Source organism: Vidua chalybeata, chromosome 3 (genome assembly GCF_026979565.1).
Source record: "Vidua chalybeata isolate OUT-0048 chromosome 3, bVidCha1 merged haplotype, whole genome shotgun sequence".
Lineage (NCBI taxonomy): Eukaryota > Metazoa > Chordata > Aves > Passeriformes > Viduidae > Vidua > Vidua chalybeata.
The window spans coordinates 49,746,600-49,818,688 of NC_071532.1; the positions used below are offsets into that span (position 1 = coordinate 49,746,600).

General features: G+C 40.7%; 2 protein-coding genes across 2 annotated transcripts; both read right to left on the reverse strand.

The window, feature by feature from the left end:
• Positions 1 to 8,347: 8,347 nt before the first annotated feature.
• On the reverse strand, positions 8,348 to 15,986 carry IL22RA2 (interleukin 22 receptor subunit alpha 2). Its single transcript, XM_053937926.1, has 7 exons — positions 15,885 to 15,986; positions 13,984 to 14,102; positions 12,760 to 12,910; positions 11,771 to 11,949; positions 10,332 to 10,501; positions 9,725 to 9,903; positions 8,348 to 8,635 (listed from the first exon to the last, which is right to left on the reverse strand). Exons 1-6 carry the CDS (start codon positions 15,890 to 15,892, stop codon positions 9,748 to 9,750), a joined length of 783 nt encoding a protein of 260 aa, XP_053793901.1. The 5' UTR covers positions 15,893 to 15,986; the 3' UTR covers positions 8,348 to 8,635; positions 9,725 to 9,747.
• A 4,548-nt stretch (positions 15,987 to 20,534) lies between these two features.
• On the reverse strand, positions 20,535 to 41,929 carry IFNGR1 (interferon gamma receptor 1). Its single transcript, XM_053937925.1, has 7 exons — positions 41,797 to 41,929; positions 35,078 to 35,192; positions 34,521 to 34,693; positions 32,978 to 33,126; positions 32,112 to 32,283; positions 30,968 to 31,083; positions 20,535 to 25,022 (listed from the first exon to the last, which is right to left on the reverse strand). The coding sequence occupies exons 1-7, from the start codon at positions 41,882 to 41,884 to the stop codon at positions 24,531 to 24,533; spliced, it is 1,305 nt and encodes a 434-aa protein (XP_053793900.1). The 5' UTR covers positions 41,885 to 41,929; the 3' UTR covers positions 20,535 to 24,530.
• Between the last annotated feature and the right edge of the window lie 30,160 nt (positions 41,930 to 72,089).

Genomic DNA, 72,089 nt, shown 5'->3' on the forward strand with positions numbered 1-72,089 from the left:
AGATGACCTGTATCATTGTGTGAAGTTAGTCTTTGAACTGTGAAAGGTGGCTCTGATTTTGGCACAGCCTGTAGCAAGCAGGGAGTTTGTCCCTACTTCTGCTTCACAGCCTCTTGAAATAACTGTGATACCACCCCAGACTTATGGTCATCCACACCCATTATGTCCAGTACCACTCACCAGTACCTGCTCAGTTCTTCCCTAAAATCATTAGTAATTTGCTTTGTGATTAAATACACAGCCTCCTGAGTCGTGACAGTAAATGCAAAATGACCAAGAGGGAAGAGTAAACCTCTCATTCTTTTCTCCTACTTTGCCACGAAGAAACTGAAAATAGTTTGGGGGAATTCTGTCTTCTCCAAATCCCAAGGATGCCCTAGGACTTGAACCCACTGGAACAGCTGTCTTTCTCTTGTTGAGTTTGTTAATGCTGTTCTCCAGCTAACTGCTTTAAATTGCTTTAAGGCTGGAAGGACATAATCTGCAAAGGTCTAGGTAAGTGCCTCAAAACTTGCTTCTACTTAAGGAATATTACATTAATACAGTATGATTAATAATATAAGCATCTAGTTTCTCTGTTCTGTTGTGCCTGCTTGCAGGTTGCTATCTGCATAATGTGGGTGTAATGTCTTCTGGTGTCCTCTTTTGGCCTGTTGTTCGTGTCACTTCAGCTTGCTCAAGTCTTGAAATTCATTAGTAATACTAGCACTGGTGTTTGGATTTAAACATTAAACAGATGTTTTTAATCTGGACTGTTCGTGGGAACAGACTGTTTATGCAGAACTGTGTTCTGCACTGTTCACCAGCTGAAATGAAGTGCAGAGTGGGAGTTAATACTCAGCTTGCTGCACGTAAACCTCAGTGAGCTCTTTGGACCCTCATGATTACACAGCAGAAGTTTCTTGAGTGTTGTTTTTTTCTTTTCTAACCAGTGCAGCAAGGAAACGAGGTGTAGTGAAGTGTAACTTGTGAAACTTGGACATTGTGAGCAGGAGCAGAGCCCCTGGGGCAGGGGAGAGGCCTGATCCAAGGCAAGGGAGACTCTTTGCTCTCTTGTCAGTGTAATGCTGGTCTGTCAGTCTCTGTTGGTGAAATCACAGGGCCTTTTGTCATTAACAGGAAGCTGAGGGTGACTGGAACAACCTCAGCTCCTGAAGTAAGGCTGACGAGTGTGCAGAGCAATGTCTTCTTTTTGCCTCCTGCCTCAGATTACCTGGGTATGCTGAATTCCAGGCAGGATTGTTGAATATTATATACTGAACTATACTGCCTCCAGAGAAATAGCACCTCACTAAAAGCATTCCCAAAGGTCACTGATTGCAGTATGTGCTCTGACTGGATGTGTTAGATAAAGATTGATCAGAGCTGTCAAGGACAATTTTCATTCCTGTCCTACTCCAGGAAATTTAGACATGTCATTGGAAATCTCACAGCCTGGAAAATCAAGGACACAAGGGGCTTTTTCCCACAGAGAAGAGAATCTTATTTTATTTTTTCACTCAAAAACCAAAATGCTATGAATGATATTTTTATAAGTGGTATTTTTTCCTCTCAGCAAAATTCCAGTTTTTCATTAGAAGCATTTTTCTGGAAGTGTTTTGGTTGATACTCTCCACATGCAGGGCAGAGGCTTATAGAAAATCATCTGAAGCTTCTATGCTATTCAGTTTGCCCTCCCCTGTTTGGCTTATTTCCCCACCTTACACCATAACGTAACTGGCTATCCTTGGACCTTGAGAGGTCATGTGTCTTGGCACAGGTCAACAGGTGTTGGTTGCATGTGCATAGCTCTTCATGTGGTGCATGGCTCTTCTGTTTGGTCAGATTGATGGCTTCATTCTGAAATGTTACTTTTCCTACTTTATCTAGAAGCAGCAAAATATTTTTTTTGTTGTAATGGTCGGTCATGGTAAAAACATGAACAACATGATGTTCCTTTGGATAACTGATGGTAATTTGGGTTGATTTTTCAGCTGTCTTTAATATACAGCAGGTATAAAAATTAGGGAAAATACCTTTTCCCAGTCCTAATGGGCTTTCCTCCAATGCTTGACAAATACTGTGTTTGCACACACTGAAAGGATCACACAGCTGCAGTAGCTCTTGCTTGTTTGTGCCTTGTTTGGTTCTTTTTTGAGGTCCATAGCACAGCTTGCAGAGCAAGGAGGTGTATGACTGGAACATTCAGAATAACTGATCTCACTACGTCTCCCAGATGAAATTCCTAGCTCTGGGCATGTCCTGCTCAGCTCTTCCCATTGCTTGTGCTTGACTCCAGCCTTTTGTGTTTTAACATCTTAGGCACTTGAAGTGCATTGCACTTTATATCACTGTGTTTCCTGTTATTTTAGGGAATCTGTCTTTTTGTGGCAAACACCAGCGAGGAGCAAATTGGCAAGAAATAATGTCCTTGTGTGCTCAGGGACAGCATAATGATACATCTTGTGCAGCTGAGAGGATTTTAGTATTTATTTAATAAGTTTCTGCACTTTCAGCATAGATTTTCATGGTACTTATGAATGGAGAAACATTTCATTGAGGGAAAGAATCAGCTTCAAGAAAGTATTCAGAATGAATGTGATATCAAGTACTAAACTGAAATATCAGTCAATTTCTGAAGTCTCTTCATGTTCATTTTCCAGAGTTTCACTCATCCTACTCCATTTCCCGTAAGATTGTTCAAATTTAAAAGTGATCATTCAAAGGCAAAGAGAAGGTCCTTGGCACTAGACAGGCTACTGTGCCCAAAATACCCTGCAACTCCAGTATACATATCAGCATTATCTCATTATCATTTCATCCCCATAACCAGGTTTTCTCCTCAGATTTGTTAATGTAACTCCACAAATCAAATACACATGACTTCAGGGTCCAACTTATACCTGGTAAACTTCCCATTAGTACATTACAGAAGTATTTCAGTGACTGGAGTAGAGCTTCAGTCACCCAAGCACAGATGTTGTGTGCATGACTTCAGCTGTCATCCTCAGGACATGAAGACCTCAAGCAGATCCCCCACTGTATCTGCCAGCCATGCATGAATTTCTCTCTTTGGCTTTAGAAATCTTCTCTGTAATGGCTCTTCTCCCTCTAAGGTTGCTGCTGAAATAGCTGAAATGGTCTCTCTGATCAGAACATATCTGTGTCCTAATAGGTATATCTTCTCCTTGACTGTGGACACATGAAAGTGTTTTGCTCCATAGAAGTATGGGTGTCCTTTTCAAAGGCAGAAACTGCTTAATGTTTGTGTTGTTCATCAATTTACTTTGTTCCTATTTTGTATGCTTATTGAAATACACATTTCTGCTCTAATGCTGCTCTTTCCAGCCCCTGTCTATGTGCACTTTGTCTTCTTTCCTTTTCTTACTTTTCCAGCAGTTTCTTCTCCAGGTGTGTGTCTCTGAGTCTCATTCCATTCAGGACATGATTTCACAAACCCTCTGGAAGTGTTTAAGTTTGATTTAACACAGACAATGCTATTTTTTACCTTTTTGCTGATAGCTTTTAGGAGCTTTATTCTTCCAAATATTAAGAAGTTAGCCTAGAAATAAGACCTTAGCCCTATAACAATCATGATCTTGTCACCTATTCAACAAACCAAGTGTCACCTAACAAGCAATGTTAAAAAAATAGTCCTCTGTTGCAAAAAATGAAAAACAAGAGCTTTCTTGGAAATTTGTAAGATTTGTGATTTCTTACACCCAAAAAAGGGGGGAAAAAAAGTATTAGAAAGGCATTGCTTGAAATAAATAAATTAAATTAATAACAATTTTCCTGATGCTCTTTTGTGGATATAACAATTAGCACAATGGCTCTTCATTGTCATCCTGTTCCTATGTTTAAAAGTAAAAACATTTCTGAAGAATCTGGTCCTCAGTGTGATACTCCTGGGCTGCATTTTTTCATTATTAAGGATATTTAGGCAACTCAGCATCAGGGCCCCAGTGCCTTAGAAAAGAGCAAAATGTTTAAAAAGTTAAAATTGTCTTCAGTATTTACCTCAGATCATGCAACTTTTTCAGGTATTTCTTTCTTTCTAAGCATCAGGGCTCAAGGTTCCTATTTTTCCCCATCCCAAGCCAAAATTCTGGTAGCAATGACTCCTTTAGCGGGGTTTACAGTGGAATAAACACATAACACAATAAAACAACCAGTGACTGCAGAATTTGGGGAATTACATTTAAAAGGTTTTTTTTTTCCCCTTTGGAAACCTTTTACAAAAGATTCTGAAAACAAGTTGCAAAGGCAACTGTAATTTTCCTGATCATGAGCATCAGTGTCATTTCTTTCCCTTCCCTTCTCTGCAGAAAGTACCCTTGTTTTGTGTCCTGTGTCCTTTGCCACAAACTACTACTCAAGAGCTTGTGATTTCTCCTTTTTTTCTTTTTTTTTTTTTTTTAAGACAGGTTTTACAGATTAGTATCTTTGATCCTTGTAGCAAACATTGGAATCCAGAGAAAACCCCACTATTTATGATTAATTCCCTGCAGTGTGGAACACTTGCTAATGTCTAACAGCTCTGTTGCAAAAGCCAAATGTCATTTCACAACAGAGCCCCACCCTGGGCCACAAAGTGGTTCTTAGCTGAGATCAAGCTGTGCAAGTGTGTAAACCCCAGGTTCACATCTGATTAAAGCAGATACATGGGAGGTGTGAACAGGACTGGCCAGATGCTGCATCATATGATAAACACCAAGGACTGTGGCATCCTATAAAACTGGGCATTTATGTGGTACAGCTGGCTATGCATAATCTTCTCCTAATTTATAAGACTGGAGCATATGGTTCATTGCTGTTGCTCTATCAGCTTTTCTGGAGGCCTGTTCTTGAATTTCTGGTAGCTAAATATTGCTCTTCTGAGTGCCAGTGGAATGAGAAGTTAAATCCATTTATAGTAGGAGATAAGCTCTTATTCTTTCTGGCAGATCAGATATATTCAAGCAAAGTCATGAAAGACAGAAGGGTAAGCCCTTGTGGGATAGGTTCCACTTCACAACAAAATCCACAACTGCAAACACTAAAAGAATAATATCTATTTCTCACTGGCAGGACCCTCAGCCATGACAGAGGCTCGGCCAGATGAGGCCACTGTGACAGGCTGTGGCCATCACTGCCGACATCCCTCAGCAATGTGGCAGCTGAGAGTCCACAGAATTGATCTCAAGTCCTGCTTTTGTTACTTGATCTTTCCCTCTCAGTGCCATGGCCCTAGAAGTCAGCATTTCTCTCTTTCCTGAAACAGAAGCTGGCACTTGGCACTTGGTTAGAAAATACCTGCTGTGTAAGTGACTAAAAAAACAAGAGACGAGTGATCTCAGCTGGGTCTTGAAAACTTTTTGCAAGAAGGAGCCAAGCCAACAATGTGAAAGCATCCTGAACTGAATGGTATGCACATGCCCTGTGCAGCTCTGTGCCAGCCTGGGCAGTTCTAGAGGTGTGGACCCACAGCAGATGGATTGTTTGTGCCCATGAGGAGAAAGAGAAAGGAGGGCTAGAACTCACTCCTCCATGTATTTCCAAACTGACTTGTCAGCAGGAAAGTCCCAGGTACACTTAAGAGAATTCTTTCTCCATTCCACCCTTGTGGAGTTGTAAATAGCAGTGCAGCATGCAGTCTAAGGCACAATAAGTTAAGTTTAAGTTACAGCATTACCAACTCTATCTAGAAGCTGTGAGTGCAGATCACTCAGCATTTTGGGAGAAAAAAATACAGCAGCAATCATTCTACCAAACTCTTCCCCAGTAAAATTACATGTCAGAACAGCCCTGACAGAAAATTTGCATTTCAAATGGAAAGGGAAAATTTGCTTTTGCAGAACATCATGGGGTTGGCAGTAATAAATCATGGTACTGTCAGAATGGAAGTGGGTTCCTGCAACTCTTGCACTGCTTTCTGTAAGCCTGTGTTGTTGCTGAGGAAGTGAAATCTGGTTAGCCCACAACTTAGCACACAACTGTGCAAGACTTCTTCAGATCTTTTATTGCTTTTCCCAGCATACATGCTGCACATTTTTCATAATTTTATCAAATTGAAAAAAATTTCAGATTTCAAATGTCTTCATAGACCCATAGCATGGCAGCTGCTATATTTCTAGCTAGGTCTGAATGCTTCAGGTACTCCTATGGCTCTGGCTCTGCCTCTTTGCCGCTTCTTTTCTCTCTCTCTCTTTTTTTTTTTTTTTTTTTAATGTTCTCTATAAAACAGTTTTATCCTCTGCATCTGACATAGGTACAGAATCTGGGATTGTCAGAATCTGTTCTCTGATAGAGCTTTATCTTTGTGTAATGATGGCAACATGAGCTGTCCTAAGGAAATTACTACAGATACTGTTTTCAGGCTGTTATAACCCACTGCTGAAATACAAGATAGACTATTTCTTAATTGTTTACCTGGACAGTTTTTCTGGCCAGTGCAAGACAGGCAGCAGGATCTCATACTTGTCTTAGCACTAGGTATTGCACAGAGATTTAAAGGCTTGCTTCTCAAAAAAATCTTACCTAAATAAAGAAACTGAAGAAACTGTGGGGTGTGAGTGGGCAAAGAAACGGGAAGAATTGAGAAAGGAGCAAAAAGGGAAATGTGGTGAAAGAAACCTGGTCTTATGGACTAGATGTTTGGATATGGCTGGATGTCTGCAAACCTAGTTGTTCAAATATATCATGTATTATAATCAGGTGGTGGAAATATTTATTATGTAATGACCTCTTTCGTTCTGTTAAAGGCAAGACTGACCAGCATTACCTCCCTTAAGCACAGCCTCTTCCCAAATGCCTACTGCCAGCATCCTGAAGCAGCTCTCAGCTCTGAGGCCTCCAGGGGAGTTGCTAGTGACAGACCATGAAAAATGCTTTGGATTTGGCTTCAGAGAACTCAATGTCTATTACTTAAACTAAATTGATCCACTTTTGTGTACATGAATTAATGGAAAAGTGGTAGCTGGGACCTCCATTTTTCCCAGGTCTTTCTTTGTCCTTTTGTTTCTGGGCCTCACCTTCTCTCATTTAATCTGCAATTACAGAACATAGTCAAGTACTAAGATTCTCATTACTTACAGACCTTGCAGATCTGCAAAAGCTATTTCACCCTTCCCTCCTGGAATGGCTTAGTGAGTCGCTACCCAGACCTTGCCCAAGCAATTTTTTCCCTTGTATGATTAAAGGCTAAAATCATTAGAAATCACAAGTAATGGTCAGCATTCAGTCACCATTTACTGTGAAATGGCTAAAATAGAGGTCACAGAATCACAGAATTCTTAGGCATGAAAGGGACCTCGGGGAATCATTCAGTGTATCCCCCCTGCCCAGGCAGGGCTACCTAGAAGTGACACAAGAATGTGCCCAGGTGGGTTAGAATGTCTCCACAGAGGAAAACCCCATGACCTCCCTGGGCAGCCTCTTTCAGAGCTCTGCCACCCTCAGTGAAAGGAAGTTTTCTCTTGTGTTGAGGTGAAAGTTCCTGTGTTTTAGCCTATGGCCATTGCTCCTCATCCTATCACTGGGCCCCACTGAAAACAGCCTCTTGGCACCCACCTTTGAGATATTTACATGCATTAATCATATTCCTTCTGTTTTCTCTCCTGCAGACTAACAGACTCAACTCCCTCAGATGCTTCCTGCAAAAGAGATGCTCCAGAGCCCTCATCATCTTTTTGGTTCCCCACTGGCCCTCTCCTGTCACATTTTGTCTTTCTTGTACTGAGGAGCCCAGAAGTGGACACAGCACTCCAGATGTGGCCTCACCAGGACTGAGTAGAGGGTCAGGACCATCTCCCTTGACCTGCTGGCCACACTCTTCCCAATGCACCCCAGGATACACTGGCCTTCCTGGCCACAGGGCAGTGCCAGCTCATGGTCATCCACCAAGACTCCCAGGTTCTTCTCTGCCAATCTGCTCCCCAGGAGGTCAGTCCCCAGCCTGTGCTTGTTGAACCTCATTAAGTTTCTCTCCACCCAATTTCCCAGCCTATCAAGGTCCCCCTGAATGACAGCACAGCCTTCTGGTTTATCAGCTACTCCCCACAGCTCTGTTTCATCAGCAAACTTGCTGAGGGTCTCTTTCCTTTAACTGTCTTTCACTGAATGGAAGAGAGGATCTTTCCTGTTTTAGTTTACATTCATTCCTGGCTAATCACATACTGGTTTCACTGTGAGAAATATTATGCTGGAGGTCCTATGAAGACACTGTGAGCACGGAATTACTCCTGTATTGCACATTTCTTATTTTAAAGGAAGGACACTTTTTCCATTTTCTGTTGAAATCATTGTAGAAAACATAAAATATCTGAAACTTCTATTTTATAGAATTTTATGGTATTTTAATTTCAAGACCTGAAGTACAAAACCCCTAAAAGCAATCTTAAGGATATTTCCACAAAGACTTTTTTCATGGTTTTATTTTTATATTACAAGTCTGTTACCTTTGAAAATGCAAATATATACCATCATAAATTGTAATACAGGGCATACAAAGGCTTCATGACCTTCATGTAGCATAAAAAGATTGTGATCAAATAATCAAATAATTTAATGCAGCAAAGGTTAGTTTAAAAAGTATCCAAGTATGTATTCCAGACATAGACAGCAGATGTTGATTTACAGCTGGACCTGTGATGGAAGGCATCTTCTGCCTTTATCCCTGTAATGGGGAAGAAAAAAAAGAATTGCTGCTAGCATATACATTTAAGCTGGGTGGTATTAAAATGAACTGACATTCAACACATGCCATTCACCTGCATTTGTCCTGTCCCTCTGCAAGTTGTTTGTAAGTTCAGCTCTAACCTGAGTTTCCAGCTCTTTACAGTACAGGGCAAGCAAGGAAAAAATGCAGGAAAGTCCCCTAGAAAGTGACTCCTCCTTAGCCTAAATCCACCAACAAAAACTCAAGAGACACCAATGATATGTATCATATTATGAAGCAGAAGAAAGGAAAACTTCTATGGTTTTAGGGTACAGAACTAAGAACAGAAGCCCAGTTTAAAACTGATGTTTTTCCAGTTTTCGTCTTTTACCCTAAATCTGAGCTTGCTAAGGCCAATTCCAATGAAGTCAAGTCTTTGTACTCTCTGTGCTTTTGCACCTGCAAGGCAGGGTTGCTAGCAAATCTTTTGGCTAGGCATATGATATGTGACAATAGATTAGTGATTGATGTAAGTAAAACCCCAGATTTTTCAGATCAGCTATTGGAGATAATTCTTGCATTTTGTCTCATGGGAACTCATGACATTTGATAACTGATTTATTTTTTAAAACACTACACTGAAGAGTGTCCATGAAAAGGGTACAGACTTATCTTAATTAATCCATCAGATCAATTTCTGAGCAGAAAAGGCTGGCAGAGCTTGCAGGAGAATTACATGTTAATAAAGTTGGAGGTCACTCATTTTTCTAGTTAATTATTACTTGATAGAAAAGCATTTATGAAAGCCATACTATGTATAACTATTTAACTATACTATGTACAACTGTTTAAAGAAAGGGAAGAAGCAGATATTTCTGAGGACAGTGCCAACATGCAAATAATCTATCCCATTCCTCTAATCATCTTGGCCTTATCATTCTTACCTGGCGTGCATCTGAGATTATGTAAGTATTCCGGCTAATATTATCATGTGGGATGGCAGTTTCTATGACACACTTTTTTCCCTACTTTTGGAGAGTATCTGCCTTTGGTGAGGGGATAGATCTTGACTTCCAGAGTCATCTCCAGTTTCAGACAGTGACTTACCTGTCTCAGTGGTGCCAGCCCTGTCACTGCAGCACGGTACATTGCCTGCTGCTGTAGGCACTGCTGTGGTCCAGCATTGGCACGTACATTTTAGCCACGATGCAGTAGCTGACTCCAGGCCTCAAATCTTCTATTTTAATAACCTTGTCTTTCCCTTCATACACCAGGACCCTGTGTTGCTTCATACAGCATGGAGAAAGAAGAGCCAGTCAAGCACATTTCCCTAGCAAGTGTGTCTGTGAGTAAAGTTTGATGAGAGCAGAGGATGCAGAACAGCATATGGACTTACACAATCTCAACAGCATTAATAACTTACTTATGCTTTTTAAAGAAAATTCCCTTCCCCCCCAAATTCTTCTCCTGTCCCAATTTTTTAAACTAGGTCATAGATTATGAAGTTGATGGAAAATAATACAGGGAGGAATTACAACTCAATTCAATCAAATTCAATTCCTGAAAAATAAGCCTACTTTGTTTTCAAACACTTGTACAGTCATTGCTGCTCTCACAATCCCAGGAGACTGTTTCAACAGCAAAACAGGTATGGTGTGCCTGCACTTTCCTGGCTATTCAATGGTAAAGGGTTCATATCTGAATATACTCTTACCTCATCTAGCAAGTTGTTAATTATGAAGACTTGAAACAGCAGATCATAATAATTTGTCATTGGTATTTTGCTGCCTCTCTTCCTTCTATAAGGAGAATGTGGAGCCTGGAGCTTTACTGTTATGGATTTGTTGCTATGAACCACAGTTACCATTGGAGGTCCTATCATAGCTATGGAAAAAAAACCAAAGCTATAAACACAGTTATCGTTTTATTTCCTAAAACGATTTCCTAGAATGCAATTTGAATCTATTCAAAAATTTCATATTACCAACAATATATTATGCTGTATTTATTCCTTAAGTGACACTTTGTAAATTCCTACTTCTTGGTGTTTATTGGGTTTGGTTATTGTTATTTTGGAGGTGGCATTTCCTGTGTTTGTAAATCTATCTTTGAGCCAAAAGTTTTGAAATCCCTTAGAGCTGATGTTGCTAAGTGCTGACTGATCAAGCAAAATTCCAAAATTGCCCTGATTTTCTTTTTCCCTTGTATTTGTCTTTATGCTTTCTGCACAGAACATCCATTTAAACTATTTCAGCTGTGCCAAGGATGCAGTTTACATCATCACTTTGAAATATTTTGCAATCAGCTTGGTTAAACACAGCTAAGGCTTGAAGCCAGTGCCTGCATACATGTGTGTGCAGCACCAGGAATGTGGGGACATGGGCAGCAGCTGCCACACGAATCTCTCCGGGAGGAGGAGGTGGCACAAGGCAAGGTGTTCTGGTTCTGGTTTTGCTGCAAGGTACTTTATGTCAAAGCTTGTGGTTTCATCTGTGCAGGAGGCTCAAGGTGGTTTGCACTTCGGGGCTGTGAAGTGACCCACACTGACAATTTGATTTTGCATTGGCCAGTGAGGGGAAAACTAGTTAATTCATGGTGAACTTACTGGTAGGTAGACTGCTACTGTTCAGCGTTTGGGCAGTCCTCCATTTCTAACATACTGTGGCACTATAATGACAGTGCTAACCAAAAGCTTTGCACATGTCCTTTCTGTGTCCTTTCCTGCAGTCAGGATAACACATAAATGTGAGAAGGATGGTGGCCACACACCACACAGCTCTGTTCTCTCTTCTCCCCACAAAGAAAAAATGCTTCGTTTTTTATTGTCTTGAGTCCTATCCTCCAGCAGCTCCAAAAATGCCTGAAAATGATTTGTGTATTTCCATGCCCAGAGGAAGAGGTTGAATTAAACGGATCTTTTGATCTCCTGATTACTGGTAAATGGCTATTTAGCCATTATCGCTTGGCTTTCAAGTGTGTGGAGAATTACTGTGGCATAACACTTCACCTGAGAGCTATTGACTCACTTCTTTACAAACAGCTTTGTGGCTAGAAAAGGATTACCCATGGTTTGCAAGTTGTGAGCAGAAATGATGCTTTCCATGCCATGGAAGATCAAATTCCTTCCGGAGGGACATGTATGTTTGCACTTACTTTCTCTCCAAGGAGTGAATCTGCAGCTGAGGCTCCAGTTGGAGTAGACACCAGCCAGGGCTGCTCTCACTCTGCTGTAGTAAGGCTCCTGGATATCAGAGGTCTCATGTGTTAGGTCACAGACATGGCTTGAAATCCCCCAGCATTCGTCTTTGTTTTGCCACGTGCTCTGCCCATACCTATGGAGAAAGAGGAGGAAGGATGTAAACTTCAAGGATCACTGCCTGTGTCCATGCAGATTCTCAGCCATCTGTTTTACTCTCTTGGCACTGACAAGCATCTTGCCATGGAAATTAATTGCCTTCAATTTGATAACAGGGAAGGTTGATTTCATGGGTGTTTGGGAGCTACAGGTTTCTGTCTTTTCTGAAAGAAATCTAAAGCAGAGACATGGGTCAACAGCCCTGTCGGAAGCCACCTCTTAGCTGCCCCATGGGACAGGTGGGCAAGCTTCGGCTTAGCCAGTGTGTTCACTGCTGGGCAGAATGCTGGATTTCACCAAACCGTTTCCCAAGGGCAGTAATGATTTCAGGCACTCACCAGTGTGCCAGGGATAGGAGCAGACCCTGGAGACCAGCCCCTAATGTTACCTCAATCTTTCCATGCAAGGCACCCTGAGGCAGTGCTGTGGGCAAGGTAGGACACTGAAATACCTCTAATGTTCTATTATAGAATAACTTGACCTACCTAGACCTGCTTGAAGCAGGTGGCTGGACCAAGTGACTTTCAGAGGTCCCCTGCAAACTACATTTTGCTTCAAACCCTTGGTCAATGAGGGTGCAGAGCATAGTACTGGAGGTGGTTACTCCTTGCCTGCCTCATGCTGCTTGACTGCACCTCATGGGATTGGTAAGTGCAGAAACAGCTGCGAGGTGGCAGTCAAGGAGGATGTGGCTGTTCCCCAGGAATGAGAACATCTTGTCACCTGAGAAATCATTTTAGCCCCAGAAGGGCTAAGCCCCAGCACAGTGGGAGGCCCCAGTACTTACACTTTGTACTGCACAAAGTAGAGCGCATCTCTCGCCTCTCTGGCCCACCCAGGCTGCCAATGCAAAGTGGTGTTGAAATTTAACGAATGGAACTCTACCTTCTGTGGCTTAATCGAATCTTGCAGGTCTTGGTTTTCCAAAACTAAAAGCGCTGCAGATAAGAAGGAATGATAACATAACGTGTTTATCACAGGCACACTCCTCCATACTGGAATCAGAGGGTATTGCTACAGACCATTTCGTTTCATGACTAGCAGACCACAGGGAAGTTAAGTCTCCTGGATCTCACATTCAAAACTTTCCAAGTCATGAAGTCAAGCAGTTACAGAAGAACTACTTTTACATAGTTACATTTAGAACTATGAAAGGAATACTTTTATGTGGTCTGAGTGTTTGAGGTGGGTTTTTTTTTGCTGTTTGTTTTAGGTTTGTTTGTTCCTTGTTATTTTGGGTTTGGTTTTTTTTTTTTTTTTTTTTGTTTTTGTTTTTTTTTTTTTTTTGGTTTTTTTTGTTTTTTTTTTTTTTTTTTTTTTTTGTTGGTTTATTGGTATATTTTTTCTTAGTGACTTTGCTGCTGTGAAAGATGCCTCATGCACATCCCTGGAAACAAACCCTTCACATCTGTTCACAGAGTCTGCAGTGGGCATCCCCATCAATACTTAAAAGTCAAGTGCTCTTTCCCTCTTTACTCCACAACTCAGCTTTAACCTGAAGAAATTATAGCTTTTATAACTGTTGCCACAGTCATGTTTACCAGCTCCTGCCTAATAAACAACCACCTGAAATTCACTTCTTTTCCTGTCTGTACCACTGGAAAAGCTGTCCAACAGTTTTCAAGACCATCTCTTTTCAAACTGAATCTTTTCAAAGATTCAGTTAACAACCTCTGAGCCATTCAAACCCTAATATTTTTGTGGGTTTTGCAACCCGGATGACAGCAGCTTTTATCCTGGCATAGAACAGAATCAGATAAGACTTGTACTGGCTGCTGAAACTGGTAATACAGCCATGAAGAAATCTAATGGGCAACACATTCATTTTATCTGCATTTCAGAACCTGGAAAGATAAAATAACAAACTAATTTGAAAGTGACTTGCTTTTGAAACCCACCAAAGGATACAGAGATTTCTTGACTCATCCAAAAATTCAATAACAAGCCCTGTCCTCCTACCCCCCCCACCTTCCCTTCCCATACAGGAAAAAAGCAAAAAGCCCTTACTTACAAGCTGTCTCATGCTGAAGCAGATGCATCAGTAAGCAGAGGAAGGAAAGCATGATCCTCCTCATGCTTAGGAGAGCAGCTCCATGACTGAAAAGCACCTCTCTTCCTCTTGGGCATGTCCTATGAGGAAGTAATTGTTAAGCACTCCAGAGTTCCCCTTATTTTCAGTGGTTTCCAAATTCCCCGGTTTGGCTTTGGTTTAATTTAACTGCAAAACATATGAGTAGCTCTAAATTAAACATGAGCAATCATTCTTTCTTGGCAGCTGTGGTCATGCAGAGTTTGGAAGTAATTATGAACCAAGCCATTATGAAAAATGTCCTTTTTAAAAAACACTAATTCCCAGATGATGTCTGCCAATATTGCTTTACCCCATAAATTTGTCACAGAAGCTTTCTTGCTTCCTTGCATTTCTTAAAAATGCTAGGATTTTAAATATTTGTTTGTTTGTTTGTTTTTAGCTCACTAGTTGCTCAGAGCTGAAGAACACAAGAAATTTTGCTCCAAAGATATAGAAGACCTGCCCATGGGATGTGCTTTGGGTTTGATGGACTGCCTCTGGGCCAAAAGCAAGAGATGAAGTTTGCAGGTGTGCTGGTGGCAGGACATCATCTAAGGAGCTGTCACTGGAGGAATGAGGGCTGTGAAATCACCTCTGGCTGTTGGGCAGCACATTCATCCCATGCTGTCTGCAGGAGAGATGCTGGGATGCTGGGGAAGTTGCAGGACTGACAGCCTCCAGACTGGAATTAGGAAGGTAAGCCCAGCCCATAGGGCAAAGTGCCACTCTGGGTTGGACTTTCAGACTGCTCGGAACCGTATGCATCAACTGGTGCAGGTGTGCTGCAACACTGCCTGCACAAATATTGGCATTTGTCAGTGTTATCCTCTGGATCCTGCCTGCCTAATATGTCCATCCCTGCAAGCTTGACCCCAGGGTTGGGGATGCTGGGGCTCTCTGGTGAAAAAAATATTACTCTGTGCTTGCAAATGCTTGAATGCCACATGCACGTCTGCCTGGCGGGAGATGAGCTTTGTACTCCTGTGATGTGTGGAAACCTTAGACAATTTGGTTGCTGGTGGTGAACGTGATGCTACTGCCTAGCCTTAAACACTTACTCTTCCCTCCCCAAAAGCTCCCCGATGCTGACACCCACTGGTACTTCACTGCTCATGCACTAGTGCAACTAAGCAAAAGTCTGGATATTTTCTATTTTGCAAACTCATGATGATAAGCAAAAGGAGAAGAATGCAAATTTTATAAGACTTTGCGCAGCCCTGTGTAACAACTTCCACAAAAGGAGTAACGGATGTGAAGTCTACCTGTCTACAAAAAATAATTGTCATGAAATCATCTTTACTTTGGGAAAATGTGGAAACAGAAGACTTGTCAGGTCAAAAAAAAGTGCAAGTTCTGGTTCAAATGAACTTATTTAAAGGCCACCAGTTATATTGAACAAACTGAACAACATTTAGTCAAGAAGCTGATTTTGGTCAGATAGATGGGCACAGGGTCTCAGTTCAGCTGATCATCTATACCTCATTATACTAGCACCAAACCTGCCCCATATATAGTAAAATGCTAACTGTGTAGCTTTGAATAATGAATTAGTCAAACCAGTTAAGGGAATTAAAGAACTGAGAAAAAATGAAGGAAAGAAACCCCACCAAAATGAAGGCAGAAGTCAGAAAGTCTATCTCCGGCTGCAGATTTTTTTCTTTAAAAACTTTAAATAATTTATTTACTTTAAATAGTTTCCCACGCCAAATTCAATTAGTATTTCATCATGTTATATGAGCTCAAGTACAGGAATAGGGAATTTTTACAAACCAATCACTAGACTGAAAAGTCATCAGTGTTTAGTCACAGGTCATGTATTTGTTTACTTGAATTGTACACACCTTCTCATATCCCGAGAAGCAGCCCATTGCCAGGAGCTGAAGTGTGGACCTTTGTCAAAGTTCCCTTTGATGGTGGTTCCTCCTAGGAAAGCGGAGCTGGGGGCCAGCCTGCCGGTGCCAGTGGGTTTTGCTCAGAAAAGGCTGCTGTGCCATGTGGTGAGACAGGGCAAGAAATGCCTGTCACATGGGTGTTGGAAAACACCCAGGGTTTCCTGTGCACTGCACTCCGATAGTGTTTTATCTGCAGCTGGGCTCAGCATTCTGCAGTAATCTCTCCACGTAATTTCTGTTGTCATTGAAACAGCCGCTGTTGCAATAGCAGACTATTAGCACCTGTGCTACTCATTGGCCTCAGTCATGCTGCTTCAGTGCTTTGTGTGATAAAAATCACCACAGTCAGAAGGACCAGCTGCACACACACACACACGCACGCACGTACGTTCGTACACATGTACATACATACATACATACATACATACATACATACATACATACATATGTCTGGAGTCTCACAGAATCTGTGTATAGTGCATATACAGCATATATATAGTGTATATAGCACATTTCAAAATGTAAACTATTGAGGAACACAGGATGATGCACACTGCAATGCTATTTAAAATACGAGAACTTTTGTAAACAATATTAAGGGGACTCTGAACAGTACTTTATGAAGAAATGGAAAGTTAAAATGCATTACTTAGCCCAGCAGAATCCACATAAGTAGTTATGCTACTAGCTCATCCTAGCTTACACTGCAGCATGTCTCTGATCTAGACCATTGTGAAACAGCAGAACTGCTACTTTTGTGAACCAACGTAGAAGACCATGTGTATGAGAATTTTTTCCATTGCTGGAATAGAAACCTATTTGAATGCTGGGTAAACAGCTTTCTTTCTCTTGAGGACAGATTATTGCTACCCAGAGGTAAAAGTCAAGTACATTTTTGCTGAAAGCTGCTTGACTCATTTCATTTGAAAGGACCACCTCCTTGTTACTCTTTTCTTTTCTTTTGCCCTTGAAAGGGTTGTTTCCCATACATAAGAGGAGAAAATGTAAGCCTGAAACTGCTACTGTAACATGACCTTTAGCTTTTCAGATGCGAGTGTGATATTTGCAGTGGGTGTGAGGGTGGGTTTTGTTTACATGCCTGGATGAGGATGAAGGAGGATGAAGAAAGCATATCCAAAAGCATACAGGGAACACTTACAGTAACTGCCAGAGGCAAGGCAATTCTTTCTCATGTGTGGCATTTCACACAAAAATAAAAAAAAGTGAGTGTTACTCTAGACCTAAAGGTTTGTGTTACTCTAGACGTAAAGGCTATTCACAGTTGGAGCCATAGTTTTCAGTCTTTTCTAAACAGCCAGTGTGGACTCAGAGGAAAACCTGTTTTGGGAGGGGACTCTGGAGGTCATCCTGTCCAGCCTCAGCACAGGGATAGTGACAATTTTATCCCACAGTTAACCACCTTTAATGTGAATTTCCTCCTGCATATCCTAGTGGGATTCCTCTGCTGTACTTTATGACAGATTTTTTTGTGGATTTACTGGGTGCTTCAGACAAAAGTCTGCCATTTCTGCAAATGCTACCCTTGGCTATAGTTGGCAATTATTTCTCTCCTGAGTGCCACCTCTCCTGGCTGAAGGGATCCAGCTCCCTCAGCTTCTTCTGGTGTATTGTGCAGGAGGACAGCCCTTCACCAGCTCAGTGGGGACTGGGAAAGTGAATCACTACACTACACAAAAATTAAAACGAAAGCAAAGAAAACCCCTACAGTCAGGCAGGAGGGACTTTTTTTGATTTTTCTTCCCTGTCCTGTAGGGAAGAGACATTGCATCACACGAGTTCTTACAGAAGTTTCTGAGGAAGCAACGCAGACTTTCACTGCACAGTGTGTGCCTTCCCTGCTTCCTGCACACAAACTTCATCTCTCACTGTTAAAGAGCTTGGGTCAACATTTTAAAGATTGCAGCTAGAAATTCCAATGCTGTAGCTGCATCTACATAGGGAGACTTTTGACCATATTAAAGATGAAAATCTGCTGAAGGCTCAAAAGTAGCAAGTCATCATTTACACATGCAGTACTTATTAACACTGTGCAACACACTGAATTGATTGGGAAGTTAGTAACCAACACTAACATTCATTAGGAACTGAAACCCAACCCCAAAATAGCTCCAAGTCTTTCATTTCAATGACAAGCTCCCTTAAAATTGTCCATTTTTCTCACTTGAAAAACCATAGAATTTTATTTTTTCCTACCACTAAGGAGTGCTGTAGCTTGTTTAATCCCATCAAGACACACTTTTTAGGTTGTGGATGCCTCACCAAATCATCTGCAGATAAAAAACTACCAACTTGGAGACATGTGAAATTAATATTCCAGAATTTGTTGGTTTTTCTTAGGTAATCTTCATAGTGTAGTAAAGATGCCAAGTGCTCACTCAGCCAACAGAACTCACAGATAAAACTGCAGAGGTACATCACAAACATTGCTCATGCTTTCTTGGCCCACCTATTAAAGAAAGGCTCAATTCTGTAGTGCCAATGCTCTCTGACACACTGCCACTAGAGGCAGCTGAGGCAACTCCTGATATATTGGTAGGATATGACCCACACACTGATTTTTTCTTTTTTTTTTTTTTTTTTTTTTTTTTTTTTGGTAGGGAGTGGTTTGAAGCCTCTGCATCTTATCACCAGGTCCAGACCACACTGGGCTGACTCAGCAGATGGTACAAGAAGGGCAGGGAGTTGGCAGGCCTTCACTTGGGAAAAGACACACAGAACTGGGACGCTTGCCTTCATATTTGTCATCAAAAATTGGGCAGCAGAAGGAACAAACACTTCTGGTAGCTACTTTGGACAATAAAACCTGGAAAGATACAAGTTCCAGGGGTTTCCCTGGCCAAGGGGAAAAAAGAAATAGAAGGAAGAAAAAAGAGAATCTGCCTTTCACTCATCTCTTCTGCAAGGAGAAATTTGCAAGCATCACACTTTCTAGCCTGTGGCTCAGTTCTGTGATTGTCTTTTGAATTCTCAGTATCATTCTCCATTATCCAAGAAATGCAAACTCTAGACCAAGAAGTCCGTTCTTACAATGATATTTACCACCACTGTCTTCAAATACCTACTGTATTTGTATATACACCATTTTACACGCCTTTTTTGTTTTCCTTAATAAATACAATGCTGAAGATCTTGTGTGGATAGTCTATGAGCATTCAGGAATTGGTGTTCTGAGCTTTTCAGGACAGGACACTTCACACTTAACTGGTTTTCACACTTCTCAGACGTGTTAGTTTCGAGTCTACTGCAACATGACTGTTAAACCAATAACATCACTCTGTGATTCTTAAAGACAAAAAAGCTTTGTTCTGTATTTGTCTTAAATGAAGTTTAGTGTATCTCAAATAAAATTGCTAGTTTTGCTGCACATGCTGAAGCAATTGACAAATTAATTCTTTGTAATTTACCGTTCAAATTCACAGTACTTTATTGTAATTTCTAGTCAGATTTGGGGTGTGAGTACGAATTAGTACTGTATTAAAACCTAATATAAGGCCAGATTGATACTTGAGATGAAGCCACATGGAAGAAAGGACTGAGAAGTGGCAGAGATGCTCTCTACCTCCTTGCTACCACTGCCCTCTAGCCATTCAGGCAAGCTTTTGCAACCCTTCCTTCCTTGTTATAATTATCTCACGCTTGATCGCATTTGCAGCAAGTTAGCACAGGCCTCAACTCTTACAAACCTGGTAGCAGAAAGCACACAATACATACAGTTCTTATCTTCTGGAATGGAACTACACACACCCTCCACTCTTCCTGCTATTAACTGAGCTGCTATAAACTTGCAAAATGTGCCACAAAACAGTCATGCCCAGAAAGAAAACAAAGTGAATTTATTTGTTTTTTTCGCTCTGTATTTTCAGTCTGAAAGGATTGTATTTACTCTCTTTGAAAGAGCATTTTTGAAGGGATGTTAAATTTTTGAGTTTGTTATTCAAGCAATGTTGGCACAGAAAAAAAAAAGCTGTACTGCTGTACTGTGCACATTGCAAGGATTTGACAACTGCAGGATTAATTTTGCAGGACACAGAGAAAGCTGGCAGACAGAACCTCTTGGTTGGCCTGCTCATTGTTTGCTCTGCTTGTAATACTTTTCCTCTTTCAAGCTGTGGCTGGAGAGCAGAAATCAAAACATTGCAAAAATAAGACTTCTGTGATCTTTAAACTTCTAGTTAACAGTAGTAAGTTCCAAGGAAGGCCAGCAGCTTTCCTCACTCTGTAGCAATGAATCCATTCAAATAGTTTGACCATTTAATCCTTGTCCATAATTTTAAAACAGAACATAAGGGAACAGCCCCAGGCTGAAGCAATAGGACTGGACTTAAGTCTGCAGGCTGCATCAACGGGTCAAAGGGCAGAAGAGAAACTGCAACACCAAGGATGAAGATGGTCAGTAGGATCCAGGAACTGGCTGCACACATCCACACACACAGATGGGCCACACACATCTCCCCCAGTGTTTTGATTCTCAATAAAGCTGAAATACACACCATGTAAGTAACATGAACTGAGAGAGCTTCAAAAGCACATTTAGATTTCAGAACAAAAGAACAGTCATAAAGAGGCAAGGACACACAATTTCCTTCTTAGATTTTTTTTTTTAATTTACATATAAGAACATTTAAATAGTACAGTATTTACAGGAATTTCATTACAGATTTCAGCCCAACAATGGCATTCAATTAGAGAAAGAGTATTAATAAACAAGAACTTCATAAAGGACTGAACTATAAAAAAAAACACACTAAAGGAATCTACACAGGTCACCTTTCCCTGAGATAAAAGGTGCTTTGTGTTTGGTTTGTCATTTTGGTTGTGCATTTTTGCTTTTTGAGTTTTTGTTTTTTTAAAGACATGCTGAAACTATTAATTTGAGCCAAGTACAACATCTCTTATTAATACTCAACTGTTTACATGGAATGACTTCAGAGCAAATTACTTCAGCAACCCTGAGAAAAACAGGTTTTCTCATGCAAGTTTCTTTTTCTGCAATCTTCTATGAAGGATAAAAAAAAAGATTAAAAAAAAAAGTAGTAAAAAAGTGAGTCTGTTCCATGCAACTGTCTTGTTTCCACAGATATCAGTAGATTTGACAATTTTTTTTAAACTATTATTGACTTATTTGGAAAACCATACAAAAGCAGCTTCTATGTTTTTGTGCCAGCACACAGTACTGCCACAAAACTTCATTGTTAACTGCAGATCTAATAATAAAAATTACAATGTTACAATGTCCACTCGAGAAGAAGAACCAAAGAAGTTCTTAGAAATGTTGGCAGGTATGAGGCCAAAGTAAAGTTCTCTTTCACAGTATATAACGTTTTGGAGTCTTATCACCCAAATCATCTTGAAGCAAGAGGAAGGGAGGACTGCTAAGCAGCCAGGACAAGAATAAAAATCAGCTGAAAAGGTCTGAAGTGGCAAAACCTTTTAAGTGTGTCATACTGGATAGCTGATAGGCCTATAAAGGCATGAGTATTAACTTATTTTCAATGTATAAATGTTAGGCACTTTCATATTCTGGATCAAGGTGCAATGTATGAATATTCAGAAGCTCAAGCAAACTACTTCATCACAAGAATATGAATCAATTAAATTAACTCAATTAAGTGAAAATGTACAGATAAATACTACCTGACAGGTTGCCAACCACATTGCTCAGATATTTGGTATTACAGAACTGCAAAAGCAAGGCTAACTAGCTGTAGCAGGAAAGGCATTTCCATTCCCATCCCAAGAAATCCTCACACTACAAGCTGCTGGACCATATCCAAACAGAAATTACCACCATGACTTGCCCTACTCTTAGGCTTTCAATACCACTGCTGGCAACTGCTAAACACAGGCCTGGTGGTAACAGAGCTTAGTGACCCAGAAACACATCCTGTCTCCCTGTGGCCTCACATTTTCAGCTAGTCACAGCTAGTAAAAGGATTCTGTGCTTTGTGCACCCTTAAACTTCCTTATTTCACAACTACAAATGCTGTAAACTGGCCTGAGCAATTTAGACATCTGAACTATCCCTGTGCCGCTAGGTAAGTATGCAGCACACAGAAGACAGTCTGCAGGGATGGTGCTAGTTCACTGGCTTCTGTATTTACAGTTCAGAAATTTTGATTTAAATGTACATTAAACCTGGTTTTATTTCAAGAGCAGTTCTGTTGTATATATACATGATATAGTACAGAGCACTCATACCACTGTTTTTGATTTTCAGCTTCTAAAATAACACCACCTTTCCAATAGAAGTGACTAGCTGCCATGACAAATTTTTCCCGTATGTTATATTTTTGTGTCATTTCTTATTGATCTTAACATCACTGTTCTTAAAGATATCCTAGCTCCTGGCTGGGTCCTTTTACTCACATTTGACTCTATGGGATTTGAAAGCTTCAGAAGAATGTACAATGTAGTTGTATTGCAGGGGTAAGAGAAAAGAACCTGAGATAGTCAACTTGGTTTTATAATGTGTCTATCTGCATTCCTCTTCCACTGTGTCAGCAAAGTAAAAACTTCCAGAACTTAGCTCACACAAATTAAGATGCTAAGTCTTGGTTCTAACAGCACCAGGGCCTGCTAAGAATGTAAATCTAATTTAAAAAAAAAAAAAAAAAAAAGCATGCTTCTGACAGAATCTTGGTTTTGTGGCAGATACATCAAACCCAACAACTACCAGAGCTAATTCCTGACATTCCCGGACAACATCAACATTTTATTTCTTTTTTGACAAAACTGACAGAAGGAAAACAAGCAACCAAGTGCAAGGTTAAATACTCTGAGCAGTTGCAAACAAAATACTCAGCAAATTGTCTGGTCAGAAACTTCTTCCCAAAAAACAAGACTAACTTTACAGTTTTTAATGTTCTCTTTATCCTTTCAGAAGTAAGCTTAACTTAAACACTTCTCTGACATTTATAAATTCCTGACGTATTTATTGCAATTCATATTCATCAACAAACCTCCAAACTCAGAAAGAAATTACATCAACTCCAATTTTTGCACAAGACACAGCTGCTCATGTACTTTGTAGACAGCCTGCTAGGAGCTTCAGTGATGAACCACATCACTACCTGGAAAGTCAGGTTAGTTGAAGTTTCAAGTGCAATTAATGCTGATTTTCAAAAAGCCTTCTTGTAACACCAAGAGTGTTATTTTCTGCACCTCTGTCATGGGAAGACCTACACAGTAGTGCATCCTCAGCAGTTAGTCACTAAGCACTGCCTTCTAGGAACTCAGCCCAGAACATGTCATTGAAAAAGTTGCTAGGGGGTCTTACTATGTTTGAATATAATGCAGAAACAAATCACAGCCAGCTAATAATTACTAACTGGGCTTTCCATGACATTGTAACTACAAAATTCACCTGCTTGATTTGGCTTTTCCTAAAATTATCAAAACCCTGGTAACCAATCTGTTACCTTCCTGTAAGGAGTGCTGGGAAAAATAGCTATTGTCTTTAAATCTTTTGTACCACTGTGGTCAATATCTGATATATACAAGAATAGAAGCACTCCCGAAACTGCTATATAAACTAACTTCACCTTAACTTCACTGAGAAATGCAAGGACAGAAGTACTATGACACTGGTTTTCCTTTAAACCCACCTGCTGTAACAGGCTAACAATTCTGATAATCCTATAGAAATATCTTTTAAAACAAACCCACAATTTTGTGTGAATGGACCAACTTGTACCCGTAAAGTGTTCTTTTTTTCTGAATTAAACTTCATTAATAATTGCTATAAACATTTCCTACAAATAGAAAATACCTATCAAATCTTGATTAAGGGGAAATAAATGGATTACATGGATTTCAATATGAAAAAAAATATAAAAATAAAAAATTCTTAATATTCAGTTTTCAAAACTACAACTCTACGATACAAAATTCAGAAGGCTGTCAGATGACAACAAAACTTATGAAGTACAACTTAATCACACTATTTTCTATTGTCTTGAGTCATATTTTTAGAGGGTGATTTTACATAGTTCCTGAATTATGTTATTAAAACAGGTGAAATGGCAGTGATTTTCATCCTGCTAGAAAACATGCTTGGAAGAAAATCTATTAATTTCTATTTAGAGAACATATTGTTCTAAAAATTAGGATAAAAGTGTCCCAGAAGAATTTTGAATTCCTCAAAAGAAGAAGATAAGCAAGAGGATACCTCCAATAATGGTAAAAACTCTTAAACATTTCTTGCACATGTCTAATCTAGTGAAGGATTTCTTAAGCATTTTATTCATTGAACTAATTTTGAACCAGATTTGAAGCAGAAGTGAATAATGGTACAGCTGCTCTTTTATAGTCAGTGGTATGCTTTCTATAGAGTATTGTTAAAAAACACAGCACTATTTCAAATAGGAAATAATGAGTTATATATAAAAGCATTTTAAAAAGTGGTTATTATGAATTTTCCCCACATTTTTTATGCAATTTTCAGGTACTATTTTCAATTTTTTACTGATCAGAACAAGCACAACTTGTAGATGTTCACAATTTAATCTAGACTTTCCATAACCTTCAGTAATGCTGTTCTTTCTCAGTTGTGGTTAAGCACTTCAGTTATCTTGGCTACTCAGTTGGCCTGTAAGCATTCACAGGCTGCTCTTCACCAACATCTATCATCAACATATCTAATGGAACGTGAGGCTTGTCATAGCCAGAAAACTTGAAGCAGCTGCTTGGAGTGACTGTTGGCTGTGTTTCTGCAGTAGAAATCTCTGACTCTGAAGACTTACTGCATATATCCATTTGGCTACTGTTAGAAATGAAGTAACTCTCTTTTACGTCACAATTTTGTTCATCAGCATCAACAGAGAGCTCCTCTGTGCCTTCCTGAATAGGCACCTCCTCTACTTTGGCTGGTGCCTCTGGGGAAGGGACAGAAGATTCTCCGTCGCAGGAATCCACAGGACTAGCAGTTTGTTCTTTTGACTCTATCTCCAGCAAGGTTACTTCACCATTCACTGGCAAATCCGAGAGGCCTGATGTTACAGATATATACTTCCCCTCTGATCTTGGTCCCATTAAGGCGCCCGTGTTCAGGTTTCTCATCACACTGACCTTAAATGGGAAAAAAAACAAACAACTTCGAGTTTAAAAGTTGGAAAAATATGTAAGTTGATAATAACAAATTTAACATCATTTTAATAAATTCCAAAACAAAACTGCAAAATTAAAATCGGGCACAGATGCTGGCCCACTGGCCTATGTCCGTAAGTTTAACTGTTCCAGTAACGCTTATATGCAAGATCTCAAAAATGCTTTCTTTGGGCAAGCATATTTGCAAGGATCAAATCCATTTCATGTCACCCACTATACTGTGAAGTTTCCAATGTAGAGGAAAACAGCAAAAGAAGACAACGTAATACTCTTCAGCTGGGGAAACCTTTCACACTCTATAGCTAATGAGTGTAACTTACAGTGCCTGTGATAATTTCTGGTATCTGTCTCAACCAGGAGGGAAGTGAACAACACACCCAGTAACTATGCTGAAGTCTCTCAACTTACTTCACAGAGCCACTAAGCAGTTCCTCAAGGCTGCAAACTTTCACATTTCACTTTGAAATCCCTCCACAGGCTGATAATATGAATTCTTTCAATGGCCAGGCCCCAGCTCGTTTTAAACAATTACAATATGCCTTCAGGCTGCTTAGATTCTTTATACTTTTTTTTTAAATGTCTTTTCAAGAGTACATACAAATGAAAAACAAAGTAGGGTAAATTTTCAGCTATTTGATGGTGTTCCCTAGAACATAGAACACCTATGGAGAAAGAGTTAATAGTGTTCTTTCACAAATTTTGTAATTCACTATGTTTGTGTATCACACAATATCAAGTATTATAGATCCACAAATTTCTTAATAAAATACAACAATCACAGTTTTTTCAGATACTTTGTAAAAAAATAAACTGCCTGAAAATTCAGATAGAGGCAAGTTTGGAAGAAAGAGATGTATACAGGAGAAGGAAAGACGAAGTAAAATAACATTAAGAAAAATTACAAAGACACAAATAACCTCCCAGTCTGTACTAGTGTGAAAACTGAGAGGGCCATCAAAACCAGATGATCCAATCTGACTTTGCTTTTCGAGTCTTCTCTGATTAAAAGGTTTTGAGACTGTAGCTGCACATTCATACCTTCAGAGAGTGCTGACTTCATTAGAAAGTGCTTTCATCTCTCACTTTATCTTACCCCTCTGCAGCCCTAATACCTGTTGATGCTACTCTGTGGCTAAGGCTGGATCCATAAAAGCATTACAATTTAGGAAAACCAACCAGCCAAGCAACACCACCACAAGTCAAGCAAACACTCCCTGAAGAGCAGTTACTGGTCATCTGAATTAGTTTTACAAACAGCTGTGTGAACATCACTAAGGTGAGGCAATCCCCAAGGGAATCAAGGGTTGACACTGAAGAGGGCATTCAGGTGGCTCATAACACACTACACCTAGCTGCCACTCAACCATCAGTGTCTCTGGATCTTCATTTTCTGTTCTGGAAACAGAATACTACATAAAGAATATTCAGAGTCATTTCCATGAGAATTCATGGAAATGCTTAAGAGTTAGTTGCAAGTAACAGATTACAATCAATATGTTAAGAACACCTTAAAGGATTAATGTACTTTTTGAGAATCTCTTTATACAGGTATATTGGATATATATCCAAAATATTGGGTATTTATGCTATACAACACTGATCTTGAAGGGACCAGCATCTATAGTTTTTTGGGATGGAGGGTTAGCAAACATCTGACTCCAATAATTGCACAGCAAGTGACAAGAGAAGGTAATTCTCTGTGTAAGGTGGAATACTTGAGGAATGCGAATTACAACAAAGTATTACAGAAACCATGGTCAAAAGCTGCATTTTCAGCTTTCCATCTCTCCCCATACTAGCACACGCTAAACTAAAATTAAAAACAAAACCCAGTGAATTCTTATTTCTGTCCTTTTAGGACACAGCACTAAAAAATCACTAAAAAGTCCTAAAATCTGTTAAGGGATCACCTTGCATTCTACACAGGTCAAGCATTTCACGGTGAGCACTGGCAATACTTCCGAGACTTTGGGGATAAAATGCATATTCTCTGTACAACTACATCCAAGACTTCTCAAAAAAGGAAACCCATTTTTCTCTTGACAAGTTTCTGACCAGGGCATGATGGTGTAAAGACACTCCTGTTCCCACTCATGAAAGAAGGAAGTGATCAGAAGAAAAAACTCCTGCGTGTTTCCTGGTATCAAAGGTTTTTTAGAAGTCACTGAGTCATGACTACAAGACAATTCAGCAACTCATGCAGTTGTTTCTAGCTTCAAAGATAAGAATCAGTTGATTACAGTAACTGAATGCTTATTACAGTAACATTCAAAAGATCTTAAGTAACAAGGGTAATTAAGATACGGTTGCTATTTGAAGTATTTACTATAGGTAAGTTAATATTTTTCTTTTATTCACATTACCTAGCAAACTGACAGCCAGTGATGGTTATCAGCAGTATTTCCTGGCATGTGCAGGTACTCACATAACTTCCTATCTCCAATAACAGCACCTGAGCTTTCAGGCCTTTCACTGTCTCAACAGACTAGTAAGACACCCTGCTGAAAGTCAGGCTCAAGGGCACAGATAAATAACATATCCCAAGGAATCCGTAACAGTTAAGGTAATTACCAATTCTTTCTTAACTTCCTTTTCTAATGATGTGTCCACCTATGAATTCCAAGTAATTTTCAGGTGTACATTTCATGAAGGAGAGTTTGAGACTCCATTTGAAACTCCATTTCAAATCTTATTAGGATGATGGCAAAAATGTGGTCTCTGCATGGTTCCACAAAACATTAATGCTACATAAATTTATAAAGAGAAGACTATGTGACTGCCCCCTAGAGATGCTCACAGGGGAAAAAAAAAGTTTTCACAAAAGCAATGAAGCAGCTTCTCTCTTGTAAGATGACAATTATTTGTGACAAGTGTCAATCAATATTTACGGGAACAATTAATTTCTCCACATCAAAAATATATGTTGTATAACCAAGAAAAAACAGAGCTGCAAAGAAAATTCCCAAGTGTTTTCTGAATATCCTTAAGTGTTCTACAAAGAGCACAGCCTGACAGTCCTGACATTCCTGTCAGAACCAGAAAAAGCACCAGCAGAAAACAGAAAAGTAGGCTTAAGTAAAACTCAACTTTCACTTTTCTCTTGAGAGTAAATGTTTTCTACTCCCAAAATATTTGCTACCATTCAGAGATAAAAGACACTGAAGAAAAAGAGAGGGAAGTTAAAGCAGAGAGAGAGATGCCCACAGCACATCAGAAAATTGGGTTCCTTTAAAAGTGGGTAAGCCCTTATCACAGATCTTAGAACAAAAATCTAGTACAGGAATAGCCACAGGATAAATTGCAATGACTGAAGACAATGGGTAGAAAGAGACAGCCTCCTGCAATATTTTTTGTGATATAAATGAAAAGGAATTTTAACTATAGCTGAACTGCTGGAAGTGATTCCTTTGATCCAGGCAGAAGACTAACATGATGTCTTGTAAAGGAATCTGTCTCATTTCACATATGCATGTTCCTGGTAGGATTCTATAATGATGTTTAGACATTTAAACAAACAGGTTTTCTGATGAAGACAATCATTCATTGCCTGTATCAAATGACAGCTGCACTGTGGAAATAGGAGCAAGACATGACTGATATGTAATTCTTGGCAGTTACAAACAGCATAGAAAAGACAGTATAAAAGCTCTGGAGCTCTAATTGACAATGGATATTTTTTCCGTTCTCTGAGTATATAAGACTCACAAAGGTAGCTGCTTAATGGGTACTCTTTCTTATTTTCCTTTCTGTTGGAAAATTCCAAGTGCTGGAAGTCACTCAAATGATGCTTTAGCATCTACTCAGAGGTGCCAGGAAGGAGATCACAGAAAATTAGCAGTCCTAAGGTAGGAAGTCTTGCCCAGCCTTTTAATAGATGGAAAAACTCCCTAGATGTTTTATTTTCAGACAAGCTCAGCTAAGGCACAATGATCATAACCTGTACAGAAAGAAATGCCTAGTATTCAAAGGTCAGTGACAGGCTCCAAGTGGCATTAAGTCTATAGAGATAATGTCATATAATCAAATGTATCATTCATATTAATTGAACTGCTTGTTCATTACTTTAAATGATTAACCATAAAATAATTATTGTCTCAGTGCCTGACCACCTAGCTAACAATATTTATAAATAGTTGTAAGCTTTATTCAGCTCCTTAGCAATAAAATAGGATGTAGGACATGAACCATACTGTGGTACTGGAACCTAGGAACCACAAAGTAACATCTAGCCCAGTAAAATGAGAATATGGGCACACACTTGAGTTTCTATAAAGTGAGCTCAAGTTGGAGCATGCATCAGGAAGCTCACAGGTGTTAAGAAGCACACATTCTATTTGTGATATTCTGCTTCCTGATCCTTTAGATGAGATATCACAGTGCTATTGGAAAGCCAAAATAAATATGGATCCACTGAGCACAGCACTGTAATCCTGCATGAGCCATCTCTTGCTACAATGAATGGTCTTCACAGAAATTACTGTTGTGTGTACATAAGACACAAAGTTACATATTCAGACAAGTACACACTGGTGTGAACATGACAAAAAGTCTCCAGTGTCCGCTTTGATATTGGGGCCTAGCTGCAGATATCAGAGAGGTTTCTTTCAACTGATTTTTTTAAAGCCTACAGTCTGAATGGCTACCTCTAAACTAGTCCCCTGGCTCCATCACAGTCCATGGAAAGAAACGGGAATTTTAGAAAGCATTTTGTCTGACCAGATGTGCATGGGCTAGATCACTGCTTTACTACAAAGGGACCACCTCTGGCTTGGATATCTTCATTTAGTTGGAGCAATTTCAGCTCCTAATATTCTATTCTAAAGAACACAGATCCTAATATTCTATTCTAAAGAACACAATGCCCAGAGGAATCTTGGGCATTGACTATGGAGAGGCCATTTTAAAGGGTTTTGAAACTGAAGACCATGGAATCAAAGATTGTTGTCTACTCTCTCTATAAATGAGACTTACTCCATCCACTGAGAAGATATCCTTACTATGATTTCTTTTTACTACTGCCTCAGGTGGCAGCTCTTTGAAGTTGTGGTAGTTCATTTGTTGTGACTATAATGACACCAGGAGAATATTACAACAGTAGTTCTTAGATACTCCACTCTGGCCTGACATGAAACCAAGGAGTGATGCTGCTCTTTAAGGAACATCCACTCTGTTTCCTAAGGATGGCTACAGGAAGTTTTAAAGATAGAGCAGCTGTTGACTTTCCTGTGACTGCTCAGTGTGAGAACAGACTTCCGCATGTCCTCCTTCCCTCTTCCTACAGAACTATTACTCCCTCCCCTTACTCTGCACATTACTAAGAATATTGTAGCAATTAGCAGAATTGCTACTACTACCATTTAATGAAGCAATCTCACAGCTCCTATGACAGGAGAAAAGGAATTGGGCACAAACTGAAACACATGGAATTTTTTCTGAAGTTAAGAAAAACTGTGAGGGTGGTGTAACATTGGCATAGATTGTCCACAGTAGCTGTGGAGTCTCCTTCCTTGCAGGTATTCAAAAGCCATCTGGATATGCTCATGGCTAACTTGCTCTTGTGCTTGAGCAAAAGGCTTTGGGTAGATGACCTCTAAAAGTATCTTCTCACATCAGTGATTCTGTGGTTTTGTGTCTCTGCTACTAGAGCGAACACAAACCTGCCTAGGTATGCACACACTGATTTTAAGAACCAAGTTCTCAAACTAGGCCAACTACTGCTACTTCAGTTAAAGAGAGACTGAAGTCTAGCCCTAAAAAACTAAGAGGCATCTGGTTGCAAATGCTATCAGAATATTAGACTGGCATAAATCCTAAATATCTATGAGACCATGGTTAAAAATTAAAAAAAACCCCAACCAAACAAACCCAAGAGATTGGCATAAACACACAGTAGTTACAGAACTTACCAAAGACTTAGGCAGCTGTATGTTATTTTTCCTTAGTTTCTTGCAGCCACAATATACTGTCAGTATTACCGTCAAGATCCCAAAAACAACACACAGAATGATGATACCATGTGTACCTAAGAAGTTAAAGCAAAGTCTACTAGGAATTTTGGAAAAACAAGCCACTGCTGTATCATTTAGAATATCTTCAGAAATTCTAATAGCTCAGAATGCTTAGCTGTAATGTGTGAATTTGTCAATCTACTACCTTTTTTCACTCAGGAAAACTTAATGCATAAGACTTTTATGGAGCAAATAAAAACTAGAATGGCAGAAGCTTTTCAGTTTATATAAACCTATTCACATTTTTATAGAAATAAAGGAATTTTGCAACTACTTTTTTGTTCCTTAGAGATGACAGATGGGGATAATGAGATTTGTATACCTTCTATGTGCTAGCATCTTAACTGACGTAACTATACAGAGTTTATGTACAATAAAATTAAAATATGGTATCTTCCAAAACACAGAATTGTTAACAATTACAGTAGGACTCCACTAGTCTGACTCTCCTTAATGCCCTCCTTAATCCAGCTGCTCCTGTGCATTCAAGAAGACTGCTTATATTTTATCTCTTTGCTGAAATATACAAGCTATGATGAAGTACAACCTCAGTGTTTGTAAGAGATTCAGAGTTAAAAATTTGGGTCACTATTTGCCTTTTGTTCTCTTTAATTAAGAAAAAGACAGTAATAATTTAATGACCATAAGTTTATAGTTGCTTCCAGTTAAAAGTCTATACATATCACCCTCAGTGATGAGGCTGAGCAAAAAGCCATTTGCTAGAACAGACAATGCCTGTGAAAACCACATAGCTCAGTGAATGATCCATTTGTGATTTTTTTAATTACACCGTGTTCATGTGCAATAGAAATACGTTTTGTAATACCAAAACAGGAAAAACACCCCAAAAATATTCAGGGTCACTTGAAAATTATACATGATTTGTAAAGGTCAGAACTGTCAAAGTGCATTTGGAAAAGACTGACTAAGCTTTCCCTACTTTTTCTATTCTCCCAAAGGCACCCCAAGCATCAAATACTTGCTAGATCAGATCTGTCTTCAGATTCAGTATTTTTTTAATATAGCATTTGAATCCTCTTACTTGATGTCTGCCTGAGAGGAGCAGGAATGCAACTTTCCTCTGATGGAGTGCCAACCATCAGAGAATCAAAAATTCCTTTTGCTGAAACACAGTAAGTGGAACTTTCAGTAAGAACTGGGATTTTGAGGGTACACTTTTGCATTGTACAGTTGTCCTCATAGAGCTCTTCAGTCTGAAAAAAATGGAAGACATGTTATATCCTTTGAGTCACTAGAACAATATTACAGTACCTTCCACTACTTCAAAAAATGTTACAACATATGAGTGATGTGCTTCCTACATCACTCATATGCCTTGCAAAGGCTGTGTGACCATTGGCTTACTGGCTACCTTAAGATGCTATATTTGATCAGAGCATGGTATTTTCCACCTAAAATTTTTTGCTGTTCATAGTAGAGATTCACATTTATAAAACTTGCACCTGGATGCATATGAAAAGCTAACTTTAAGTAAACACACCTGTTGTAATTTTCCCCACCTTCACCCTCCGTGATTGCTAAATAACCTTGTATAAATACCTTGAAAGGCAATTTTCTTAAATGAAATGTCTCTTTAGACAAGTGAGAGGGGCACAAGTTAAATTATCAGTGTTTTAGCATGTATGCAGAAACAGCAGCATGTGATCGAGTAACCCTTATCTCATGTACAGTTAATGCAATAATCTAATTTTTGTTGCAAGCACTCATTTGGACAACTAAAATACAGACCTTTCATTCACATATCTCATTGTAAAGTGCTCAACATATCAGGTGTTCAACTGTTTTCTTGATACCTGTTACCTCCATGCGTCATAGGCATAAATCCCTTGTATAGGCATTTAAGGTAAAAAAGTGTTTTCAATTTTAAATTTTATTTTTGGAACCTACCTTATTTTCACTATCCCAAACAGTCACCAAGTATGCCAGATTTGAATAAATGTCTTCAATACAAGAATGAGGGAATACAGGATGGTAAATATCAACCAGGATTTTATCACCATGTCTTGAGATATTCAGTTTTGGTGGTCCTATTTTTCCTGCAACATATTGCACCATTGCTATTAGGCCAAAGCTTTTAACATAAAATGTGGCATTTATTGTTAACTTTCCAAAATTCATCAGAGATTTGAGAAGAGTTACATCTTTATTTCCATGCCGTGAATATTGCATAGGTGTGGTAAGACCTCTCTGATGCTTAGAAGTAATGAAGGCATTTGGATACATTAACTAATCAGCTTCTAAAATGGAAACTGATTGTCCATGATGAATTTCACTACTAAGGAATTTAACTTTCCTACATGAGTAAGGCCATAAAAATTCAGCTGACAACAGAAAAAGCTAACAGCAATTAAACATATACATGAACAAGAACCAAACACAAGATCCCGCTGACTAGATCCCACCATAAATCACCTCAGTTAAAAACAATACTGCATTGAAACAAAGGCTATATGAAAAGCTAAACAAATCTCACCATGAGCACCATTTGGAAGCATTGGATTTCCCATGGCAATGGCCTATGTGATTTTTTTGTGTCTAATGGTCTGACTGAATATATGTTTCTTGTTCAATGGGAAAAGGATTTTGTCTCTTTTCTCCATATATGGCCACCAATTTTCTGGAAACTGTCACATTGAGCATTAGCACCATGACTTGTTCCTTTTGTCAAACTATAGAAACCAGCCACTATTTCAAGTAATAGGACTGCTGAGTGGGGACGTAATCATAGCAGAAAGCAAAGAGGGACTCCACTCCTTCGGCTCTAGCAATTCAGGAATAGATAGAATTCAGATAGAATCTCATGGGCCAGCTTCTCCCTGAAAGCTGTATGTTTGGAATGGAGCAAGCATGGTAAGACGTCTCTCAGTCTTTCCTGACTCTGTTGCATTTCCTTTGCACTGCCCATGCAATGCCAGGGCCTGCCACACTGGACTGTAGACACAAAATTTACTTTTACAGTACTGATGTTAAAGTCTGATTTTTTCCAAACCAGCCCAAAGTATTTACATGAAGTACTAGTAACTTAGTTATCCAGTATTTATCCAGCTTTTAGCTTCAGGTATCTAGGGAATACTATCAGTACATGGCATTCTAGTGTCAAGCAATACATTGCTACTTCAGTGATGCTTAAAGGTCCATGTTATCTGGTGACAGTTTCCTACCCTAAACTGGTGTCTGGAACATGGGAAGAATTCAGAGTGCACCATCAGCATCACCTTCTTGCCTTTAGACATTTTGAAACAAATACTCAGACACCACAGAGTAAGAGCTAGCAAGCACCATGAAGCTCCTACCAAGCATCATCATGATTCATTTCATCCTGGACTCCTGGCTGTAAGACATTCCCAAATGTAATGCAGTAACAGAGCAAAAAGAATAATTACTAAAATGTTTGGAAAAAATTACAAGGTTTAGTTTAGATACAACTTACCGTGCCTTTGCAAAATAAACTCATTTGCCTCAACATATTCAGACTGTTGTGACCCAACAACAGCTTTAACTTGAAGCCAATGAGATGAATAAGGGTCACATATTTCCTTTGAGAGGTCACAAAAATGAGCTGAAGTGTTCACACAGGTTGAGACGTTCTTATAGCGACCTGAACTGTAAATCAGATCAAGTAATAATTAATACAATTTCAACTGCACAATTCTGTACAATACACTGCCTGTAACAAAAAACTGTGAGGGTGGCCAGGACCTGTGAGGGCACAGATTGCCCAGGGAGGTTGTGGAGTCTCTTCCCCTTGGGATATTCAAAAGTCAACTGGACATAATCATGGATCGGGGTTTGGACCAGATGACCTCCAGAGATCCCTGCCAACCTCAACCTTTCACTTGTCAAATTTTGCCTTAATTTACACTTGAGCAGCCTTCACCCTACGTGACCTCACTTCATAGAAACAAGAGAATTTAACAGGGATTGACTACTTTTATGTGCTTCTAGAGAATATCAGGTATAGGAAATAATAAAATAGTTAGAACTTACTTGTAAGGCTTGATTTCCACAATAAAATGTGGAGTTTCAGACATAGGTGGGTACTGCCAATGCAAAACTGTTTTGAAATTTTCAGATGTTACTACAATCCCCGTTGGTGAAGGCACTAGAATGAAGAGAACAATTGCACTTTGATAAACAGACCTTTGCAAACACAAGAACGGCCAAATGTACTTCTAAATTATTTGGAAAAGGCAACATGCTAAACATAAAAATCACAAATACATCCCCTAAATGAGCTAGTCTGTCACCAGTACAAACATCTATGAGCCCTGTAAGCTGATCTATTACTCACCTTTCCTGCAGAGACAGCTTTTGTCCTCTTTGCAACATCAGATAACCCATTCCCACTGAAAGCAAGTCCATCAGACAGCCTGTATCAGGTGATGATTATACCCCTGTGTTGGTCTTTTACAGATATAACAGCAAGACAGGTTGTAAGACTTGAGTACTCAAGTTAGAGGAGATCAGTCCAGTTCCTGTAGATTTCTCTTGCTGTTCAGAAATTGAATTGGAGTCGATGGGCTGGGAAATGGCACCAGAGCTGGAGTATCAAGGCCAGAGTACAACAGGTCTCCTAGGGTAAGCCTGGATTTCCTATGAATTTCTACCAGTAATACTTCTACCACTCCAGCAGTATCTTCAGTCAGCTGTGATGACCAAAATAAACTACAAACATTTGTAAGGAATTTGAACACTGAAGCTACAATGTAGTTCCTTTTGAAGGAATGCATTTGAAGTACACTTAGCAAACAACATCAGAGGTAATGTAGTAAAGCAATCCAAAAATAAGAAGCAACACTGACAGTCTTCCATGTGCAGCCAAGTATCTGTTTCAAGCAGCAATCCCAAGAGGGATACCAAGGGAGCAACTGCAGGGGAAGGAATAATACAGGATCCTGTAAATATTGAAGGCTGCCACATGACACCCAGGAAGAGAAGAGAAATTAAGGTCATTTAACTGAATCTGTTATAACTCAGCTTCTCAATGTCTGGTTTGGCACCCCTAGTATTGTCAATGTGGCTTTTACAAACTGCTGAGGGAACTCAGACTTGCTCTTGTTCACAAAGCAAGTACTACAACTTCACTCTGTGATACAGTTAGGGAAAGTAAACAATTTTCACATCCTAAGAATAAACCACAAATATAACACATTACTGAAAGTGATATGTAGAGGCTGAGATATGCTATTGACAACCACAAAGGTTTGATGTAATATAGGTCATTCTGCAAGCAGTACTGTGGTTTGTTTTAATACATACAGGAGTGGTATTTCAGCTATTGGAAGAAAAGGAACATAATCATCAAATTCACAACCACAAGGAAAAAAAAGGTGACAAGTTGACAGAAGAGGCGTCAAGCACAGACAGGTGAAAGCGCACAAACATTACTTCAAATATGTACTTTTAAGCTACAGTGTAGCTAGCCTTAAAGAATTTTAACTTTTGTGTACTATTACACAAAATAACCTGCTTAACATAAGGGGCTGACCCAGAGCACTGAATGAGGTAGCAAATGTTACAGTAGGGCCCCCTCCATCATCTGCCTAAGGCTTGGGGAGGCCCCTGCTGATTAGTAACCAGCAATGCACTGCCTAAAGGAAAAATTAATTCAATGAACTGGACATTTCCAAGATGTAAAAATGAGACAGCTTTCAAAGCCTGATTCTTGTATCTTGTGCAAGACTGAACTTCCTTCCCTCATTCTAGCATTATTGTATACACAGAGGGATTTGTCAGCACTGCTTACACAACCAGAATTCAACTGAAGTGCAGTAATGCACGTAATAGAACAGGGCCCGATGAATCCACAATGCAGAGTTTATGGTACAGCTATCTGAGACAACAGCGGCCCTAAAAGCAGCAGAAGTTCATTCAAGTTATATGTGACTTTTAAACATCATTTAGGCACTGAAATACAGAGTGAAAGCACAAACTGAAACCTTGAAAATACAAACTGAAAAAAATAACAACTAAAAATATATTTTGAAAGTTTGTTCCTTTTTTAGATTTCCATTAAAAACAAACAAATACTTATACTCCCCAAGTGACACATCATAGGAAGACACTTACAAGCCACTTTAACAGGCCAAGAGGGACAACAGTTTGAACTCTGCTGTAGAGTCATGGTTAATTCATCTTGTAAAGACAGATAGCTGCAATAATAACCAGTTGGTCTCTTCTGGGCCCCTGACTGGGAGAAGTGTACCTTCCTTGTGCCAACCCTGGACTCTACTTACAGTTGCTTCAGCTCACAGATTCATAGAATATTCTGAGTTTGAAGGGACCCACAAGGATCACTGAATCCAAGTCTTATGTAAGTGGCCCATAGGGGGACCTGAGCTCACATATCCACTTAAACTGCACCCAGAAAGGGTAGCAGTTCTGTTGACTTCACAAATGCAAAAAAGCCACTCTCCGTAGCTTTTGCCACCCATGAAAATTAAGAAAATGGAAAAAAGATCAGATAAATTTGCACTACCTTTAAATGCTTCTGCAGTATTCTGCAGCCATATGCACTGAAAAAAAAAAAAAACCAAACAGAAAAAAAAGGTGGCAATAAAGCAACCCATACTCTGAAAGATGGATTCAGAAAGCAGCAAGTCAATGTTAAGGATGAAAAGAATACATAAAAAGAATTTAGTCTATCTCTGAAGGCTATTTTTCCTTTTTTTTTTTTTTTTCGCCCAACTTCAAAGGGTTTGAGTTAACAACAGACTTGACTGGGAAGTACCACACTATATTTACAACTGTTAGTGCTGTTTAGCTCCTGTGGCTTGCCCTGAGGCTCACTTTCCTGACTGTATATTCCGAGTCCAGTGCTCAGAGTCCAGTGCTCTTTGCTTTCACTGCTTGCAGTACTGCTTATCACCTCACAGTATTGTGCCTGGGAACATTCTGGTAACAGCCATGGCGATATGCATGGGCTGGCAAGTGGCCAGGGTATTGCCGCTTTCTGTGCTGCATCACACCCAGTACATAAAGTGGGGGGAAGAAGGAGGAAGTGTGGGACATTTGGAGTGATGGTGTTTGTCTACCCATGTGGGGCCCTGCTTGCCTGGAGATGGCTGAACACCTGCCTGCTCATGGGAAGCAGTGAATTAATTCCCTGCTTTGCTCTGCTTATGTGCACAGCTTTTGCTTTCCCTATTAAACTGTCTTTATCTCAATCCATGAGTTCTCCAGCTTTTACCCTTCTGATTCCCTCCTCAGTCCTGCTGGTAATGGAGTGAACAAGCAGCTGCATGGGGTTTGGTTAAACCTTGACAAAACAGTCCTCCTAATTACTTATATCCTCACTTCAATCTGTACTAAATCAAACAAAATTGCACTAAAAGCAGAGTTCAGCCATCTGGGGGCTAGACAAAAGTTAGGAGCACTGCCCAGCACCACAGGACCAAAACGGAACAGGAAGAGGTCACTGCTCACCACAGGCTGCGGGAGCACCAAGCACGTGCCTTGGGGAAGAATGGAAAATGTCTGGCAGAGCAGTGGTTCTGCCTTCTGCCATGCTCCCCTTCAAGGCAGCACACCTGGGTTAGTGTGGCCCCTCTCTGTGCACTTCTGGCCAGGCACTAAACAGGTCCTGCTCCTGTCAGACTGCTGGAGGGGAGTTGCCTGTTGGCTGTGCTTGGTTGGGAGCTTGGCAGACTGGGAAGCACTAAGGAGCAAGGTGATGAAGAAATTTTGTACCTGTGAGATGACTGGCTTTCTTTTAAGAGGGAGCAGCCACGAGGTGTATGTGAAAATGCTTGCATGTGCTTGCCTTGGCCAACTTTCATTTATTCTTCCAAAAGAAACCCAGGACATGCATTTCTCTTGTAATGCCACTCCCATACCTGAATGGTACTTCCTTTAAAAAGTTACTGAAAACAAGCTTAATTTAATGGATGTAACAGCAATTTATGCAGAAGGTTCTACCAGAAGTTCTCGAAAGACCTCAAATTCACAAAGGAATTAGTTTACAAATTAAATGAGTACCATGATTGGTGAAAAATTTAAAGCTACTAATTTTTTAAATATTTACTGGAATGAACTTAAATGATTTCCCAAGTATCATGAACAAACATTATATACGGTAGATAGAGCATTTTTACAGCTGCTATTTACAACAGAATTTTATTTTCTAAGGGCTCAGAGGTTTGACATTGTTCTATGGAGTTTTAAAAATCATTGTTTATGACAAAAATCTCCGCAAGGTTGTAAGCTATACTAAGAGGAGAGGTAGACTGAGATCACCATCTTGAGAAAAACCACAGCAAGTTGCACATGGTAGACACTTAAAAAACGGATGCAATAATATAAGCTAAATATTGTTTTATCTATTTTATGAGTGTTCATCCCTTTTGTTATAGCTGAGAAGTGTTGCAATAGATGATATCTAAATACAGCACCTTCTACCATCTAATTTGTTTTTGTTTGCAGCTTGACAGTAAATTGCTATGAATGTCAGTAATCTGAATAATAAACAACTCAAGGCCACCATGATTATCACATACAACAGGAAGTCAGCTGCCTAAATGAACTACACACAGCCTTGGAAATGTGGCTTACAATGTGCAGTTAGCACCTGCACCACTATCACAGCCTCTAAATCTTCTTCACCTTGACCACAGACCTTGTCTTCCACGATACTAAAATAAAGACTGAGAGTTCCCATCAGCAAGTGCCCAGCGCCACTGTGGGGTCAGAGGCCTGTCAATGCAGGCACATTAGGCACTCAGCTGCAGGAAATGCAGGAGGTGTTCCAACTGCTGCTGGGTTGTCTGGCTTCATTCCTTTTCTAAGGAAAACGGTGTCCTACTGACTGAACACTTCCCCATTACACACTCCGCCTTGATATATGTATTATACTACTGGCACATTGAAAGCCCTGTAAGATTTAAGGGGAAAAAGTAGTCATACAACTGTTACCATGGAAATTCTGGGCTCCTTAGTACAAGAGAGACATGAAGTTTGTGGAGCAGGTCCAGCAGAGAGCTACAGAACTGATCAAGGAATTGGGGCATCTCCGTTATGAGGAAAGGCTGAGGGAGCTGGGCCTGTTCAGTCTCATGAGCAGATGACCGAGAGGGGACCTCACCAACATCTACAAGTACCTGAAGGAGGAGTGCCAAGAAGACAGTTTCTCACTGGTGCCAAGCAACAGAACAAGAAGCAAAGGGCAGAAACTAACATACAGAAAGGTCCACCTGAATATGAGGAAGAACTTATTTATTATGTGAGTGACCAAGCACTGGAATAGATTGCCCAGAAAGGCTGCAGAGTCTCCCTCACTGAAAATACTCAAGAACCATCTGGATGCAATCCTGTGCCATGTGCTCTAGGATGACCATGATTGAGCAGGAAGACTGGACCAGATGACCCACTGTGGTCACTTCCAACCTGACCCATTCTGCTATTCTATATGTGACAGCATCATAAACATGGTTCAGACTTCCCTTTCTACCTTAATTCTTCCCCTGTAGGTCAGCACATCTGCTTGCATCAATAGTATAAAAAGTAAGGACATGTTATTAGTCATTACATATAAAACCAGCATTCTCATTCAACTAATACACAGAATTGTCAATAAGAATTCCCTTCATTATGCTTTTGTTCACTAAAATGAAAGGGTTTACCTATAGAGGCTGTGACCAAGCTGAATACAAGTCACCAACAAAATACTGCTGGAGTTTTCAAAACTTAACTCAAAAATACATTCTGCTCCTTTGAGCTGAAGGTTTGCTCCACCTGCATGCAGAAAAGTGAGCCTTCTGCTTCTAGGCAGCTTGCCGTTTTTAGCACCACTAGTCCCTATCAGACAAAGCTAAGCAGACTTCCAAAGCATGGTGTGGCCCATGCCCAGGGGCAATCAAGTTCAGTCACTTCACCTAGGCATGGATCTGAACCCCAAGAAATCTCCATTTGCAGAATCCAAGGAGCCTGGGCACACAGCCAGCTCTCACTAGTCTCAATAAAAATTAAATGCATGTTCCCTTTTGACTATTACACAGCAACCTCTGTTCTTAATGAACTTTTCCAGTTTAAAATGAAACTAGTAAGCCTGACTATTTCTTTCATAGTTTACTTGCCGTGCAAACAGAGACACCACGCTGTTCTCCGTTGGCAAGCCACTCCTCCCCAGGAGTGCTTGGTCAAAATGTGCGTGTTCCAGGCCGTGATCCCCATACCTTCTTTACACTCCCCAGTCCTGTGCTCCCCATTTTCGCACCGAAATTCCCAGTTTCTCTACTTCTTTAGACATATGAAGTCATAAAGCGCAGCGGAGCAGGCCTGTCCGACGCACACGCAGCTCCTGCTATGCGTGCCAGAAATGTGCGAACACCCGAAAACAAGGCTGATGTCACCAGCGCGCCGCCGGCGCGCCACCAGACGGCCTCCGGGGCTCGGCTGAACCGCGCACCCGAGAGAGCTCGCCGGGGCCGGGGCCCCTCGGCGGGGCAGCGCGGCACAGCCCCGGGGAGCGGGGGCTCCTCCCGCCGCCGCCCGGCCGCTCGCACTGCCCCGATGGCTCCCTATGCCCGCGGCGGGCGGCGGCAGCGACGCGGGGCCAGCGGCCCCACCGGCGGCGCTCGGTCACGGAGGGTTCCGGGACAGGGCGCGGCACGGCCGGTGCCGGTGCCGCCGGCCCTCGGGTGACCCGTGCTGCCATCAGTCGGTCGGCCTGCCCGGGCCGCCCCATCCCCCCGCCTCGCCCCGCCCGTTACCTGCGGGCGGCTGCTCCTCCTGGGAAGCCGCGCTCCGGCGGGGCGCTAGCAGCGCCGCGACAGCCAGGAGGGACAGCAGCACCCACATGGCGCCCGGCGGGGACCGAGCGGAGGCCGCCCCGCACACAGAGCCCCGCGGTGCTCCCTGTCCCACGCCCGCTCTCCGCCCCACCCCGCTGCGGCGCCTGCGCCGGGCAGGAAGAGGCGGGATGCCCGGCAATGATAGTGCGGGGGCGGGCGGCGGCCGTGGGGTCACCGCCGGGCAGCGCCCGAGGGGCGCCGCGGGAAGGGGAGGAGGGAGGAAGCTGCGGAACTGTGGCTTGGCAGCGGCCCCAGCAGTGAGGGGGATGTTTTGCTCCGCGATGCCGGCGCTGGCTTTGTCAGTGCTGTGTTTTAAGTGCTGGTGCTGGGCCATACCTGTCAGCCCGAGCCGCTTGGAAAGCACCGTCCAGCTCGTCATGTTGTGACTTGTGCTAGCTCCCCATTTATTAAAAAGCACGAAGCGTTCACCCTGTGGAGTGTTTCAGAAACTGCATACTGAATCCAAATTTATGCTGGGAGGCTTTATTTTTCTTGGAAACAACCTAAATGTATATGCACTTCAAAAAATTGAAGTTTGCTGAGCAGGATGAAGACTGCAGTTTTTGCCACCTTACTGTTCCCGGGTCTCCTATCCAGCGTCCCAATGCCAGCTAATTCTGCACCTTAACCTTTCAAAATCAAGGCCACCCTGGGCCAGATGAGTAGAAGGACACAGAAGAGCCTCTTCTACTACATGCTTCTGCAGCTGTGATGAGGATGTAGCAGCTATGTAAGCTCTCGTCAGAGATTTTGCAAATAATGCTTTTTCTAGACCTAAAATGGAGGCACCTTGTTGGATCCTTGACATCCACACGTATTCTCAGGCTTTCAAGGAGAAAAGAAGGAGGAAACAGAGCCACTTGCCAGAGCCATTACGCTTCCCCTTTCCCATACCCCTATTTGAAACAGTTCAGCTCCTCCCTAACCTTTATTTCCTGTCCTAAGCATTAGTTCACTCCCTAGGGAAAGGTGTGGAGAAATTGATTTTCTTGCCATCTGCTATCCACACAGGCAAAACTCAGGAGACGGCAGAACTTGCTGTGTGGGAAGGAATGAGTAGCAAGGAGAGAGGAGGTTACAAGTTAGCAATGGATGCTGAAGAAACCACCTCACTGTTACAGCCTAGAAATCAGGTGTTCCCAGAGGTGATGAACTGGTGCTGTGGAGTGTAGGATCAGTGTGGGGTACAGAGCTAAGATCTCGTCCCAGCTGTGCTAAGGCTGAAGAAAATGGATTGTGAAACTACACTGGCTTTGTGTAGCTAACGATCCTCATAGACTGACCTCTGTGCTTAATGCAGTGCAACAGCAAGCTTTTTACAACCAACAAGCACTTAACTGCCTTGACTGAAGTATTGAGCACTCAGTGGCACGTGGATTTTAACTGCCTGAATGGTGTCATTCTTGCATAGTATTTTCTGGCACATAATGACAGGAGGAGAAGAAAACGGCCTCACATTGTGACAGACGAAGTTTGGATCAGATGTTAGAAAAAAAAATTCTACATCAGTGCAGTTGCCAAACATTAGAACATGGCTTCCCAGGGAAGTGGTTGAGTCACTGTCCCTGGATAAAAGAAGCACATATGTTACACTTAGAGACAGGGTTTGGTGTTGGACTTAGCAATGTTTCAATAACAGCTGGATTTGGTGATAGCAACAGTTTTTTTCCAACCTACATGATTTTGTGATTGAAATGATGTTTTACACAAAATTAAGTAAGAACAAGGCATCACCAGCCCTCGATAGAGTTCAGATGTTCTGACAGTTGTGTCAAAGAATGACAGTGTGCCTAAGGTAGCTGTCACATAAACAGAGCTTGATAAGATTGTTGGTGTTTTATGAAAATGCTTCAGAGACTTGAAAAAACAGGAAAGGGAAAATCAATGAATAAAAATTAAGCCAGCTCTGCATGGAGAAAGTAAATATAATTCCACTTATGAAAGCTATTCCCGGTGTACCCTCTGCCTGTGCCACCAGAACCATGTACACAGTTCCTGGCAGGGGGTGTTCTTACTGTGCCGTCAGTGTAGTCTATCACCACCAAATCATTGCCAACTTGCTCAAATATATCCTTGTCTTGAAGTGTTATACATTGGGAAAAAAAAAAATTGGCTAATATGTAAACTGTCTTGTAACTTCCTCCTTTGCTCTTCACACACTCAGCCCAAGTGCTTGTCATGTGCCTTTCTGCCAGAAAAGGTCCTGACAAGATAAACAAGTTCACATATTGTGGGACAAATTTCCACAGACTTTTGCATGCTTGTTTGTTTGTTTGTTTTCTTAGATATTACTTAGTTGTGTCACAGGGTTACTGTGCCTTCACATGCATGTGCAGTAGCACTCCATGTGGTTTTGCCATCTTGAAGAAGTAGGGACAGGATTTTCACCTTTCTTATACTGAAATGCCTGCTGCTTTGATTCAATATCACAGTCATAGCACCACATTTTCTTTAAATGCTATCATAAAGAAAAGTCACAGACACAGAGAAGTTATGTCTAACCAGAACTTTCCCCAATGATTAAAAGCACTAGCTATCCTCACCTTTGAAAGGGAAAAGCAATCAAATACATACACAGCCCCAAAAGAAATAAAATTAAAAAGAGATCATTTGTGATAATTTCACTTCTATACATCCCATTAATCTGTCGGGAAGTTTAGTAATCTTCTCATGTACACTTACAGTAAAAATACACATTTGATCTTCCAGGAGCATCATTCCTAACTCTCCAGCAGTCATTTCAAATGCATGCCCAATTTTATTTTTCTTGGCTACCCATTTTTTCTAAATTAACAGTTTCAGGAACTCCATTGGAGCCCCCTTTATTTTAATTTTAAAGTATTTAAAAAAATATATTTTCCAGTCAGACAAAGGAATGCAATACATTCTCCTTGGCAACAGGCACAAGATCTTGATATCTGACTGACTCTACAATAGCTGTAGAGTGATTAGCCAAGCAGCAGGTATGTGACTCACACTGACCATTTAAAGTGCTCATTTTGCATAGTGAAGGTACTGTGGAGTGCATAGTGTGAGCATGGAACTTGGGAATCAGCAACATAAATCCCTAGGAAAGCAGACTTCATTAATTCTGCTGTTCATGGAAAATTTTGTTATGTGAATACGTGTTTGCTGAAGCAAGTTCTATTATCTGGAAAAGGAGAAGGCCGAATAAACAGTAATTGGAATGCATAGCAGAGGAAGAAGGTGAAGTCAAATAGATGAAGCAATATATGAAAGTGCCAGTGTGTGGACTGATACCAGCCAAGCTTTCATTCCTTTTCACAAATGTCCAAAGAGAATTAAGCAGCCATTGCAATAGGTGCCCTGCAGTTGAATAGAAGAGGAAAATAAGGATCTTCAGTTGCTCGTTTGAGCACAATGTTAAGCTGCTACCCTTGGGTGAAGTTGAGATGGAGTAGGGAGCAGTTCAGGATTCCACAGGGAAAGGGATTATTCCTGAGCAGGACATTGTTGGGCTTTTCCAGGAACATAAGAGATAGTCTCGGAGAAAACTCAGGTGGCAGAGACTTACAGAGACACCTACTTTTCCAAATTTATCAACAGTTTTTTGTTACCTTGGCCATTTATTAGATATAGTTTGTTTGGCTTATGCTTCTGTTGTTTAAAAATAACAAAAGGGTATTTGATAAATTAGTGGTGGGTCAGGAAATTGTCACTTCATCTGAAGCCAGAAGAGACACCTGGTCTTTATTCTATCCAAAGATTTATTGTGTCGGGAGACTTGCCACAATTGAACTGTGTGATAATTAATAGACTATGGAAAATGTTATCAGATTATGTTTATTTATTTATTAGCAACAGGCTAATAAATTATAAATGTGTTGGATCCAGTAGAGAGAGGGAAACAGCAACTCCAGCACTTGAGGAAGCAGATATTTTCTGCAGCAGTGCACTGGACTGCCCATGTCTGTCCCAAAAGGATGTTGCAGTCAGCAAAAGGGGCTGAAAGGAGCTATTCTGATCAACAGTTGAAAGTGGGTATTCTGAGGAGATGCTAAAAGTGCTTGTCTTGTCTAGTCTGGTAAAAGAAAAGGCTGAAATGGAAACATCTCCTCTCTGCAAAAATGTTCATTGTTTTTAAACCAAAAGATAAAGTTTAAACATAATCATGAAATGTAAAACATTCCTGCCTGAATTAAGGCTGAAAATTACAAGAACATTTCTAATTTTCATGAGATTAGACCTTGGAACAGCTTCAGACTAAGATTAATGGGAATAAAAATTTAGTTAGGTGTAATAAAGTTTCTTTATATTATAAATACTTGTGAAAAAATTATTAAAGAATATTTCACTAAAAAGTGAAAAGGGTTCTGGTAATCTATCTGGATTACTAGTGAACTGAAGAATGTGTATAAATATTAGCTGCTGAGAGTATTGTATTTCAGAGTTTCTTTTTCTTATAAAGTTTATTATTGATAGCCTCCAAACCTTTCCTTTTTAGACAAAAAGCAAACTACATCCATATAAAAGAAAAAAGTTCTGACAATACTTTGAAATAATGCCAAAAGAGAAATAAAACCTGGTAAAGGAAAAAAAAAAAAGGTACTTCATTTAATAGGAAGTCTTTCTAATTTCTATTGGACATGTAGTTTCATTTGTAAGCATAGTGAAACAAAATGCCCTGCAGAGCTGCACACAGATTGGCACAATTCTGACATAGTAAGATCAATAAAGGGATGCATATCTCATTACATCAACTAAGAAATTAGTTGTTAAAAAGAAAAATGTCAAGAATTGTTTAGATTGTGGAATTGTGCCTGAGACTGATCTGTAACAAACTTATATAGCATACTGTAGAACATAAGTAGAACATAATTGCTACTCAACAAACAGGCAGCTAAGCAAGCAGTTAGTAGTTTGTGTGATTTTGTTTTCCTGATTTTTTCCTGAGGAAAAAGCTTTTCTAAACTTTTCTACAGTTATTTTTGGTTTTGCTGAAGAACAGCATAAAACTTGTGGTGGTTTTCTGTTATTGGGAGAAGAGCTATGTAAAGACAAGGAGTTAAATGTCATGCACATGTCAGGAAATGGAGTGGTGTCTGGGTTTTTGAAAGTTAAATTGCTTGTTGGTAGAATTGTATCATTAAAGTTTAGGGCTTGACATGCTTCAGTGATCTCAGTCCTAGGTGAAGGTTAATAAAGCTCGGGAAGAAGGATGTCCAACTGATAGTGGAGACAAGGAATACAGAATTTACAGTCCACAGGGACATTTGGCAGAACTCCTAAGGGTAGGTCGTTACAAACTCACAAAACAAAGAATAAACTAACAGAGCCAACTCAGCAACTGTGCTGAATCCTCTCCAAATGGGTAAAAAGCAGTTCTGGCAGGGAGAGATTGCGACCACCGACTCATGAACCACCTACCCAAGAAACCCAGTAACTCAAGAGAAGAGAAAGACTGAGCATGCTCACTAATTATTGTAAGAAGCAAAGAAATGATTCAGCCAATTAAGATAGAATATTAATTAATAAGAGGACTAGGTAACTTGTAGCCAATGAACATTAATGCCTTTGTTTGCTAAAATGTAATAAATAGTGAAATTTTTGAAAGTCAATGTGCTGATTTTGTGGATTTGTCACCCAAGCACTGCCTTCTGTGCAGAGTTGTAGCTACATCAAACACCTCAGCCCTGTGTGGGGATCAGTTTCTTGCACACCAGGTAAAAGAACCCATTTTGGGACAACAAGAGGATCTCTGAAATTATGTGCAAAGATAAAATCACTCCTCTAAAATGTGTAAAGCTGCCATGGCCATGCAGGTATGTTTTGTCCAGACTACATGGGTACAGGTTTTTAATGCTTTTTCTCTAAACTATTGATGTTCAGTCGCAGAGCTAATAATCAGTTTTCCAGGAGAGAGAATAGGAACCAGACATCACAGAGGGGTGTGTGCATACTGTAGCTATAACACCACAAGGGTGTGTTAGGTGAAACTGCAACTTTTGCATTCCAGTGTATTTTATTCGGGAGAAAAAGCTTTCTATAAATCAAACAACAGCCTTGAAAACCATGTTGGAGAGCTGCTGACTGCACAGATGGACTGGTTCACAATTTGGTTCCCTGACCACCCTCTTCCCAAAGGAAAACAGGACATTGACATTTCGGCAAATAGTTGAACCTACACAGTGAATCAGTAAGACAAAACTACCCACAATTGCATCAGAAAATCATATGCCAGTCTTTGTTCTCATCAAAGGCATTTGTTTTTATGGAAGTCAACCAGGAAAAAAAAACTTTTCTGGTATCTTTGATAAGAAATGCTCCTTTGAACTTCTTGTTCCAGTACAAATGTTCAGTATGCATATATATGCTTTTGTAGAGACACATGTAGAGACACAAGCATACAGAATGGGTTGTAGAAAAGCAATTATTCTTGGCCTGATGATCCCAATTAGAGTCATCTATTCTCACTTATAATTATCTGCTGAATAAAAAGGGAAGATGAGCATGGAAAAATCGCAAGTCAGATGCTCAAATCGTTAATTCCTTCTGCTGTGTGGAAGGGAAACAAGACATCAAGTGATGTTGAGTGGCCACCTCCTCCAGGTAAGGCACTGCTTTCAACAGCTCACATTTCTATGTGAGCTAGAGACAGTTTAGTCCCCTGCTTGGACTGGCAGAGGCAGAAGGTCACTGGTGCAGGCATTCACATCACGCTCTCCAGTGCATAAGCACACATGCATTCATGGATCCCCCTGAGCACCAGCATGACACCTCTGATGATCACCTCTCTGCATCCAACCCTCCCTTGCCTCCCCCACAGGTCTCCCAGTTGCTGGTTGGTCTGGATTGAGGCATGCAAACACCCATGCACTCACATCTCATTCCACAGACACCCCTTGTTCACAAGGCCCCCAGGCATGGCAGCAGTGACTCCCTGTCAGCGTGATGCCTCAGCCTGAAGGCCCCTTACTCATTGGCTGGTCCAGCTTGAAGTTTGCTGGTAAGCACACACACAACCTCCCTGCCCACTTTGGGGAAGATACAGCCACTCACCCCCAGCAGCTGGCACAGGCACCCAGGCTGTGACCCACAGCCCTGCTCCAGCCCCTGGTGCCGAGCCCCTCACTCAGCTCACTCACTCCTGGGAGGGACAGACTGCTCATGCACAGGGCTCAGACCGACAAACACACTCATTGGTCCAGTTTACATTCAACAGCTCCCTTCATAGCCTTTTCTGCCTACCACCCTCTTTGTTCCTCCATGCCTGTATTCCAGCCCTTCACATGTATTCCCACAGGGATTTGCACACCTTATCCTGTTCCTGTAGCTATTCTAGTCCAGGTCTCTCCCTGGCCTACAGTCCCAGCTGTTGCAAAGCCCAGGGTCTTGGAACTAGATCCCTTCCAACCCAAACAAAGTGAAGGTGAGCCCCTTTTCCAACACTTAATAAAAAAATTGTTAGCACAGGTAGAACTTGTCTGATTTATCTGTGAGGTTTATTCAACTCACCTAGACTTTATGGTGCAAATAACCATCAGTGAAATTAATAGAAAATTTTGAGCTGTCAGCTGAAAAGATCGAGGAGAATTTAAACACAGGAAAGTATCTTACTAATCCAGGCCTTAATAGGAACTTTAAATAAGTTTAAATATTTAAATAACTTTAAATAAGACTTTAATAGGAGCCAGAAATTAATCTGACAGAGAAAAAGAAGAGGCATAACTTGAAAGTCTGATTGATCTGTAGAGAATTTTACTTTCCTGAGATACCAGATACAAATAAAGACATCCAGATTGGACTGGGAAGAAATGAAAGTATGTGGGCATGGAGCTACCTTTGGTCAGGTGCATTTTGGTCTGTTGAAGGAGGATGACAATGTATGGACAGGCTCAGGATTGTGTAGCAAAGAGTGAAGAACAAGCAAATTTGAAGAGTGTTCATGGGAAGATGTTGTTTCCAGATATTTTCAAGGAAAAAAGGCACAGCATTGATGCTTGCTGGCCAAAAGGGGTGGCCAGCTAGGTTGCTACCACACTGTCACCTGGTATGCTAACAAGTATATAAAAAGTGTAATACTGCTACCAGTAAGGACCAGGGTCCAGGACTCCCCTTCTACTGAAGGACTCTGATCACTGGCCTTCACAGCCAGGCATCATATCCCTCAGCCAGATGCATCTTCAGCATGGGGAATGGGCCATGGGGAGTGCCACCCTCTGGAATCCTGCATAGATGACACCATTGGAGCCCCTTGGGCAACAGCAAAGGTTTTGCTCAGCAAAAATGTATAATGAAGGCTATGTGTGGCAGGATGTTTGTACATGAATGCTCTTCAGAGTTTTGGCTTCTCTATAATTAGTTGCACTTTTGCTGTTTGCAATCTGTTGTTATATCTTTTCCCCACACTTTCTTTGGTCCATACAGAATGTCATGCCTCTGAACTTCACTGGGAAGATGGGCAGAACTGAGAGAGAAGGTGTTTTAATTGCTGAGACTGCAAAATGTCATTGCAGCTGGCAGACAAAACTGCAGTCATGCACCAAGGGCACAGGCACCTTTTACAGTGTAAACAGCCAGAACTACTGCTTGAGCAGAGGCCACTGTGCAAATCAGATGAACTTTGTGAACACAGTAGTAAGGGACATGTGGCAGAAAACAACTCATAAGGGTGTGAAGAACAGAAAGGAAAAGTAGAAAACTCCCCCAAACGATGAATGGAGGAAATAATTAATAGGGAATTAAATGGATAACAGGAACATTTTAGGAAGGGCACTGCTTCGGAGAAAGCTTGACTGTATAAGAAAAGACATTTCTTCTTCTTGTTTGCTTCTTACTATTTTCAGGTTCTGTTAGAAAAGAAACAGTGCTCAATCTTAATTTTTTGCTTATATAGGAAACCAAAATCCCTGAAAGTTTCTGTAAGTTAGAATCAAAAGCAGTAACAGTGTGTTCAGTAAATAATAGCAGAGATGAGATAAACAATGAAGACCCAAGATAGTTTTTCATACACTGTGAATCTTGTTAATATAAAGTAAATATGAACTTTACTTTTACTTTACATATCAAGGATAAAATCTTCATTTTCATATTGGTCTCAAAATACCAATAATATGCTATGAAGAAAAAAATGGTTTTTAAAAAAATTTTCATCCTTTTTCTCCTAATGCTATTCATTTTGAGCAAAACTTAATAAATGGTAAGACATGCAATGAAACTCTATTCAGCTGTTAAGCCATGATATAAAAGTACTGCTTTTCACAGGATTATCTTTGTAGTGATGTGGGCTAAGGCTGAAGTTTGCCAGCAATTTTAGGCTGCAAAACAGTGCCTGTGTTTTCCATTAACTTTTTTTAGTTTCTGGGTGGAAGCCAAAAATGCTTCTGTCATTTTTGACTTTTTTCTTTCTATGGCATCCTACCGTGTGCTGAGATATTTCACTACATCTTGTGCTGCAATCCAAACTTTGATATATTGGCAATGCACTGTATGCCCCAGAGTTCTGAAGAGGGGACCATGAGGTGTTTGTGCTGTGTCTGCTGTGGCTGGAAGGGAGTTGTCTTAGACTGGTAACACATAAATAAAGCTGCAGGTTGAACAAATGTGTAGTGGGTCTAAAAGGGAGCCAGAAGCACGAGAGGACAGTGTTCATTGTCAAGTTGTTATATTATTTTCACTAAAGATGAAGTGGCTATTTTTTCCTCAAAAGACCGGAATTTTAAATAGGCACTTGCTCATTGAGTTCCCACAATTCTGAAAGATCAGCGACTTGGCTGGCAAAATTGAGTCAAAAAACTGAATGCTAGTTTTTGTGCTGACACTTAGAGGTATTAAGCTTTCTGTTTGAAAGCAAATGTTAGCTATTGATGTTTCAAAGCATAAAAAGTAGATTATTAGATTTAATCCTCTATCATAAAGTAGATGATTCAATTGCTTTTGTATTTAAATGAATGGTTATTATTGATGCTCTAAGAGTTGTGGTCTTGACATTTGTTGCTGAAAAAGGAAGGCAAGCAGGCAAAATTTAGTGATTGAAACCAGTGTACAGACTAACACAAAGGAAGATTAATATAAACATAGTTAAAAATCTTTTCCTGTCTTAACACATGACTGAGTGATCTGGTTTGCTGTCAAAATGCCCACATTCATTGCTTTGCTATGTTATCATCCCAGAGGCATCTGTCAGATCAAACTGGAGAACTATTTGTATGTGTATATTACTTCATGAGGAAATACTACAAGCTGGAGTTCTAATGTTGTCGCATTTATAGCACATCTAAATAGAAAATAAATAGCCTGATTTAGGGAGTAAAGGAGGTAGCAAGAAGAAGGGAAATATGAAAGCCATGATTTCGGAGCCAAGGTTCCATTTCTGGTCCTGCTGCTGGCCTTGTCAAATGACTTTTACAGGTCATTACATCTTCCAGCACTTCCTCAGTTTTCTCTCTTTCTAATGAGAGGAACTAAGGGATGCTATTGTTAGCACATACGTCATAGAGTAGCTACGGAAGAAATCAAATCTGTGTTTGTGAGGCAAAGACCCGCAGACTAAATTACATTTCTGTCTACAGCTGGGTATCTTTGAATTTTGCATTAAAACACACATACAGAGAGAAATGGATGCATCTACTTCACTAATGTGGATTTTTAACATTTTAGAATCTGCAAGTTAAGCACTGAAGGACTGCTAAATCTTACACAAAGGGTTTACATCATGTTTGACTGCCTGCAGCGTTGTTTTTTAAATTATGTAAAACATTCTCAAGAAATAGTTTCTTTTCTCAAAACAGGGACTGAAAGACTAATAAGACTCCATCTATATGGTCTTCTGATAGGAAATGTATGTTTGGCTGAAATTACAGCAAGCCTATGTTGTTTTAATTTCATGTAATTTCTTTCTGCTTTGGCTGAGCTAGAATATGATTAACATATATAAAGATAATTCTATAGAAGAGCAGCAGACAGTCAGTGAGTGAATTCACAGGTCCATCCCACTGATAAACACTCGTAGATCAAAATGAGCTTTGCAGGTCTGATTTTTGACTTGCTAGCTTCTCCTTACATTTAGTTACACTGGTTCCATCCGGTGTCAAAGCAAGAGAAGGCTGAGGCCATCAGCTGGATGCAGTTTACATTTAGGAAAATCTGGAAGTGTTGTCATTGAACTAATTGTTTGGGGCATATGTTCATTGTGGGCTTTGTTTAACTGTGGACTTTGTTCTACTTCCAGAAAAATTCCAAATGTCCTTATACTTTTATTTTATAGGAAAAGAATTTTCAAACTTAGGGGAAAAAAATCCAAAACCATACTACCTCTATGTGCAACCATGACTTCAGAAGTACAGCGTGTTTGTGAGGAATACGTCCAGAATGCTGTTTAAAGTAACAATGTCAAATTGGTTTTGCTTTTCCTTCAAATCAAGTACAGTTGGCAAAGTGTATATCAAGTTGCTTGTGGTAGAAAAAAAAAACAACATTGATGTCACACATTTTACCTGTTTAACATCACATGGCACCAGTGAATGCTTCAATGAGGAAAACTTAACTTTTGAGTTTGCTGGGGAGGTGCATGGCCAGATCTAGGTTGTGTTATCAAGGAGAGGGTCTATCTGTATGTACCTTGTATCTAAATGAGTGCACTCCCTAATCTGAGCTTCTACATAACCTGTCCTAAGTGCCACCATGAGGATAAGGATTTGATAGACTTTTGGTTTTACTTAGGATGCTGCTTCTTATGAGTTCCCAAGCTGTATATCAGACAGCTAACCTAACTCTGGAATGCATAAACGGAGGAACATCAGACAAGCATTGAACAGATACTATGTTATAACCATAGATTAAAAACTGGGGTAGATGCTTCAATGTCGTGACTATTTATACTGCCTGGATGGCTTAAAAATCGAAGCGTGTCCAGGAAAGAGTAATTTGACATCTGGAGATTGCTCCTGGTGAAAAGAAAGCAAACCAAGTTGGTTAGTACCATTTATCTGGCAAAGGGCAAATTGTAGTCTCCCTAGACATGGAAGAGTTTTCTGATGGAAGACAGATCTTCAGTCTAGGGAAAATGTTTTAAACAGAGGCAATTCATTAAAGGTATTTACATATTTATTAACAGTACATCCTGTTAGAACAAATTATGCAGAAATCAGACAGGATCTTTAGCACTTAATATTAAATCAAGATCAAGAATCGTTCTTGAAAATATACTATAGCCTAACAGAAGTTCTAGGATTAACCCAGTAGCTAAGAAGTGTAATGCAGGAATTAAGAAGTGGTCACACTGTACAAAGGTGGACTAGGTGATCATGATTTTCTCTTCAATTATATTATACAAGAGTACATGAGAATCTGCAAAAATTATCAACTGTGGTTGGTGAAGAGTTGTGCAAGAATGTTACATGATAGGGAACATTTCACCTACCACTTCCCTAAAGAAGTTATGAAATCCTTTTTTTGTGTTGTCTGCAGAACTGTAAAAAAATAGAAGAGAACCTCACCACAGGACATGCAGAGGACACAGGAACCCTTAGAGATTTCTAGGCCTCTTGTAGGAAGGAGAACTGATGACAGAGCATGTTATTTTCCTGACAAAAACATGTTTATTTGCAATAATGTCTTGTAACTTCTTTATTTTGGTTTGGTTTGGTTTTAACTTGCTGTTGTGGGGAGAGTGGTGGTTTACCAGATGAAGTTCATCTAGTTTAGATGAAGTTTACTAGATAAGCCCTCCAGTTGAGTCACAAGGTGCAGAAACCTCCTTGCTTTCTAAACACCTTCTCAGAGAAAAGTCTAGGTGCAGCTAGACCATCAACCAAGGCCCAGACTTTGTCAATGGCTTCAATTTAAGGAATTAGAGAGGTATGATCTTTGCAGAACTTTGTCCCACAGGCTTAATGATGGCAAATCAGATATATTTCTATGAAAATGAATTCTTTCTTATCATAAATGATTAGACAAAAATATCTTAATCAGAATTATTTGCTAATAAAAGTTTAAATTACTCATAGTGGATAGGATAGGATAGGATAGGATAGGATAGTGCACTATATCAAAGCAATTCTATTAAAGCTAGCAAAAAGAGACAATAATTAAAGGAGTTTGTAACTCACCCATACCAACAACCAAGGGCTTAATCTCTTTCAGTCACACTTGAGGGGTCTCCTGGGGGGTGTCTCCTACCCAAGGGAGGAATCCCTACCCACTCCAAGGAGGAATATGTTAGAAGAGCAGAACCATATGAGAGTAGAGTGGACTTTCATAGTATAAAGTGATTGACTTCCAGTTGCAGGTCTCCAGTTGCCTCACTATCTGTTGATAGTTGCCAACAAATCTGTTGATTTGGGGTTCGGGATCCAGACTTCTTTTAGCATAATTCAACACCAAAAGCAGCACATGATTCCCCCTCTCAATTCTTTCAAATAGGGCATTGTCCCTTGACCACATTCCAGGCCAAAGAGTCCTGGTACACTTTTATATAAATAAAGGGCTGGAGATAATCTTCCTGTTTGTTCTTCAGGTCTTGTGTGTGCATGTGGCGTTTTTTTTCCGAATTCTTAAAACCATTGCAGTTGCCTCTTGAGACAAGAAGGGTGCTGTGGTGATGGCAAAATGCTTGATGATGCTATTTATACAGTCCTGGAGTGTTTAGATTACTGCTCTGATGCAACTTGCTTTCATGCAGTGTAAGTGTAGCTTTTGTGCTTTTTTTTTTTTTTTTTTCTGGGAGCTGTGCCTCCTTGCCCAAGAGTGTGGCAATGTAGCTTGGGAGACCTACATGCTAGCTTTGCAGAAACAGGGGAGAAATCTTTACCCACAGATCACTAAAATCTCTGTATTGTGTTGGCCTACAAGCTCAGTCCTCTAAAGTTTAGAAGGCAGTTCTCCTCAGCTTCTCAAAGCCTGACTGACTTCCTCTATCACTTTCCTTACCATTGGCTCCTATCCCACAGAACTGAAAGGGGGTTTTGCTCACTCAGGATTAGACAGACATGCGCTGGTGCTGGAGTCTGGTCAGAAGTGGCTTCAGAGAGCAGGTTTGGCATGATCAGGTTGTGCATAATGTGCTCACCACAGCCACGCACAAGGGTTTCACTGCTCACTGCCCTGCCTTCACATCTCTAATGGACTCAAGTATCTGGTGCTGCAGTGCTCAGTCCAGCAGAGGGGGAACAGCATCTCACAGACATGAGACAGGTAATTTCATCTCAGCATACCTCTTTCCCATGTATCTTTAACCTCTGTCTCTTTTTTTTTCCCAAGGCTGATCATGCTGTCTTGAAGATCTTCTCTACTTCCAAATGGCAAGAGCATTTCAAATGAGCATTCTTCTTGGATATCCACTCGTTTGAAGTAGTTTATCCCTCTGAATTAAACATTCAATGTGGAAACACTTCTAAGCCAAGATTTATCTGATTTTACAAACTAGTTTCTACTCCATCATTTCTTATTAAAAGTGTTTACATTTACTAGTATAAAAGACAAATCTTTTCCTCCTTCTCACTGATCAGGCATCCATCACAGATACCTTCCTTAGGAAACCTTGGCACAGCCCCTGACAATAGCACACCTTATTTTCTATGGCATAATTTCCATTCTGGCACCAGCTATCTATGGCAACAAGAAACTTAGTCTGCCTGTATGGGTCTTGGTGGTTTAGATACAACTAGTGCTTAAAATTTTCCTGTCATCTTATGCTTCTCCTTCTGCCTTAAGGAAATGAAAATACAAATGCACCATTCACCTTTGAAAATTGTTCTCAACGTCATAAACATGTGATAGCTCTTTAGAATAACTTTTTTTTTTTTTTTTTTTAGGAAAAACAAAGTTAATATTAGCAGAATAAAATTCAACAATAGGCAAATATGGAAATTAAATTGATACAGGCTCCCAACACATTTAGCATCAGAATGGCATCACTAAAAGGCATAGGCTGCCAAGTTCATCTGTTCTGGAAACTGTGATTTGTTTTTTAATCATTGCAGTACAAATGAGGCATTTCCAGAAATCAACATATCCTTTGTGAAGACCTACAGGATAATAACATCATTTATATTGAACAGTGCCTGTTTTCCACCTTTTTTCTTGAAAGAAGCAGATATTTCTGTTCTTGCAGAGACATCGTTACATAATTGTTTGAGAGCCAGCAGAAGCATTTGAAAAAAATTGCCAGCTGTTCATTACAACTTTTCATCTGGATATTGCTCCCCACACAGCTGACCTGCTGGAACAGATCTGAAGGGTGTTCTCTACATTAAAAACTCTATATATTAGTGCAAGTTTCAACAGTGGTTTCAGCTAAGTAAGACTAATTTTTCCAGGGGCATATTGGGGGTGCTTGTACAACCCATCAGTGCTGAGCTTCTAGAACTGGGTGTTTCAGCTGGGTGAGGGGCAATAAAACAACTGACCTTTAAATTTTCATTTCAAGTGTGGGTATTGGGATCAGCTTTTGCATCCTTTGTCATGAATGGGGAAATTAAATTCAAAAGCTGTTTCGTTCTGGCTCTTCTCTGGCTGAGAACAGCCAGAGACTTCATTAACTAACAAAAAAAAAAACCCAAAAAAACCCTGAGGGTGCAGAGAACAACTGGTGTTTCTTCATAAACTTTAATATCTGTCTGCCCAGTCCTTCTATTCTACACCCAATCCTGTTTCATATTTTTAATATCTTTGTTGATGATCTGGGTGAGGGGATCGAGTGTACTCTCATTAAGTTCACACACAACACTAAGTTGTCTGGGAGTGTTGATCTGCTGGAGGGCAGGAAGGCTCTGCATAGGGATCTGGACAGGCTGGACCAGTGGGCTGAGGTGAACTGTGTGAGATTCCACAAGGCCCAATGCCAGGTCCTGCCCTTGGGTCACAACAACCCCATGCAGTGCTACAGGCTGGGGACAGAGCAGCTGCCCAGCAGAAAAGGACCTGGAGGTGCTGATTGAAAGTGTCTGAACATGAGCTGAGTACCTGAACATGTACTCAGGTAGCCAAAAAGGCCAATGGCATCCTGACCTGTATCAGGAATAGTGTGGCCAGCAGAATCAGGGTAGTGATTGTTCCCCTGTACTGGCCTTGAATACTGTGCCCACTTTTGTGCCCCTCACTATAATAAAGACATTGAGGTCCTGGAGCAAGTCCAGAGAAGAGCAACAGAGCTGGTGAAGGGCCTAGAGTACAAGTACTATGAGGAGCAGCTGAGGGAGTTTGGGTTGTTTAGCCTGGAGAAAAGGAGGCTCAGGGAGGACCTGATCACTCTCCACAACTCCCTGAAAGCAGGCTGTAGCCAGGTGGGGTTTGAGCTCTTCTCCCAGGCAACCAGCGACAGGAAAAGAGAACACAGCCTCAAGCGGCACCAGAGGAGGTTCAGGTTAGACATCAGGAAGAATTTGTGGTGGAACAGATCTGGAAAGGGTTGTTAAGCATTGGAATAGACTTCCCAGGAAGGTGGTAGAGTGGCCACCCCAGAGATGTTCCAGAAATGATTGGATGTCGTGATCTAGTTGACAAGGTGGTGATCTGTCAAAGGTTAGACTTGATCTTAGAGGTCTTTTCCAGTATAAATGGTGCTGTGATTCTTTGATGTGGCCATGGTCTGAGGAACAGCACAGAAGGGCCATTGTAGCTTGTTTAGCCATGGATCTGCATCTCCTCAGGCGTCTAATAAGGCCTTTCCTGCAACTGGAAGAGTCACAATGTGTATATGTGTTTATGTGCATATCTCTCCCTTTTCTCAAATTTCTGCTGTGTAGCAAGGGGGGAGCTTGCATTGCTGCTTTCTTTCCAGCAGAAGCTAGAATATCTTTCTTCCTTCTATCTCTGATTTATTTTTTTAAATTTTCTTTATATTTGTAAGAATTCACATGGTATTTAATGAAAGTTGTCCAATTAACTTGCAAGCTTTTGGAAGAGAGGATGACCACTTGTGCAGAAGTACACATGGTGAGGGTGGGGCAGGGGAGGACTGTCACTCCTGTGTGCACATATGCAAGCACTCCTCCTCAAATGGAAATGAGGCTATAAACAAGGCTATAAACATTTTTTGTGTTATCTGTAAACTGTGTTTGCAGCTATCACAACATTTTTAAGATTAAAAAAAAAAAAAACAAAACAAAACAACAAACCAAACACAAACATATGGGCAAAGACACACCAGTTTGGTTTTTTTGCTGATTCCAGGTTAAGTGGGAAAACTAGAAATCAGCACTAATACAAAAAATAAACATCCATTTAACCTTTTGTTTTTGTTGTTGCTGTTCTGTTCATCTGGCATAAATTTGAAAAATAATAATAAATCTTTTGGGGGCTGTGATTGTTTTAACCTGCCAGTAACCCCCTTGAGTTCATCAGAGCAAAAGACAGCGAAAGCCTGTTTATTGTCCAGCAGGCACCTACACATGTTGTAAGTGAAGTTCCATCTGGTCACAACATCGTGGATCATCTGGGTAACAGCCAGGCTTCATTTGCTTCATGTCCTGGACAGCATGATGGCAGCCGAACAGGAATATTTAAATGACTGACCAACCGCAACCAAGTTTGCCCCTGAGAATTCCTTTAATAATGACTGCTCACTATGGAGCAGCAGTGGCTCTGAGAGTTGTTTTCTGTTTTAAATGAGCCAAGCTGGGCTCCATGGAATGATTTAGCTTTTTTATTAGGTGCCAACAATTTACTGGAGGCACACTCTTGCTCTTACCTTGGAAGATCGGGAGGTAGATATTGACTGTTCATAAAATTTTTCCGGAAACTTGTTTTTAAGAAAAACTGGACTGCATAGCACAGCTGACAGAGCAGTTGTATGGAGTGTATTTTAGACCTGCACAGAGGGCACCTAAAGCTCTCCCATATCAGAATTTTTCAGGCCTTTGAAATTATTCATACCTATTTTGCACAAAGGCAAAAGACAGAGAATGCAGATGCACCACTTTTTTGTAACTCATGACCTGAGCACCTTCAGAGACACTTTTGGTGGCCAGCACTGCCATCCTGATGGCAGTGGTGGATGGGTGAGGATCCACAGAGGCATACTGCTTCTGCCTCCAGAAGTTCCCCAGCTGGGCAGGGGTAGCTCACAGCTGGCTGTGATGTCCTGCTACCAGATGTATGTTCCCCTTGGAAGACTCCGGTCTGCAGATGTGGGTTTGGGTGCAGGTCTATGAAAGGGTAGCAGACAACTGCCTAACAAACACCTGCAGCTTCAATTACAAATATTGACAGAGGCATTGCTTGCTAGGTGAATCATACCTTTCACCTGAGGCTAGGAGGACACACAAATCCCAGCATGCTATCTGAACAGTAATGAGTGCTTCCAAAAATTCATTCTCTCTACGAATACTTGGCAGTGCCCAAAGAAGCCTTTTAAAGCACAGCAAATCTTTTGAAGTTCTGTAGGTTCCTCACTGCTTGTTTACCATAACAAACTTATTCATAAATTATATGGCGAAGTATCTGAGTTTACCTTCAGAGGTGGCTGTGAAAGGTATTCCTTTCTGCTTTAAAATGTGGGCATTTTCTATAAAGATGTCATTCCTTTAAGATCTTGGAGTAAAAATTATCCAGGAAAAAATGGCCTAGATACCACCTTGACATCTATCAGAATGGTTCATGGGCCATTCCTGTCAGAAAATCTCAGGAAGTAATGAATGAAGATTACAGGGGCAAATTCATGACAAGTTGGTTGCTGTAGAAGCCATAGAGTATTTAGGGGTTATCAGGTGGCCCATAGCTGGGCATACCTGTGCCTGCCACCTCCCATAGCCAGTCCTGGTGTACAATCTCAACAGACAAAGATGTGCTTAAGAGTTTGCAAAATTAGATTTCAGAACCTCTTTGCACCTGTATCTCTCTCTACATATAATCTGAATGTAAGGACTTGGACGCAGGTGTGCGTGTAAACATAAACTTCAGGTCAGTGGGGCCAATAACACTGGTGTCGCCACTGCAGGATAAAGCCGCGCAGGAGCTTAAGGAAGCAGTAAAGTGAAGTTTGGCTCGAATCAAACTTCCCCTAAGTATCCTCTTCTTTCTCGGGCACGGCAGTATCTCCCCAAATCCACTTGGAGTCACTGTAACACAGCGGCCGGGCCGGGGCCGGGCGGGGGGCGGCGGCAGAGCCGGGCTCCATCCCTGCATCCCCCGAGGGCGCTCCTGCGAGCAGCGGCACTGACTGCCCAGGTCCGAGCTGCTGCTAAACATCGGACCTTGCTACATTTGCCTTACACGACGTGCTTGAGTTTATGGTTATGAAAGCAGATATTGGCGAAGTGCATTTTCCTGAATTTCCATATCTTTATGCTTCGCAAAGTAGTGTAAAAGCAAAGCATAAATTCGTTAGAAAAAGCAATTATTTCATTACTGCTTGTGCACTGAGGTATGTGCTCATATGAGGTGCACAGTCCCATGGAGGGGGTGGGGTTGATCATGCGATCCCGTTTCTGCAGACATGTGCTTCTGTGGAGCTGGAAGCTTTGGGAGAGAAGGAGACGTGACTGGAAAAGAACCCAGCTCTCTTCTCAAATGAAGATTGCAAAAATGGACAGAGATTGACAAAGCACAACTACTGAGAAGAGCATAGTCTTCGGGTTGTGAGCTGTACACAGAGAACAGTGTATTTTACCTAAGAATTTTAATTTAAAACTTCTTTCATTTTTTCCGCTACTGTTATACAATAAATCTCACAAATGCGGCAAAGGTTACAAGGGATTGCAACACAAAGCAGTGTACACTGTACAAGAGTCTAAATTGATACAATGCATTTTTAGCATGCCTTTTAACAAGAAAACATACTATACAAAAAAAAAAAATTCAATGGTTTGGTTGGCAGAGAGGTAAGAAAGCATAATAGCTGTAAGGAACAGTATTAAAAGTCTATTAAATTATTACCTTACAGTTTCAGTCACTAAAAATTACTTGAATGGATGTGAATCCATTTCAGTTTTATAAAGAAATCTTGGGTGTATTTCAGAGATGGGATGATTTTCCCTGGGCAGGAACAGCATAGTCATGTTTCTTGTGAAACATTCTGCTATCCTCTGCCCCTTCTCCACATTACCATTTGCAATCCAGATATTTAGACTATGCCAAAGTATCAAATGAGACATTCACAGTAGCTCTGCTGCCATAGTTGCTATGTGTGTTTTTGTCTCGAACATTATAATTTCAAGGTATCTTCTGAACAATATCCTAAGCCACCAGACAAATACACATTGAGTTAGTTTAGCAAAGGATCAAACCAGAATACAGAAGTGACGCTGAGCAGACTGCGGGCGCAGGCTGCAATTCTCTGGGCAGTCCCAGAGAGGCTGTGGCAATTGGTATTTAATAGCATTCGTCAGAAGGGTAAATGTGGTGTAAAATGCTGAATAGGAAGGAAGCTACTGCCTTTAGCCTATTAAAAGCAAGACATATTTTGAATCTAACTTTAAAAATACACACCAACCCTTGTTATTATGAATAAAGAATACATTTATTTCTGCCTGAGTAATGAAATAATAATAGTTTAAAACTCATTTCACTCAACAAAAACCAAAAAGCTGTTTAAGAATAATCATCACATAATTATATCCTCACATATATTTACTATTTTTTTTATGAGCATTACAGTATGTTTAGGAATGATTCATTTATTTGAAATTGTTTTCAACATTAAAGTTTAAATGATTGTCATAACACTGATCTTGTCAGCAGAATGTGCTCAAAGAAACCAGAGGATTCTAGCATGAATATTTCTATAAATTTGCTTCCTTACCACAGAATAGAACATCAGTATTTTGCAGTGTTCCAAGGACAGAACAGCCCGCAGTGTTGTGCAGGAGGACATCAAAATGGAGACTTCCACAGTGTCTGGAGAAATCTGAATACCTCTTCCATATTACTAGTAGATCTGAGTCTTAAGGATGCAAATAGCAATATATGATTATATCACTTTTTTTCCTTCAGCTACATACTTGACCTGAATTATGCTTTCCATCTGAAGCCTAATTTGTCTCTGCTGAATGGCATAATTTCCACTATCTGTATAATTAAAAATGAACAAATGAACACTATAGAGTTTCCTCTGTGGCAAATGACATATTTAATTTGGTTTCTTTGCCTTCATTCTGTATGCTCAATCCAGCCCTAGTTTGCATGAAATCCATTTCTACAGCAAACCCTCTTTCTATATATTACTTATACAGATAAGGTCTGTATAACCTATAGTACATATAGGTTATACAGTACTTGTGACTTTTAGAATTCCATAAAGAGCCTAGAAGCAGAGGAATTGACAAATCTGAAATATTCCCAAGAAATACAGGTCCAAGTAAGTGCAGACATTTTAAATGTGAGCATTTTCAAAATGAAGATATAAACTTCCATAAATGTGCAGTCTCTTTTCTAAGAAGTACTGTTACAGAAACTATATTAGCTGCAATATAGGATTGTATATACTATAAACGTGGTCATTTGGCTCTTTTTAGCAAGTGGTGACAGCTTAAAATTTTCCAAATGAACTGCATCACAGCATTTTTCAAGGTAATTGTTGCACTAATTTTTTATTTGCTAGATAGAAAGTACTCAGTGTTCAATAAAACACAACTTAATGAATTGTTGGATACTTTAAGTACATAAAAACTTCCCTTTAACTTCATTAAATCATATGTTCTTTCTGACATGGAAGGTGAAGAGGGAGGGCAGGTACATTGTACTGTATGCTGCTGATACCTCTTGAGGCTTGAAGGATTTTTAGTGCACAGCCTGGAGTTTAGTAGGTAGTTGGCAGTGAAACTGCTTCAAATTCCTGGTAAATATGTTTAACTCATGTTTCTGTGATACTTTCTGGGTTAAACTGCTGACATTAAATTGACCTGAAAATTACAACAGGATTTTAAGGGATATTTGAGATGTTAATAATTTATATAAAGGGAAACCAATTGCCATTTGCATTCTTAAGTCCTCCCCCCACAGAAACTTTCTGGAGCTTTTAAAGCTAAATATGCAACACCTGCCTAGGACACTGCACTGGGGCATCTCTAGGGTGATCCCTGAGCTGCTCTGTAGTAATGGGCTGCTCCCTCCTCTTTGCAAGGAGAAAACTACCTCAAGTGAATCCTTCCTGGAAACAGATTAGTTAATTAAGAATTAGAAATTGTCTCCAAAGGTCAAGGACCCTGTTTTTAGCTTCTCATGGTCATATGAAAATGAAGGAGATTGAAATGCACCTCAGGGAGCCCTGGGAAAGAGCAGTTCTCTGGATGCTCTTGGAGACATGGCACCATACAACACATGGCTGCCCTCAAACCCAGTTTGTAAAATGTTGTGGATAAAACTCATTTATATGTGAAATCTCATGGTGTTCCTCAGTGTTGAACCACTCAGAAAGAACAGGCTTTGGGGTGATGGAATGAAAGCCACCTGAGCCCATCAAGGTGCGGGGCATCCCCCATTTTGCTAGGGAATGTGCCCTTGTGCCTTAGGCTTTCAACATCGCTATTATATCACTTGCTTTGGACCAAGAGTCCAGTTCTGCACTATGCCAAAAGCCCTTCAGAAAGCAGATTGTCCTGTCAAAAGACAGCTACAATTTCCCAAGACTACTGTAAGGTAAAGATTCAATCTAAGGGTGTGATCTTGAATTAAATGGAGCCAGGGACAAAAATCCCACTCATCTCAATAAGGCTGGACTGGGCTCACTGAGTGATGACTTGGAGGTTGATTTCCCGGGGACTAAGTCACCACCATAACCTGGCAGTGCCCTGGCAGGGGCACACTTCCCACCAAGTCCCTGATGTTGCACTTTCTCCCAAAATACATATATTTAGCTTTGAAATTCTTAACTTTAAAAAAGATTTCCTCATAGATTGGGAGCCCTTGTGGAAAAAAAAAATGAAGGAAAATGAGAAAAATGAAAAAAAATTTTAAATTACCTCTAACAGACAAATTGAAATGTTTTAAGTGATAGGAAAGTATTTAAAATTTCCTGATGAAAACTAACTTGCTGGATGTTGGAGTTTTTAGCATCTGCTTTATTTGCTTTTCAGGTTTTTAAAATTATAATAATGATCTTGATAGTCTTATGTGAAAAGACAATGCCTGCAGAGATTTTCAGTTAAACAAAACTAGTAAAATTAATTTTCTACTCATCTATCTGAAGCAATTGAAGCAACAATACAGATAGTTTACTTGTGGTAGCTCAAATTGTTTAAAGTGCTTAAAACCCTGGACTTTTTATCTATAAAAATATTTAAGGGGTCAATAGAGTAATTTCTTTTGCCATGTGACAAAACCAAAACTCATCAGACCTAGGCCCACTCATCCTAGCTGTAGCATGAGAGTGTTGCTCCAATCTTATCCATGTGTATATTGACATGCATTACAAATACCAGGCTGCCATACAGAGTCACAAACTGACATGGTGACCATAAAGATTGTGTCCCTCTTCCGTCTCCAGCAGCCTTTCTCCTTGGCCTTCCCCAGCCAGCTGCCACTCCCTTGCCCCGTAGCCCTCCTTCCCAGCACTGCCAGCCCCTGGGATGTTATTGCCTCCCTTCCAATCCCTCACTCTGCCATCATGCAAGCATGGCAAAGCCTGGGCTTCAAAATGAGACAGGATTTTCTTGTTGACAAAGGGGTGAAGAGAAGGTGAAAAAGTTGGCTCCAAAGTTCTGCCCACCAAAAAAAACCGTCCAGATCTTTCATAGGTGTTAAATTAAGCTCAAAATGTTGTTTACTTTTTAAGCATTTAAAAACACTCATTATGGTTTGTTTTGGTTTATTTTGTGGTTTGGGGTTTTGTTTTTAAACAGTTAGTGGCCTAGGGTTCTTCTTCATTATTTCTGTAAGATACTGACAACTCAAATGTTTGCTAATGAGCTATTGCTGTTTTTGTTTGAGATCAGTCTGACAGTTTGGTTCACATCTGCCTGATCCCATTAACTCTTTCACTACTTTCTGTTTTTCACCAGTTTGAGAGATGAGGCAGATCTTTTTAGTTTTGTGTTTATTCATAAGTATCTGACAGGCTAGGTCCTGCCTTTTTACCTGTAGGTCCCAAAAAATGTTTTATGGAATCTAAACTGTAACTTGTCATAGATATAAATGGATGGAAATGTCTGACATTGTGGGGGGAGAGAGGAGGAAAAAAAACCCCAACAGTGAAATCACCAGAGAATGGAGATTAAAAGCTTTGCAGACAATCTTTTTTTGTTAGCACTGTGAGCACAACTACAGTACTACATGAATACAGTACTACAGTAACTCACTGACCTCCTTATTTTATATATCTTCCTGTGAATCTTTGCAGAGTCTTTGCAGTCTGGCAGAGACGTGCAGGCAAAGCAGTTGGTTTCAGTCTGTTCTTTTGGGCAGGGTGTGCAAAGGCATCTGCCTGGGAGAGCACCCTTGGGAAGGCTTTTAATCAGTCTGTAACTGCATAAAGAGAAAGCACATTTCTGATAGTGATAACAAATTGTAGTGCCACCACTAAACAGTGATAGAATTGATGTCTGCAGCTCTGATGTTGAATGGCACCAAAGGCATGGAAAGATAGTTTTCAATACCTCCTCCTTCCCAGTGACCTGAAAAGGTAGCAGAAAGAGAAGAGAGGAGCATTAGGATGGATGTTTATCCTACAGAAAACCAAAAATTTTTACTTCCCATCAAAATTCCATAAGCTTGGGCTTTTTTTGCTTAATGCCATTTCAAATATTTTTGCTGCAGGGTAGGTTGAGCACTCTTCCCATTTCATTCCTTGGGATAAGAGTTCTTAAGTATCATGTCCCATACAGCTGTGCACCAAGTAAGTCTTCACAATGAGCTGGGAGCAGATCCTGTGGTGAGGGAATGACGTATCCAGAGGCTGGGAGAAAATAAGAGCAGGCTGAGTCATTCCCTGTCTCCTTATCCTCCCTAGTGGTGTCTCTGATTTGGGTTCCTTTCAGCCCTATTCATGAGCACATAACTGAGGGAAGGGCATGGAGAAAGTTATTTGCATTCCAACATTACATTTAAAAACAATAAATTACTGGCAACTATAAACAATCTCCCTGCTGACAGCACAGCTCATAAAAATCTGGGTTTGCGTATTTGTTGCATTCACATGTGTGTGCACATATACAGCCTTGTGGGATTTCTCTCCCAGTATTTATTCTTCTGGATTCTGAATGCAGTACACGATGGAATGAAGATTTTTGCTTCTTCCTCTCATTTAATGTGGGTCTGGCTGGAAAGTATGGTTGTTACCACTGCCTTGAGTTAATTTTCAGCTTTAAACAGGGAGAAAAGGTTGTGAAGACCTGGACTAAAATCTGGACAAATGTCAAGAATACTTTTGGCCCTGTGATATTTACTGTAGCCATAAGGCTGCACACTTCAAATTGCTGCTGCAGAGGAAACAGTCTTAGGGAGAAAAAGGAGGAGGGCAAAAGTCGGTGTTTCCTATGTGTCCACAATCTGACTACTGACTACTTGGGAATGGGGTTTGCAAATGAAGGGAAAGCTACTCTATTTCTGCCACTAAAGATGGCCCCAGCCTAAAGATGTGAATGTGAGAGTAAACTGAGAGTGGTGATGATGTGAGGTCTGTGTCTCTGCTCTGCAAAATCTCTCAGGTACATATGATGGTGTCACAGCAATGCAGTGATCCTTAAGCCTGGTGGATTCCTGGCATCCACGTATACTTTTCAAAGCATTCTCAGTTAGATGCATAGTGGAAAGAAATTCTGCTGGAAAAAAAAATCAGTGTGTTTCATATGTATTTTATATAAACATTGTCTTAAGTAAATGTACAATAGTAAAGTGCCAGATTTTTCCCTTGTGGGATTTAATTCCTAGCATTGCTTCAACTTGTACTTGTAATGTCTTCAAGCCAGCACAGTCGTCAGTCTTTCTGCTTGGGAGGTATGAAGGTTTTGATTGTCACAATTGGTTTCTGCACTAAGGAAGCAAAAAAACAACAAAAAAGAAGAGATAATTCCATTGCTGCTGCAATAGACTGAATGTCATCTGTGTACATCAAGATGGGGCTGCTTTGGCTGAAGTGGCCTGACTGATGATTAGATTAGAAGGAATGTGGGTTTTTTTCTCTGTCTCTTGCTCTCATGTCACCAGTAGCAACATTTTTCAGGTCACTTTCCAGATTTGTATTGGACAACTAACCTGGAGCAGGAGGCATGGCGGGATCACGGCTGCCTTTCACAGGGCTGGTGCGTGTGCTGGAGACTCACCAGCTTCTCTCCAGAGAAGGAGGTATTGGCTGGCTGGGCCATCACCCTGACAAAGGCAGGGCTTTCCTTAACACATAGGTTATGCTGAGGCCCAGCTGACTCATTGACAGATGAAATTTGGTCTAGATTAGCTCAGGGCAGTTTCATGGCTAGTAACACTGGCAAAAAATTCTCTCTCTTTGTTTTTGTGATGGTTTGTGATATCAGCATGACAGGAGCATGAGCCTGGACACTGGGCACCTCCAGCTGGATGTTGCAGTTCACAGAGGATTTCCCCTTCATTTCCCTTCAGCCCTACAGGCTTTTGCTAGAGGAAAGCAGCAAAATGAAAGTCAAGAAAAAGTAAGCCAGGCTTTTACTCAGGTGTTTGTCTTTTGCATGGTAGTGTGATTTTTCCTGAGCTCCTCCGTTGCTGTGCTGCTGCTTTTCCCATCTACCTACAAGATCAGACTGAGACTCCAGTGGGAGTTACCAAGGTCTGATCTCCCGTGCTGTGGTTTAAAGAATGCAGTGCTGTGTGCATTGGCAGATAAATGTACCTACACTGATCTGTGGCTGAAGCAAGCCATGGCAAGGAGTGTATGATGCTCTGGTGGCTCCTATGCTGGGTGTAAGGGACATGTTTAAAACCTGAAAAATCAGAAGCAGGTCCTGGGCAGCCCTTTGTGGGCACTGAGGGGGAGAGAGCAGGCCCTATAGATCTCCATGAGAAGCGCCGCTCGCTCGGCAGGGAGAGTGGAGCAGGCTATGCCTGTGGTTCACATCTCTTTGTCAATGGCATCCAGCCCCTGGCCTTGGGAACTGACTGGCGGCAGTTTGCAAATGTATGTGCTTGGCTGGGAGCCTGCAGTTCCCTTTGTCCCAGCGGCACAGGGGGGCTAATAGGGAAGCCGGAGCGTGTCATCCCTGACTGCCAGAGCCTCCAAGCAGTAACATGACGGGCAACTTTTCAGACAATATCCAACATGAACATTCAAGGCTGAGCCTATTCTTCTTCTAGACACTGGTACTGACTGATTCCACATGCTGTTTTCCAGAGTCTGTTGCAGTAACAAGCTCCAGTCCTGAATATGGACCATCCTCCCAGTGAAAAGTCCCATTAAATCTGAAAGAGTAGAAACTGTTTGGGATAATAAAAAGTTGAATGTCTCTGAACATCGTGTATAATTCTATAGATGTAAAGAAGTATTTGTACAGAGTCTCATATAATGTTCACAAAATTATTCACATTTGCTCCACTCTGCTTTGCACACTTTGCTCCTGGTTCTTATATGTCATTTGCATGAATGTGTGTGCAATTAAATTGTGCTGTGCTGGACCTTTTCTAAAAGTGAAGTAATTACCAGTTAGAGAGTGTTTGAGATGGGAGTGATAATGGGAGGAAATATGCTCCTCCTTTTCACTCCTGGGAAAATCTGGATCAGGTGGCTGTAGGGAAAAATCTTTTGGAGCTTCCATTGACCTTCCAGCTGAAGGTAAGAAATTTTGTTTTCCTGGAAGGCTAATTCTTTTGGGATTTGCTAATGGCAAATCATGTGCTAGTGGATTTCATGTGATGAAAGCAAGGCAAATGGAAGCGTCCATAAAGACACAAGTGGGCTGTGTACCTAATGGATGAACTGTATGTAGACTTACATCTAATCTTCTGAAGACTGGCACAATGGCCACGGCTGACCTGATCCAGGGCTAGTGATGGTCCTGCTTTGAGCATGGGACTGGACAGCATGACCTCCAGGGATCCCTTGCAACCAGCATTCCTCCAGTCCACATGTGAGGTGCCTACATTTGTAATACATTGCAATTCCCTTAAACCAGCTACTACTTGTAAATAGCTTGGAAGTCCTGGTGAGTTGGATGCTTTCTTGCTGCTTGTTTCCTTATTGACAAAAGCTAAACATAAAAGCATCCCAAACAATTTAAAACGAAATTATTCAGTCACCTGAAACACCAGCCTGAATTTCCTCATTGCTTCCCTGAAAGCAAAGCTGCAATCTCATACCCCTGTCTGCAAATGCTGTCAGGTGGCTGTGAAAGACAGACGTTTTTCAGTGCTGCAGTTACAGCTCTGTTTTCTTCTGCCAGAAATAGAGTAGCAGTGGCATGTGATTTGCAAATCTGGCATACAGGCATCAGCCTGGTTGAAAACAATCAACAGAAGCCATTTCCTCAGTGCAAGTAAATATATTGACATGTGTTGACAATAAACTGATTTTGTGCACTTTTGGAAAAGCAGACAGCAGCTCACATGTTTTAACTGCTTAGTTCCTCTAAAGCAGTATGCAGAAAAATATCTTTCATAAGCTATATTCAGCAGTTCATCTTCCACATCTCTGGAGCAATTGTGGTATCATCTAATTATAAAAATATAATTTTTACAGACTGTTCATGCTGCAGTGACCATGACTATAATATGTAAAAAAGTACGTGTAAAGCATATGGTTTAGGGTATGTGATGGAGTTAGGGTTGTTAAATAATAATTTTTATCCTGTTACTTCCACATAAAGTATTAGAAAAGGCTTAGAAACCATTTGCTATCTTTGTTGTGTCTTTAATGCATTAGTTCCTTGCTGAATAATCATTCATGGTATAAACATCCTTCCGCCATTGTCAATAATCAAGAAATATGGCACTTTGTAAACTGAGGCCCCGGTCCAGCAAGGCCCTAAATCTCATGTTTAATTATACTGCTCTTGCTTTGAGACAGGCTGGCAGGCAGGCAGGCACCACAGCATGGCATGGAATTCAGCTGGCAGCCCAGAATGGTGGGAAGTGCCCATTGCACCCAGCTCTGCTGGCAGCCGGCAAGCCCTAGCAGGGCAGCTGGGCTGAGCCACTTGCCCTCAGGAGCCAAACATCCAAACCCTGGCTCCTGGGACAGCACCTGAACTGCTATGCAGAGTCACACACCTCCCAGAACAGGATAGGCCCCGTGTGAGCACACCCACAGCCCTAGGGAGAGGCCAGCAATGCCCTGGCTTTGTATGATGCCAGTGAGAGGTGAGCAAGGCTGGACATTAAAATGCTCTCCCTTTCCACGGGGGTGTTTTCAGACTGCAACCTGGCAGTAGCCTGCTGAAGGGGAAGCTGCCTTGTTACAATCATGAGACAACCAGGAAAAAAAATAAAATCCAGTGTAGTACTTCTCATCGCTAGATCTTAAACTGAGTCTGTCCAACCAAATGGTCACCTCCATGAAGGATTGTCTGGATTCCTTGGGAATGAAAGATTTAGTGACTCATCTGGCAGATTAAAGAAGCAATGCTAAGAGAGTGGCTAGTGCTTGGATTTTGTGGTAGATATCTGACCAAAAAACGTCTGTTGGACTCTGCCCAGATCTTTGCTGGAGCTGCAGGGGCACCTCCAGCCCTCCCAGGGGAAGCAGAACTTTGCTGCTCTAATTGCAGGCTTTTCCACCAGTATTCACCTGTCAGCACAAGGTTGTGCCAGCACATTTATATTAAGTGGAAATTGGAAGTGCTAAATTGGCACTTCTCTACTGTAGGGATGCTGTGCCTGCATGCCTTTGGATTCCCTGCTACTAAGCTGGAGGGGCCATAACAGTGATCTTTTGAGGGGAAACTTTTGTTCTTTATGGACACAGAATTATTCTTAAAACCAGCTGAAGCCTGGAATAAAGTTGGCTAGAAGGAATCTTGATATGGGTAAAATGACCTGACACCACAATGAAGAGAAGTCCTGGATCTGAAATGCAGACTTCAAATGGCCCAGGATTTGGCTGCATCCCTCAGGCTTTGTGGATGTGAACATGTAGTAAACTGATGGGAAGAATTCTAAGGCTGCAACCAAAGTGACCCAGCTCTGGGTTTGGGCAGTGTTTGAAGATAAAGGGAGCAGATTGGGCATGTAGTCATGTATTATCTGAGACAGGGAGTCCCTCTGCAAACAGGCTGTGATCTTGTCTCGATAATAATCATGCCATTGTTTACTTATAAGCAGATATTCCAGTAAATCCCATTTTCTCCCTCCAGCTCCTACCAGGGTTCAAAGCTTTGGATCTGCAAGAGACTTTTATTTATGACAGCCTGGGAGGTTCT

Bases quoted from the DNA above. Each gene is read 5' to 3' on its own strand.
- IL22RA2 (XM_053937926.1), bottom strand. The intron at 12,911-13,983 runs GTAAGTAAGGGC...TCTTATCTGCAG, and splicing joins GCTTCAGCATGAGACAGCTT to CGCTTTTAGTTTTGGAAAAC. The intron at 10,502-11,770 runs GTAAGTGCAAAC...TTTTTTCCATAG, and splicing joins ATTCACTCCTTGGAGAGAAA to CTATGATAGGACCTCCAATG.
- IFNGR1 (XM_053937925.1), bottom strand. From the start codon at position 41,884: ATGTGGGTGCTGCTGTCCCTCCTGGCTGTCGCGGCGCTGCTAGCGCCC. The intron at 33,127-34,520 runs GTAAGTTGTATC...AATATGTTGCAG, and splicing joins GTTTATTTTGCAAAGGCACG to GAAAAATAGGACCACCAAAA. The intron at 31,084-32,111 runs GTAAGAGGATTC...TTAACTTCTTAG, and splicing joins TCCTCTCAGGCAGACATCAA to GTACACATGGTATCATCATT.